General features: G+C 37.8%; 1 long non-coding RNA gene across 1 annotated transcript; it reads right to left on the bottom strand.

The window, feature by feature from the left end:
- Positions 1-46,371: 46,371 nt before the first annotated feature.
- Positions 46,372-61,985, bottom strand: LOC310893567. The gene is made up of 3 exons (XR_014579099.1): positions 61,869-61,985; positions 54,597-57,057; positions 46,372-47,175 (listed from the first exon to the last, which is right to left on the bottom strand). It is a non-coding gene; the product is annotated as an uncharacterized lncRNA (long non-coding RNA).
- Between the last annotated feature and the right edge of the window lie 10,104 nt (positions 61,986-72,089).

Below are 72,089 nucleotides of genomic sequence, written 5' to 3'. Positions count from 1 at the left end.
AACAGTAGACTTAAGTGATATAGAAAAATGTAATATGATGCCACAGCTGTCACATCTGTAAGTAGCTTTTATGCCTCATAATATATGACTGCTACTGTATTTAAAGTTAAAATAATTATGTGCCTGAGAAAATGGCATGTAGTAAACAAACTTCTGTGGCATAAGGAGAAAAGCAGACATCTAGTTAGAAAATCAAAATTTCTTAATACCTAGTGCCAGATAGTCATAATTCTGTCTTCACCACTTCACCATAAAATTACAGCATATTTATCCTAAGATCTTTTTTTCAAAGACTTAGTCAATGATTTTTTTCCTGGGAAGATTCAAATAAATTCATGGAAAGGGGAAAATATTTTTTCATCTTTTCCTTAATCATTTGTACTTATGATTCATTTGCCATTGAAATGTCTTCATCTCCTATTTGATATGTCTTCTATATGCTTTTGATATGTTTGTATGAATGTATTTTATACATAGAATGTATTTTATATGTTTATATGAATGTGTAGAACCGAATCAGCAAGACAGTAAAAACTATTGTTAGATTCATGTTCATAGTTTATGTTTCTTGAGAGTATCTCTGTGATAAAATATTAAAAGTAGCATTTTTGTTCTTTTTTCCCCTCAACATACCTTTCCCGGGTAAGAATATTTTCTCAGAACAACTACTTTTTAATAGTAACAACTAAGAAACAAAGTAACTAATTATCAGAGATTAGAAGTGACAGAGACAGGTAAACCAAGACTGGGAGATGTATTTGCGAGTCTAGTTTCTTTGCTAGAGGTCTGATTATAAGTGAAGATAGACACTGTGTTAGTAGTTACAGGGATTTTGTAACATTTCTAAAGTAATTACTTATCAGGAACAAGTGTGCACCCGTGAAATCTGTGCTACTGCAAGGTCTTTCTTCATTAATGTACCTACTTGATTCTACAAGGGTTTCTTATCTGTTCACAAGATTGATTTGACGACCAGCATCTGCTTAAATTCTTTGCTCAAGAGAGAAGACAAGGATTCACTTAAGGCTGTTTGGAGAACTAGCTGAAGTTTAGCAAACTTAATATACAGGAGTTGTTAGAGGAAATAAATTTTGTTTATTTTTGTTGTGTTTTTGTTTTGTTTTTCTTTCTTATTCTATTTCTCTGACAAAATGTAGTGACAAACAATTCTTCTAAAAGAAAGTCATGTCAGAGAAATGCTTTTGTGCTTATAGGTGTATTATTTCCTTGATAGGGACCTGACCCTTGTAGACATATGAGAAGCAGATTTAATTATTTGGTAGAAGGCAGCCCCCGTTCATTGATGCTTTTCTCTTCCTCATACATGTGTTGTGTGCAAAACTTATTTTCACTAGATCCGACAAGGCTATGGAGCTGCCTCTGCTCTTCTTTCTCTGAGGTCTCACAGGCTGAGGGTGTAGGAAAGAATACTTCTGTTATGAACAGGTGCATTGGCTGATTTTATAAGACCTGAAGAGATGTTTTAGAGCTTTTATAAGAGATATACAGAGTTTTAAATATCTTGTTGGTAAACTGCTTCAAGGATCTGCGACTTACTCAAATCCAGTTAAAAGAAGTAAAAAGCAATAATACTCTGAGAGAAAATTTGACGATACTTGAAATAACTACGTGACAAATGAAACCTCACTGTAATAGAACTTCAAAGTAAGTGAGTTTCATTACAATCATAAGTTAGTCTTTTACTACTTGCAAATTAATTCCTATTTATTTAGTTATTTCTTGAAGGTCGGTGAGATCTGGTACTGAAATACTGAATGATCACTGCAAAAATTAACAGTCAAGAACATTTCCATCATTGCTGATGAAGCCCTAAATTTGAGCCCTAAATTTGAGGCTTTGGTATGAATATCTACCATTTATAGACTGTTCAGTAGTTGTAGTTTTTGTTCGTTCATTTTTCAGAAAGTAACCATCAATTAATGTAAAGAACACAAATAATCTTTGCAAGGGAGTTTTCTAAAAGTGTACATTTTATTCTTATAATGTTCAGGAAGTAGCAGATATGTAGAAATATTACAAGGACCTGGGAGCAGTGTTTCCTTTCAGTGTCCTCGCTGTTTCCCAGAATTTGCACAGGAAATTCAGCTGTATTTCAGATCCAAACCTGAGCATTTTTACTTGTTTTGATTTTTTTCCGCTTTAGTCTCATGATTTTGCCATGGATAGCCAATGTCACTCCAGTCTTCAAGAAGGGCAAGGAGGATCCGGGCAACTACAGGCCAGTCAGTTTCACCTCTGTCCCTGGAAAGGTGTTGGAACAGCTTGTTCTCCATGTCATCTCCAAGCAATTGGAAGAGAAGAATGTTATGAGGAGTAGTCAGCATGGATTCACCAAGGGGAAGTAGTGCTCGACCAACCTCGTTGCCTTCTATGATGGCATCACCAGCTGGGTAGATGGGGGGAGAGCAGTGGATGTCATCTACCTTGACTTTAGCAAGGCTTTCGATACTGTCTCCTACGACATCCTGATAGCAAAGCTGAGACAGTGTGGGATAGAGGAGTGGACAGTTAGGTGGGTTAAGAACTGGCTGACTGGCTGAGCTCAGAGGGTGGTGATCAGCGGTGCAGAGTCCAGCTGGAGACCTGTGACTAGCGGCGTTCCCCAGGGGTTGGTGCTGGGTCCGGTCTTGTTCAACATCTTCATTGACAACCTTGATGAGGGAATAGTGTCTGCCCTCAGCAAGTACACCGATGACACAAAGCTGGGAGGAGTGGCTGACACGCCAGAAGGCTGTGCTGCCATTCAGCGAGACCTGGACCGGCTGGAGAGATGGGCAGGAAGAAACCAAATGAGGTTTAATAAGAGCAAGTGTAGAGTCCTGCACCTGGGAAGGAACAACCGGACGTATCAGTACAGGCTGGGGGAGACCTGCTGGAGAGGAGCTCTGAGGAGAAGGACCTGGGGGTCTTGGTGGACGACAGGTTGGCCATTAGCCAGCAGTGTGCCCTCCTGGCCAAGAGGGCCAATGGGATCCTGGCATGCATTTAAAGGAGCGTGGTCAAGGGGGGTGATCTTTCCCCTCTACTCTGCCCTGGTCAGGCCTCACCTGGAATTCTGTGTCCAGTTCTGGGCTCCCCGGTACAAAAAAGACAGGGATCTCCTGGAAAGAGTCCAGTGGAGGGCCACAAAGATGGTACGGGGCCTGGAGCATCTTCCCTATGGTGGGGAAAGGCTGAGAGACCTGGGTCTGTTCAGCCTGGAGAAAAGAAGACCGAGAGGGGATCTCATCAATGTGTATAAATACCTGAGGTGTGGGAGACAGAGGGATTTGGCCAGATTTTGGAAGTTCCGCACCAGCACGAGAAAGAACTTCTTCATGGTGAGGGTGACAGAGCACTGGAACAGGCTGCCCAGGGAGGCTGTGGAGTCTCCTTCTCTGGAGATATTCAAGGCCCGTCTGGACGCCTACCTGGGCAGCCTGCTCTAAGGAACATGCTTTGGCAGGGGGATTGGACCCGATGATCTTTTGAGGTCCCTTCCAGCCCCTTCGATTCTGTGATTCTGTGATTTGCCAGGTCAATGGGACTCCCAGACTGCTCTGTCAGGTAAGCCATGAGGCTGTTTCAAAGCTGTAGTTATACAGCAAAAGCACAGACTTCCTGTCAGCTTGATTAAAATTAATGGAGTTTTAAACCTTTACTAGTTCTGTTTTTTTTTCTTTTTTTTTTTTCTTTTTTTTTTCCTAGACCCTTAATGCCACCTTTCTCACTTTTTCACTACCTACCGACCCCAAGATTTTCCATACATGGTAAGTGGCAGAACTGAGTATTCTTTCAAAATGGAGACAAAATCAGAAGTGTAAAAGCACTCTAGATTCTCTTTTCCTTGCCAAAGTGTCAAAGTTATCACAAGCTCATACAGTGGCAGAGTCTAAAGGTACTTGTAATACTCTAAATCAATTCTGGATGAAAATTAGATTAGAATCTCCATGTGTTTATGGTAGAGTGTTAGTCTGACACTGAGCAGTTGGGATGAGTGGTGGGACCACAGTTCCCATTTCATTAGATTTCACCATTTTTATTATAAGTCAGTTACCACTCCAATTTTCACAATGCTATTCAAATTTGTTAGAATTCAAAAATTTTACTGCTTCATGGCTTTTGCTTTTACTTCTTAAATCTAAATCAGCAGTGACATTAATGAAGCTTGTCCTTGTAACAAAACAATATGTTGTCCACAAAAATGTGTTATTCACCCACATATCTTCCCCCCCCCCCCCTCAGGAAAAACATCTTTCTTTCTGTCCCTTCTGTCAGGGAATTCCTCCACATCCTTCGTCTAAATGAATTACATTATATGATCAATTTTGGCCTCATTCTTTTGGTAGCCAATAACCTAAACACTTAGCTGAACCTTTGCATAAATACATTCATATAAAATTTTCCTAGAAAATTTTAAATGGATGGGACAATAAAACTAACATCTCTAATGAACAGTCTCAGAAGCTTGTTAAAATACTGTTCAACCTTGTTTTAGTATTTCTGATTCTTTTTTAATAAGCATTTTTAATTATTTTTTTCCTGCTTCTTTTTATCAGTGTTGTCAGAAACATTTATTAATTAGAAGTATATTGAGCATCTAGTGGAAATGAACATGAAAAAAGGAATTGCACAGAGCTTCAAATTCATTTTAAAACTTAATAATGAATTGAGGGAGTTTACTGACTCTCAATCACAACTGAGACATTATAAAAATGTAGTAAGGGTTTGTGGGGAAAATAAACTGCCTTGGAAAACCACAGTAGATGTTTAAAAAAAGTGGGAAAATTTGAACTGGGAATTCAAATTAAGTTAGATTATACAAACAGGCTGAAAATACAGATTTAAGAGCCTCGCAATGTGCAGTCAAGATAGGATCATTCATCTGAACCCGAAATCCCTAAACTACCAAAATCTGCTTTTGGAAACCAATGATTATTTATTATAAGTATTATGAAAAAATGGTAAAGTGACAAGCAGGGTAGATATTTTTAACTTTAATGATGTCTTAATAACATTTAAACCTGGTTCTCATGACTCCAGTTAAGATTTCATAAGATATTTTAGGGCAGAGTTTGACATGTAGTAGAAATTTTCTTAAAGCAGATGGTTAATGCATGTATTTATGAACATTAATATTGTCTGAGCAGCATCAAAGATTTATTTCTTTTAAAGTCTTTTTGATAATAGGTCTGTAATGAATATTTCCTTCTTTGTTTAACCTTCCATTCCCCATTGCAGACAGAACCTCCCAATCTTTCTTTTTGTCATGTTTGCCTCCATCACAGACAAATATAAGTTCTGTTAGTTTTTGTCATAAAATGAAATGGTCATATTTGCTGAAGCTGAGCTCAAACAGTGATATTTACTTTAAAATACACAAACCCATTCAAAACTTCCCCTACGGCTAGTTTGGGCAGATTTTTGTATAGACATAGAAATTCTCATACACAGTAGAAGAATTGTATTATGGAGCTCTTCAACAGCAGACATTCACAATAGGCAATATTCATGTTTTTACTCTCTGCCCTGTAAATAATGTCTAAGAGTAATCTTTAAGTATGATGATGCCAGATGTATTTAACATAAATAAACAACCCATAGGAAAATAAATAAATAAATAAGTATACATACATATATATATATATATAAAAGGAGGGTGGTTATGGTTGCCTAGTGATTTTGGGTAAAGCAAGATATTTGTTGTTTTTCAGCTTGTTGTAGCAGAAATAAACATGACCCTGTACAAACCAAATAATTAAGGGAGCAAAGGGCTAACACTGTCTTCTTTAAAGGCTCTTGTCTACCTTGGGACCTTCTGTAGTAGTACCCATAAGATGAGTTGTTGTGGAAGATGACACCAGGCTATGTGGTACAATCTGGAGGGAAGGGATGCTATCCAAAGGGATCTTGACAGGCTTGAGAAGTAGGCTGAGGTGAACTTCATGAAGTTCAACAAGGCCACATGCAAGGCCCTGCAGCTGGGCCAGGGCAAGCCCAAACACACACACACAGGCTGGGCAGAGAATGGATTGAGAGCAACCCTGAGCAGAAGGACTTGGGGGTGTTGGTTTATGAAAAACTCAACATGAGCCAGAGTGTGGGCTTGCAGCCCAGAAAGCCAACCACATCCTGGGCGGTACCAAAAGAAACATGGCCAGCATGTTGAGGGAAGTGATTCTCCCCCTCTGCTCTTGTGAGAACCCACCAGGAGTACTGCATTCAGCTCTTGGACCCCCAGCATTAGAAGAACATGGACTTGTTGGAGTGAGTCCAGAATAAGGGCCACAAAGATGATCAGAGGGCTGGAGCACCTCTCCTATGAAGAGAGGCTTAGGAGCTGGGGTTGTTCAGTCTAGAGAAGACTAGGGAGATGTTACAGTGGCCTTCCGGTACTGAAAGGGGGGCTACAAGAAAGCAAGAGAGGAATTCTTTATCAGGGAGTGTATTGATAGGGCAATGAGTAACAATTTTAAACTAAAGGATGGTAGATTTAGGTTAGATATTAGGAAAAAAATATTTATTTAGAGGGTGGTGAGGCACTGGAAAAAGATTGCCTAGAAATGTTATGGCTGCCCCATCCCTGGAAGTATTCAAGGCCAGGTTGAATGGGTCTTTGAGCTACCTGATTTAGTGGGAGGTGTCCCTGCCACTTGGGGCAGAGGGGTTGAAACTAGATGATCTTTGACGTTCAAAACATTCTATGACTGTATAATATAATGAACCATATAGTAGTGATATAAAGTTAGAGAATAGTCTTTTGTGTTTTTACAGGATAGTTAATATTGTTTGTGTATGTATCTTATGTACCTTTTTTTTTTCTTTTAATGCCATGTCCTTACAGCATTAGAAATGTAAATTGCACAGTCATAAAAGAAACAGAATTAAACATTCGTTATGCAATATTACATTGTTATATCCTAAGTTACATAATGACAAGTTAAAGTGACCAGCTGTCTAACAAATAGCCTTGTGTCAGCACTATCTAGTACTGGAAGAAAGGAATCTGGTACTGGAAGAAAGGACACCATGTCATATTTATCAACATCGGAAGTTTACATAAAGCCGAATATGTTTTATCCTGTTGCTCAGATTTTTGAGACCATCCTGATGTCAAACTGCTGTTAGATATTGCAGTTCCTCTCTCTCATGTACTTGGTGTTTTGTGTATAGATTGCTTTACAAGTTCTGCTTATAATGAAAGGGATATATCATTGTTCTATATGTGTACCTGTTGCTAGTTGACAGTCTCCAGCTGAGCAAAATGAGGTGGTTGTTATTACTTTGTATTTGAAAAAAACTAATCAATTTGGAGCTCTGTATGAGAAATACCTGTTTATAAATGAATACAAAAAATATTTCTGCATGCTTGTAAATGAAGCCTTTAGATGGTATACCAGCTATGGCACTTGCTTCTGAGATGAACTCTGGCTAGATATCACAGCAGAAATTTTGCTATTTTATTTTCTGCTGTGATATATATATATATGTATATACATGTGTGTGTGTGGTTTAACTGAAATACAGTTTCTTTATCTAGAAACCACATTTTTCACCTCACACATTTGAGTGTGGTCAGCTGGTCACTAACTTTGGTACACGCAGTGGTGTGCAACTAATGCTCCTCACATGGTCAGAATTTGTGGAGTCTGAAACCTACTGAGAGTAACATGTAAAATTCTGCACATTTACTAAAATACATAAAATGAAAGGTCCCCAATGATAATCTACTTCTTGAAAATTGCCATTATATTCTTCTTTTCTTTTCTATAATGTATGTTCGCTTGTATGAAGTTACTGTATGTTTCCATATAAAGCAAGTTCTGTGCTTGAACATTACTTCATCAGTTATTCATGTAGAACCCTGTGGATGGGTCACTGAACTTGTGCTCTTTATTAAACTACAAATAATTGAACAATTCAAAGAAGTCTATAATGAACCTCTGTGTACAATAAAATGAAAGACAACAGTACAGAATCTTCATGTTGCTTTTTTCAATTTTTAATTTTATTTATTTATTAATTTATGCCCAGAGTATTTCTTTTACTGAAGATGAGAAAAAGAAATGGTTGACAAAGAAAATCTGAGTAATGTTCAAAAGTGAAACAGTGACTCTCCTATGAATTGCTAGTCTACAGAAGGCAGGCATCTTGAATTTGATTTTTGGAGACTGGCATAGTTTACTGTGATAACAGTTTCTCTTCTACACTTTGCTCTTGAGTTGGAGTTGCTCACTGTGAAAACCAGTCCCTGGCTGTAAGAGAGCTATACTATTTCCTGGTCTTTCAAACAATCATCTCCCATTCAGGGGAATCGGTGCTATTAAGTACTGTTCTGATGTTTTGAGATGCAAATCTAAATTTCCCTTCCCTTCCCTTCCCTTCCCTTCCCTTCCCTTCCCTTCCCTTCCCTTCCCTTCCCTTCCCTTCCCTTCCCTTCCCTTCCCTTCCCTTCCCTTCCCTTCCCTTCCCTTCCCTTCCCTTCCCTTCCCTTCCCTTCCCTTCCCTTCCCTTCCCTTCCCTTCCCTTCCCTTCCCTTCCCTTCCCCTTCCCCTTCCCCTTCCCCTTCCCCTTCCCCTTCCCCTTCCCCTTCCCCTTCCCCTTCCCCTTCCCCTTCCCCTTCCCCTTCCCCTTCCCCTTCCCCTTCCCCTTCCCCTTCCCCTTCCCCTTCCCTTCCCTTCCCTTCCCTCGTTGATCTTGCAGTTCTTGCTCTGACTGTACACTGGGCCTTGAAATTTAGTGTTAGAAACTATTAAGGTATACTAGACATGGTAGTCTTTCAGTGAATGAACCTAACTATAAGTTTATTCCAGGCTTGGACCATTAATGTTGGCTTTCTAAAGCTTCATTTTTTCCCCTTCATTCCTTAGGCTGGGTTAATCTGGTATCTGTGGCTGCTTTTTTTCAGGGATCCATTATTGTTTTAATTCTAGTGATCCATGCTTTGGGATATAGAACAACTAGTAAGTACATTAATTTGTAACAGCACTGGACACAAATAGAGTATTTCTACTTAGTCTCTCTCTTTGGACTTATTACAAATATTCAAGAGGAAATCTTTTTAAAATTTTCTGTCTGCACTGTAATAATCTCAAAACTGCAGAAGTAAAACGTTATGTTTTTTTCTTCACTGAAAATCTGTTCTCCTTGAAATTTCCTTTTTCAAAACTAGAAGATTTAAAAGAGAAAAAAAATCTTCCTTATGCAAGTGTTTGTGTGCTATTTGTACTTCTGCAGCTGACTGTATTTTCTGTATTTTGTTGTTGGTTTCATTTAAGTCTCTTCAGAGGGTAGAGCAGATTAAGGTTCAGTGAAGTTTTGATTAAGGTGAAACTTTGTGTATATGCACTATTCTTAATATCTGGTTGTGATTTTTTTTTTTTTTTGCATATCAGCTTCTTCAAAACATTGGCTTTATTTGGTGAGTTTTCATAGCAATGACTGTAAATAGAGAACTTCTCATAGAATTCAGTCAATGTAAACACTTGTTCCCTACAGAAACAGTGTTAAAACTCTTCACACATACTAGAATGACCATACTAGTTACTATGACTGTTTTACTGAGTTAATCAAGTTCATCTGGTTATAAAGATGATATGATTCTAGTGAACTTTTATTCCTCAAACATTTCTCCCAGTACAGGTCAAAACCAGCAAGCTGTAAGACTCTGTAATAATCTGTTTTGTTTGTAGGATTATGCAGATTGAAACCTACAGAATACAGGTACAGAGGAAAGCAAAGTATTTGTTGTTCCATCTGGTCTTGTTTCTTCCACTTACAATCAAAGTATTTAATGAAACTGTATACTACATTTAAATTTTAGACACTATTTGCAACATCCTAATGCCTGAGGAAAAGACAATTTTATTCTACTTTTTGATCTTTGTGTCTCTCATGAATGAATGAACAACCTGTTTTTTTCTTTCTTTTCCTAAAACAATATTTATTGCTTAAGGCTGGCTTTGTGCCCAAGTCACTAGAGTAACACTACAATCAGTTCTTACTCTGCAATGGAAAACAAAACAAAACAAAACAAAAAAATAACGACGACAACAAAAACAACTGCTGAACTGCCAAAAGAGACTACTGAATGTTTCTTAAAAACAAAGCAAACAAACCAATATAACACACACACACACACACACACAGTTTATTACATCTTCGTTGAATGCTGCTGGTCTCTGTTTAAATTCCAGCCCATTAGAAATATTTCCTGGCAATTTTCTTGTCTCACTAAGACAGCTACAAAAAGCAATAGCCACAGATGCTGAGTAAGGAGAGCAAGAGCAAACTTTGCAACTTAAGCACCTTTCCCACCCCCAGTCCTCCAACCTCTTGCTAATGTACCCTCAAACTATGCTTGGTCTTTGGCAAGGAAGTTGAACATGAAAAAAAAAAAAGTGTTCTTAAACCATTTGCTTTTGGTGCCATTCATCCTTTTTGTTTTCCAGTAGTCTAGTGGATAAATGCAAAATGTTTTCTGAATTGAATTCAGAGCCCAGGCATATGGTTTGTAGAACCTCTCATTTTCACTGCCAATATAAATAAATTGTTGCTTAGTGAGTAATAGGCATTTTTAGGTTTCACATGAGAAGACAAAGGCTTTTAGTTCTTATTTTTAAACTTTACAATTCTTTTCTACGATCTCATGAACTTTGTGATCATTTTCGGCATGCTTACTTGATTCATGATGATTCATTTACCCAGGCAATAGTTTGTAATGAGCCTGTGTTTATGTATTTCCTGTAAACATGGAAATAATTCTCTCCTCATATTTATTCAAAATATTCTCAGCATCCACACATCAAGATATTTCAGTGAACTGCCTTTCTCCAGTGGCAGGACTTTCTGCTCTATTTATTGGAAATGTTGTGCTGTTTATCACCTCTTATGAAGGATCATCATCATATAAGAAACCACTTCTTTTCCCACTGTGAGTCCCTTTTATATATATATATGTATATGTATATATATATGTGTAATTTCACAATATAGAAGAATATTTATTTTTTTCTCTCCTCCCTCCCCGCCCCCCCCCCCTTTTTTTTTTTAATCTCTAGTTCTCAAATCAGTGTAAAAAGTGGATGTTCTGGTTTAAATTGGATAAACATTACAGCTAAATTTGTATATTCACAGCAGGAAATCAGAGGATATTTTTTAATGAATTCTATCCAGACCATTATTAAAAGTCAACAGACTGAACCTGTATGGACCAAAGCTTGTTGGTCTTTTGTACAAAATTATTTTGCTATTCTCTTGCATGAGATAAATGAATACGATTTTATCTATGGCTTGTATGTGTGTGTGGGGGGGTTGTTTTGTTTTGTTTTATTGGTTGTTGTTGTTGTCCTAGCTCATGATGTCCATCATCAGTTAATACTTCATTGTCTCATTTACTTCACTGACTTCATTTTATTAGAATGAGTTCAGAGAAGGGCCATGAGATGATCATTCTGGAACACCTCTCCTACGAGGTGAGGAAGGCTGAGCAAGTTGGGATTGTTCAGCCTGGAGAATAGAAAGCTCCTGAGAGATCTTATAGCGGCCTTCCAGTACCTAAAGGGGGCCTACAAGAAAGTAGGAGAGGGATTCTTTGTCAATGAATGAAGAGATAGGACAAGGAATAATGGCTTTAAGCTTAAAAAGGGTAGATTCTGATTAGATATAAGGAACAAATTTTTTACGGTGAGGGTGGTGAGACACTGGAACAGGTTATCCAGAGAAGTTGTAGCTGCCCCATCCCTGGACATGTTTAAGGCCAGGTTGAGTGAGGTTTTCAGCAACATGTCGTAGTGGGAAGAGTCCCTGCCTACGGTAAGGGGATTGGAATTAGATGATTTTTAAGGTCCCTTCCAATCCAAACAATTCTATGATTCTATGTTTTATGATTTTATGATTCTATTGTTTAGCAGACCTAGGAAGTTGCTAAACCTTACATCACCAGAAACGGTAGCAAGGAAAAAAAATAATAAAAAAAATTTAAACAGTTCCAGAAAGTACCTGTTGGAGGGAGAAGACAGTCAGGCCTCCTGCTTAGTGTAGTGAACATTTTAATGGAAAATAGATGCTGGATCAGACAAGACAGTACTGCAGTGTGAGCTTCCTTTACAAGATGGTAAAGATATACTAGAGATGACATTTTGAAAATTGTTTATTTGCTCAAGAATACCTGAGACCATTTTTATATTTTGGAGAAGAGAAATTTTACTTCAACCACAACTTTTATGCTTAGGAAAAATGAACTTGAATATATTTTCTTAGCGGTCAGACAGAATAATTTTTTGGCTGAGTTATAGGTTTCAAAGTCTAAATAAGTTTTAGATTTTATAAGACTAAGAGAAGGAATTTGGTTATACTTGGTTTAATTATTTACCTGAAGAACTGCTTTGGATTTTTATCTCTTTCATTTCCTTGATGGTAGAGGAAAACCTGTTTTCTTGCACAGAGAAAAAAAAATGCTTTTACTTTTATAACTTAATTTATTGTTACTTCATGTCAAGAAAATTGTTTAACTTGCACTATCCAACTGCCTATGAAAGTGAAAAATGAAACAAAAGAGATGGAAAATGTTCTGCTGAAACAAAATCACTTGCAGAACCATGAGAAAATCTTCTCATGCAGATTATTTGTCTTGAGTCCCTTCTCCTCCCATTCTGCTCTTACTGAAAGAAAATTGGTTCCTCTTACGATGTTGAGGCTGGAATTTGCTGGCACCCTCATTCTTTCCTCTTGAATTTGTAGGAACTTAAAACTTATTAAACCAACGAGGACTATTGGAACAGGGCTCCCCAAGAGCTTTTGGACCTCAGCCCACATTACCTTTTTTTCAACACATACTGGATTTTCATGACTTCACTTAACCCAAGATTCCTGACATATTTGTACTTGTGCTTTTTGCCTGCTGGCTTGGCATTAGCTACATCCCCATTGCTTTGTTACAAACAGTCTGTTTGTCTGAAGAACAGACTGTTTTTCACTTATGCCTGTTTTAGGGTCTTTTGCTTTTATTAAAAATAGAAGTACAACTGAGGCATCATACAAGGATCTGTAGTCTTCCTAATGCTCAGAAAGTTTTCCCTCTCTTTCAAGGGAGGATCCTTAGTTCAGTCTTTCCTTGGGGTATTTTGTTCTGTTGTTGTGTACTTGGATGCATTCTTTTATTTCTGATATGAAGTGTTTACTTCAGTACCATTCTGTTTCTTTCTCCACTTAAGCTTTGATCATGTAAGGTGTAAATACTTCCTATGACAATACAGTTTTGTAGCTGTAACTGCAATACACCAGATGGACTCCTTGTGCTGAACTGTTTGTTAGCCCTGCCCTCTTGGTTGTTGAAAAAAAACTGTCCATATTTATCTTATTTGTTGTGGAATCTCACAAAAATGTAATTCATTTCTATGGTGTATTTTTCTCCTGCAAATTGTTCAAATATAAATCCAAGCTTCTCCAAACATGATGCTCTAAGAAAATAGGATCCAAATTTTCTAATATTTTGTTTGTTTGTTTGTTTGTTTGTTTATTATTAGTTAGTTTGTTTGTTTTTTAAGGTAAAATATCAATTTATCAATTTAGAGACACTTTTTGTTTTTTCTTTTTCTGGAAAAAGTTGTCATGAATTCATTTCAGACAACAGCTCTTACATGTAATTTTTGAATTTTTACAATTTCCACATATTGCATTTTCTACTGAATATAAATCTTAGTCTTCATTAAAAAAAAAAAAAAAGTCTTACCTTCAAATCTTCAAGTTAGTGAGTTAGTGTATTTTGGGTGGGGAATAATTACAACCTTCTACAGTCAATGTTTATATCTTTTGTTCTTTGTTTTCCTTTTCTCTTACTACATTTCTTCTGTTCAATCCATGTGCATGTTTATATGATTTAACTGGAAATTCTAGTGAGTGAAGAACTGTTTTGCTTGCTCAAATCTACACAGGACTAGATGAGATCCTGAGCACATGTTATGTTAAAGTTGGACAAAGACTGCATATCCCTGAACTGGAAGAGACCCACAAGGATCATCAATTCCAACTCCTGGCTCCACACAGGACAACCCCCAAATCAAGCCATATTACTGAGAGCATTGTCCAAATGCTTTTTAACTCTATCAGGTTTTGTGCTGTGACCACTTCCCTGAGGAGCCTCTTCCAGTGCTCAATCATCCTCTCAGTGAAAATCCTTTTCCTCCTACCCAATCCCTGACACAACTTCATGATATCCATTGAACAGGAAACCCATACTATTCAGACTGTAATTGATTTGAAAACTTTAACCTAGACTGAAGAACAGACAACTATTCTCTTTATTGTGATATCTAGCACAAAGTATCTGATCTGGAAAGCTTACAAGTACTGTTAATTCTGGAAGCAGTGACAGCTGGAAAATGCTGTTGTGTTCATGGCATTGCATTATCTTCGAAGCATAGAAAGGACATTTCAATGCAATTAAATCACTGTTATTAGAACAGAAACGTAAAATGGTCAAGCAAGTCATCTGCTTAATGATGTGATGTTTGTTTCATATCTGACAGTTTCACATCTTCCTTCAAGACAGAGGCAAAATACATTAAAATTAGAGCTAGGCATAAGCAAGCTAGGGATTTATCCATACATTTCAGAGATGAAAAACTCATCAGAGAGAAGAAGGCTCAAATTCTCAAAAGGTCAGTATTTGATTTTCACATTTTGTCAATACTTTCAGTAAGAGAAAACAATCATAACTATGTTACAGTTAAAGATATTTTTAGTTGCTTTGTTGATATTGACTCAGAAGGATGGAAAAGTTCACAAATGGTACTTTCTGAACAGAAGGTTCATCTGAAATTCATTCATCTGAAATTTCATGAGTTGTCAAAATATTTAAGCAAATGTGTATTTACAAAGTTTATTCTATTTTTAAGTTTATTCAGTTTATTGTAGATGGGTTAAATCATATATTGTTTCTACTTCCAGTACTTTTTAAACTTTGTTATATCTGGAAAGATTTCCTCTTCTTTAATAAAGTAAATGAAGAATGAAAATAGAATTGCTCATCTAGAGCGATGTAAACTCATTATCTGAATGTCACAATAGAGAGAATCTCAAGTAGGGGATATTTTTAATTAACTTGGAAAACTTCAATAATAATTAAAAGAAGATTCTTCCATTTTGATGTCTTATCATGATGGGTCATTAAGTCAGAGCTGTCAATAAAGTAATTTCCAGATGACTATTTAAGGTTGTAGATATGACAGCTCAGATTGTAGATTAAACTGTGTGTGGAACACGTTTTGTGCTTATCAAGCCATGACACTGGTGTTACATGATCTTCTTCCTCACAGAAAATATGATTAATTCATAAGTAATCATTAAAATAACCACTTTACTAATAGTCTGTGATTTGACCTCTGTTTCAGTCTTTCAGGGTATTTTTTTTTAATATTAATTGCCATTAGTCCCAGTGTTAAGACAACATCAGAGAAATGGATGTGCTCAATTAGATGTTCTGAAATCATTTGGATTAAGTCTAAACCTATACAGGTAAAGTCTGAAGAATCGTTTATCTTGATCTTATTGATCTTACTGATTATCTTAATATTCATCTTTGTTTTTGTAATAGAGGTATTTATATTGCTAGTGCATTGCTTTCTAGTTCAAGTACTTTAAATGAAGATGAACTAACCCTTTTTTGTTCTCTTTTCCCCTTCTCTGTATTCTTCATTGTTAAAATACTGCATGTATTCTGACAAAAAATTAAAAAAAAAAATGCAGAGTTGCAGTTTAGAATTCATGATGTGTTGCAAGTCATTTTAATGAAGGACAAATATGCCAGTATAAGGCCAAATGCTGCCTACATATCCTTAGCATGTTGCCCTGTTGAACATTTCTCACTCTTGCTCACTCACAAGGCACAACACACATAATGCAGTTTCTTAGCTTGTCAGAGTTAAAGGTGGTAGTGTATGGTTGATCATAAGCTGGAAAGCAATTGCTGCAGATCATTTAGTCTTTGAGTTAACTTTGCAAATTGATGTTGGGTAACCTCTGTTATGCTGAATGCACTTTTGTATATCTGATTGAATGGAATAGAATATGCAGTTTTGCAATGCTGCTGTTGGTCCACATGACAATTACATAAAAAAGATGTAGCCTATCAGGAAAAAAATATAGGCTTAAATTAACATATTTGGGTAATACAGTACTAAAATTAAAAAAGGGCTTCAACTAAATATTTCTTTTACCATTGCTATTTAACCTCTTTAAAATGTCTATTGATTTTAAGACTTTAAGATCTTCAGTTGCCTCACAGAGCCCTGTGACACTATAGAAGAGTATTTTGGTATGGATTGTAATATTAACTCACTGTATACATGTATTTTGCATTAAAAAAGAAAATCCTTAGAGAGTGTTTAAAGCAGACTAAGGGAAAAAGGAAACGGTAGCTGAATGTTAGTGTCCGGGAAAAAAATAAAATTAAAAATCATTAACTAGAGTAGAAGCATAAAAGAGCCTCTGTGTTTAGGGGCATAGGAAGCAAATGCATTGTCTAATTGTTATTCACCCTGTTGTTGTGGTTTAACCCGGCCAGCAGCCATGCACCACACAGCGGTTTGCTCACCTTCCCCCCTCCCTTTCTGGGATGGGGGAGAGAATAAGGAAAAAAAAAAATGAAGCCTGTGGGTTGTTATAAAGGCAGTTCATTAGGACAGAAAAGAAAGGATGATAATAATAATAATAATAATGCTAATATTAAGGTGTACAAAATAAGTGATGCACAATGCAATTGCTCACCACCCGCTGACGAATGACCAGCCTATTCCCGAGCAGCCGGTCCCCCGACGCTGGCCAGCTGCCCCATATTAATTGTTCAGCATGATGCCATATGGTATGGAATACCCCTTTGGCCAGTTTGGGTCAGCTGTCCTGGGTCTGTCCCCTCCCAGCTCCTGCTGCACCCCCAGCCTGCACACTGGGCAGGACAGAGTGAGAAGCTGAAAAGTCCTTGGTTTAGTGTAAGCACTGCTCTGCAACAATTAAAACATCAGCACGTTATCAACACTATTCTCATCCTAAATCTAAAGCACAGCACCATACCGGCTACTAGGAGGAAAATTAACTCTATCCTAGCCGAAACCAGGACACCTGTGTATATTGATAATATGACAGATACTTTTAAAAATGTTGTCATTATTATTACTTGCACACCAACAGAAAATAACTAGAAAAATAAATTAAGCATTTTAGACCACTGAAGATACATTGAATTTCTTGAAAGCACAAGTCTATGTCACAAATATGAATAAAGGTAATTTTGTCACACACTGCTCTCTTCAGGCCCATCTGCTTTCTATCTTTTTGCAGGCCACTGTGAAGATAGCAACATTTTTTTTTTTTTTTAAACGAGTATTTCTTACTCCATCAGCTTCTGTTCAAAGTATCTCTAAAGTTACAGCTCTCTTTCTCACAAACAGTTTCACAGAGAAATCTGTAGAGAACCTATTGTCAACAAGTATGAAACAAGTGCAACAAGTGCATTTTTTATTTTATTTTATTTTATTTTGTTATTTTATTTATTATTTTATTTTATTTATTTTATTTTATTCATTTTTTGCCTTCAGGAATATCAATTTAATTGTTAAAGTCAATAAAAGAATCCTAAGAAATGAACTGAGCATTGGCTGTGACATATAGGAAGATTTCTGAGGTGATGGAACATGCAGCATATGTATATGAGGAAAGATTAACGAATTAACACACACTTTAACATTGTTTATGTGGAATTTTGCAAAAGTGCTAGAAGCTCTATTCTGACAATATCATGCAATACCTTGGTTTATTAACATGATTTAATGTGACAATGCACAATATAATTAATCGTCTAGAAATTTAAGCCAGACAGTTGTCAAAGGAGGCAAACTCCTTTGAGAAAGATGTTTAAATACAAAAAGATGTCCACCACCTATCACAAACAGATTTGAATATCTTCATATTTTCTTCATGTCTCCAGCTAATTTGGATGTTCACAAATGAGCAATTTCTCCTGCTACTTTAAAAAATAAACAAATAATAAATAATTAGTGTTGGGACCAGGTCACATCTTTAGAGCTAGTAAAGTTTCAAAGGTATTGAAAGAAGAACAAAGGAAAAATAAAAATCTTTTCCATGATTACTATGTTTATGTGCTATAAAAATAATGCAGACACAGTGTTGTTAATCTCCACCACAAATGTTAGCAAAACCAGGCAACCTCAGTAAAGTGAAAGGAATTACAGGAGTCCAATATCTCTCAAGATATTTTCTGTATGTGAAAATTAATCGAGCAGTATCCTTCAAAAGCGTATTGATTTCCATGAAAGAGAAAAGGATATATTTGGTTTTATTTGTGTCATTTAGAGAGCTAATGAGACAGCATTACCTAGGAAGGTGATGGGACACATCCGTCACATTTTGTATGTCTCATTAAGTATATGTAACAATTTAGAGATCGAGCCAGCTTTGCCACTTAGCGTTACACAGAATTTTGTCACACCATCACAGAATTCTATGATTCTGTTACCCATGCAGGCAGTGATATCAAACTGAAGTGTGCTTCTTCAGACAGTCAGTACATCTGTCTTCTCTTGGATTTTTTTTTCCTTTCAAAAATAAGGAAAGATATACAAATTCTCTGTTTTCATGTTACAGCAGCTGCATTTGACTGTTACTGTATAAGAGCAATTAAAGCCTGGTGAAGTTACATTTTTCTCAGAAGTTGATGCATTTGCCTTACTACTCCTTGTATTTAATATTACATTTAACATTGGAGTTTCATAGTTCCTGTTTTGCCTGTAGTGAGTCCTCTTCAAGTTAGGTAACATAATTAATAGGAAAGACCAAGCCAAACTTGAAGTAGGTATCTGATTTTATGTACTATGGAAGTACAGTTATCAAATGACCATAATTCCATATAACAAATAAGATGATCTGTTGCAAGTTGCTTTATAAGCTTCTTTTACTTAATCTTGTTCTTTCACTCACCTTGCATTCCATGGATATCCTTATGCATGCCTCAACGTACCCACTACAGGGGCACAGTGGAAAAAAGAGAAAGCCTTGACGTTTTGCCCATACTGCTCAGAAATAGCCAAGACTCTGGTGTGTTATCAACACTGTCTTTGTTACAAAAACAAACAAACAAACAAACAAAAACATAGCACCATACAGGCTTCTATGAAGAAAATTAATGCCTTGCCAGCCAGATCAAGTATGGAGGAAAAGACCAAATTTTATTTACAGATACAGTGCACATAATAGAATATTCTGCTGTGCTTAGTAGAATGTTAATTATGTCAGTAAATTTGCAAGCAAATAATAATTTAAAAAAAAAAGTCATCTTTATGGAGAAAATAAATATATAGGTGATTATTAATTACTGTATAAATTATTTTTGACTGTTGCTCATTTTGACAGTACAGTTTTTTTCTTTGGTCTGCTTTTCCATCTTTTCCTCATCCCCTTTCCATATTCTACTTTCTGATCTATGCACAGTTTTCCTGTATTTTTTTTTCTCTAATGCAATTCTTATTCCTAATCTCTTCAATGATCTCAAGACATTGAAGTGACTCTAAGGAGTCATATATGTATATTATTATTACTTTTATTTTTCCTACTGCTGGCCTTCTAAGATTCAATTAACTTAGTCTGTGTGTATATGTTAGGTATTTCTTTCAGCCAGTATTTCAGACTACTTACCTGAGAAACTGCATTAGAAGTTTTATTTTGTATTAGAAGGAATTATAAGAGAACAGGTTTACCTTTGAAAATATCACATATATTTTAATATTGCTATTAGTAAATGAAAATAAATAGTTTTGTTGCAAAGGACATGATCATCAACTCCAACTGTGTTACCATTTCAGGGCTAATGAAAAGTTAAAGCATATTAATGAGGGCATTGTCCAAATACCTCTTGAACATTGATAGGCATGGGGCATCAACCACATCTCTAGGAAGCCTTGTGCCATTCCCGTATGTCCTATCTTTGGTTAACAGGGAGAAGAGACAGGGAGAGGAGTGTGATATTCCCAGTTTTATTCCCAGTTAATGTCTGGAAATTTGAAATATCACATAAGGGCAACTGATCCAGAAATTTCTCCTGATTGCCTATAGAATAGTTCATCCACACTATCGTCCTGGGTGGGTGGTTAGCAGTTGACACCCATGGTGATGTCTGCTTTGCTGCCCATCTCCCATCTCCTTAATCCTCACCTAGAGACTCTCTACTCTACTGCAACGTCTCTACAACAGAAAGGGTTGTACAGTTTTATCCACACACTGCCTCCTCCCCGCCCCCCCCCCCCCCCCCCCCCCCCCCCCCCCGGCCCTTGCATACAGTGTAACAGGGCCTGCCTGTTTTTTTTCGTTCTCGACCCATTACTGGAAAGACTGAGGAAAACATTATTTGTGCTCCTGAATCCTTTAGTCATCTTTCCAGAGCCCTGATATCTCTTTTGATAGACGTCAAGCGTCTTGTTATGACACTGTTGGTACCCACATGAAAGTGAAGGAGTAGGTAATATGAAGGCTGTACTAAGCTCATAGGTTTGCTAGTGACATTCCTCATCTGAGCCCTGGAGAGGCAATAAACTTCTCTGTGAAGAAGATATGGTCTGCCTCCATTCTTTTCAGAAGAAATTTACCTATTGCCGCAACTCACTGCAGTTTTTTCATGGCATTGATCTTGATGCAGCATTTGCTATGAGGAGCTGGTTGATCTGACCTCCGTGGGAGAACTTGCTTCCATCTTTTCACATCCCTTGTCTGCCATACCAGGAGCCTCACACCTATACAGTAATGGAAATTGAGTGAGCAGAGAGGGGCTACTCTTCCAGCTCCATACAATAACTTGCTGACACTCTTGCGTGTCCCTTACGTTGCTACCTTTATCGTGATGCAGATCAAATACTGGACATGCCTAAGTAGTGGCCATGCTGTGTTGGCTTGTGCATACCAGAGAGGCCGAAGCATAATTGCATTGACTTATCACCTTCTCAGTCTCCTTTATTCTTCTCAGTCTCCCCACCTCTTCCTGAAGCTTGGTCAGCAGACAGAGCAGATAATTACCTGGGCACACCTACCACTGGTGTTTGCTATCACTTTCCATCTCACAGAGTAGTCCCAAGCACACTCCACAGCTTGTAAAGTGTGAACTGCCTGAAGCTCTGTCATTTTCTTTAAAAGATGTGAGTGACTACATTTTTAAAAGAAAGAATAATGTTGTATGTACAGAAAGCAGAGTCCTCTCCTACTGTTGCACACATCTGTCTGGACATAACATTTTATTTCTAATGTGTTTCTGACATTTGATACAAAACAAATTATTATGCACGGAAATAAGAAAAAATTGTGTAATTGTTTAATTGCAGATATGTTCTAAATTATGCAATTACATCTGCATCAGGACACCTGTTTGCTAATTTTGCATGCAAAGTATTTAATGTAATTCTGTGTAAACTTAGCATGTTACCACTCTCTCAATGGATTACAAATTGGATGTATTAATTAACAAAGTCTAAAGTGAAAATTTTTCTAAAATATATATCTGAAAAATGTTTGTTTGCTCGCTCAGACAAATTAGGTTTGAATGGCTGAGTCAGCTTATGCAAATTTTAGGACAGGAACAAATCCTTCAAAAAATGGTATATGGCATATTTTCTAGAGATTGTTCTTCTCATACCAGAATATCTTTGCTGGTATAAAGCTCCTTTATTGATGATATATTTGCAACTTTATCAGAGGACAGTGCCCAGCAAAAACAATTTCATTTTACTATGATTTACAAAAAATATATAAATGTTAGCACCAAAATAATGAATCAGCCTGCAAATGATAATAATAATGAAAAAGTCCTTTATAAATTAAATTGATTAGTCGTAGATGTAGATCACCTAAAAATGGCTTCATGGAAAGCTTTGTAGTTTGATGTTTGGACAGAGTATTTGTAAGATTTTTTTTTAATTTTTATTTTTATTTAATCTTAATATAACATTTCTTATCTTCTGGTCACCTTCTATGACCAGGTGAACTGCTTTGGTGAATTTACTCGAGTGGGCGGCCAAGCTCCACCACAACTGCTCTCTCACTCCCCCTGCTCAAAGAGGAATGGGGAGAAAATACGATGAAAAGGGCTCAGGGGTTGAGATAAGGACGAGGAGATCATGCAGTAATTATCATGACGGGCAAAACGGACTCAGCATAGGGAAACAGTAAGATTTATTACCTATTAGTAACAAGCTAGAGAAGTGAGAAACAAAGGAAAGAAACCAAAAGTGCCTTCCCCCCCATTCACCCTCTTCCACCTCCGCCCCCCGAGTGGCGCAGGGGAATGGGGGAACAGGGGTTATGGTCAGTCTATAGCACTTCTTCGCCACTCCTTCTCGATCACTCTCGTCCCCTGTGCTATGCTTCCCACAGGTAACAGCTCTTCAAGATCTGCTCCAGATATGGGTCCATACCATGGGGTCCATCCCTCAGGAGCAAACTGCTCCAACCTGGATCCCCCATGGGCAGCAGCCCCTGCCTGGTCACCCGCTCCTGCGTGGTCTCCTCTCCACGGGCTGCAGGTCCGGCCTGGAATCTGCTCTGGCGGGGGTCTTCCACAGGCCGCAGTCTCCGTCGGTGCAGGTCCACCTGCTCCACCGTGGTCTCCTCCATGGGCTGCAGCGTGGAACCCTGCTCCACCGTGGTACTCCGTGGGCTGCAGGGGGACATCCTGCTCCACCATGGCCATCGCCACAGGCCTCAGGGAACTTCTACTCCGGCACCTGGGGCACCTCTCCCCTCCTTCTTCACTGACCTTGGTGCCTGCAAGGCTGTTCCTCACTTCCTCACTTCTCTCACTCTCCCAGATGCTGTGTGGCACAGCGTTTTTTGTTGTTGTTGTTGTTGTTGTTTGTTTTGTTTTCTTTGGTTGGTTTGTTTTGTTTTTTTCCTGTCTTAAATATGCTCTCACAGAGGCTCAAACAACATCGCTTATTGGCTCAGCTCTGGTCAGCAGTGGGGCCCTTACCTAATATGGGGCAGCTTCTAGATTCTTCTCACAGAAGCCACCCCTATGGCCCCCAGCTACCAAAACCTTGCCATGTAAACCCACTACACCTGCCTGATGGATGAGGGAAAGCCTGTTGTTGTAGCCTACCTACACTTCAGCAAGGCGTTTGACACGGTCTCCCACAGTATTCTGCTGGAGAAGATGGCAGCCAATGACGTGGACAGGTACACTCTTTGCTGGGTTAAATACTGGCTGGATGGCTGGGCCCAGAGAGTGGTGGTGAATGGAGTGAAATCCAGCTGGTGACTGGTCACCAGTGGTGTTCCACAAGGGTCAGTGTTGGGGCCTATCCTCCTTAAAATCTTTGTTGATGATTTGGATGAGGGAGTTGAGTGCATCCTCAGTTAGTTTGCAGATGACACTAAGTTGGGGGGAAGTGTCGATCTGCTGGAGGGTAGGAAGGCCCTGCAGAGGGACCTGGACAGCATGGGTCGATGGGCAGAGGCCGATGGGCTGAGGTTCAACATGGCTAAGTGCCGGGTCCTGCACTTTGGCCACAACAACCCCATGCAGCACTACAGGCTTGAGGCAGGGTGGCTTGAAATCTGTGTAGAGGAAAAGGACCTGGAGGCTGATTGATGCTCACCTGAACATGAGTCAGCAGTGTTCCCAGGTGTCCAAGAAAGCCAACAGCATCCTGGCTTGTATCAGGAATAGTGTAGGCTGCAGGAGCAGGGAGGTGACTGTCCTCTTGTACTCTGCTCTGGTGTGGCTGCACCTCGAGTACTGTGTTCAGCTTTGGGCTCCTCAGTACAAGAAGGACATGGAGGCCCTGGAAGGTGTCCAGAGAAGGGCTACAATAGTTGGGAATGTCCTGGAACACAAGTCCTGTGAGGAGCAAGTGAGGGAACTGGGGTTGTTTAGTCTGGAGAAGAGGAGGCTCAGGGGAGACCTTATTGCTCTCTACAGCTACCTGAAAGGAAATTGTGGGGAGTTGTGGGTCAGCCTCTTCTCACAGATAACTAGTGATAGGACTAGAGGGAATGGCCTCAAGTTGCACCAGGGGAGGTTTAGATTGGAAATTAGGAGATATTTCTTCTCAGAAAGTGTAGTCAGGCATTGGAACAGGTTGCCCAGGGAGGTGGTGGCATCAGCATCCCTGGGGGTGTTTAAAGGAAGTGTTGTATGTGGTGCTTAGGGACATGGTTTAGTGGGTGATATTGGTCATAGAGGGATGGTTGGACCAGATGATCTTGGAAGTCTTTTCTAACCTCAATAATTCTATGATTCTTATATGATCAGTTTATATTAGGGTGATATCATAATTAATATAGTGAGTGAATTCTTGTTAATAGATTTTTGCTGTTAATTTTGAAACAATTGTTCTTTTCACTATATGAAAATGCGTATAACCAATACTGTGAAATTTCCCTTTCTTTAAACTGAGCTTGGCTTGATAGTCTTTGGAAGAAATCAGTAGTAATGAAATAAAGTGCTAGATCTCTTCAGACTGATTTATAGTATGATAGATTTTTTTTTTATTATTCAACTGGATAGATCCATGCTGAGAATGGAAATTGTGATAACCATTTTAATGTATAATTAAAACAATAAACAAAATAGATGTGTGTTTTTTGACAGCAGTGGGCAGTAGAATTAAAGTACATCTTGAGGTTTAAGAACCGTGTAGGGAAAACAATAGCTAACTGCTGATTAGGTAGATCTGTATGGGGAATTCAATTGTATGGTGCAGGGAGGCAAGTAATGAATCATTCTTCCTAAAAAATAATAATAATAAAAAATGTTTAATGGGTATCAGTTCTTTTCCTTTCCTTAACACTTCTATACTCAGAGGATATTATTCAGGGCTCAGAATGCCTTTCACCCTACTCTAATCTCCAAGTGATAGAACTGATCTTTAACTCCTGGGAACAAACAGGACCAATGAGGAGAAAAACAAGTATCCAGATAGTGAAATCATAGAATTATGGAATCATAGAATTTTATAGAATCATTTAGTTGGAAAAGACCTCTAAGATCATCTAGTCCAACCTTTAACCTCGCACTGTCAAGTCCACCATTAAATCATGTCACTAAGATGTGACTTTTTATATAAATTTGGTTGTCAAGGTAAATTATTTCTTGATAACACAATGCAATGTATACTTATCTTTACCAGAACTGTCTTATGAGAGTCTTGATGCTCCTTTAAACAAATTTAAAGAAAGAGGGAGCACTAGTTTTATGATACTCTTGAATAGTTTGGGAACTTATCTCCACGCAAGCATACTTTTCCTCTTTAACTTTGTTAAAATAAATAAGCTGACAATTAAAATCAGCTTCTTCGTGTTTTCTCAAAAACAGCAAAATCAATGTTATCATGAGTAAGAGTCAGTATGCACCTTTCTTAATTTGAACTTTGCAGTTACCATATTATAGTGAGAACAATGGTATCAGGTATCAGAAGGAGTTAGTGTTATATAGCCATTGACTCCACCATGGAGAATCTGTCTATTACCTGACATCATACTGACATCATTGCTTCTGTGTTCATAAGTTGTGTATGTTCATCTAATTTATGTTATCACAAGGCATGGTACATCTGGGGTTAAGGTAATACTGTTCAGAACAAAATTACCCACTGCATGACTGGCAACTGCCCAGCAAAAGCATATATTTTATTTATACTACTGTGAGACTAAGGTATTTGTGGCTGTCTGGATTTGATATTATATAATTAGAAACAGAAGTTATCCTGCAATATTTATCAGCCACATGTTATTCTTCTAGTTTGATTTTTAGATGGAAAACTATTGGGTCCTCAGTGGTGAGTATTCCTGTGTTTGCCAGTATTAACATCAAAACTGTTCATGTTGCAGAATTTAAATTGACCCTGCATACTAGATGTGCATTAAAAGTCTGCAGATTGTTCAGGCAATATGTGCAGGTATAAGATGCATGTTGAGAAGTTTATTTTGATGGATCATGTTTACTTGTCAATTACCATTTCTTTTATGAAAAGTCTCCTTTGTCTTCAGCAGATTGGTAAAGAGATTCCTGTACTCCTAAAACACAGGACTAAATCTCATAGAGTTTTTTAAGACATTTCTTGATTTGTGTAGCTAGGGTCTATGGAAACATATATTGTCATTACAACTACTATGCATGGTATCTCATCACATGCCATTGTTTTTTGACAAATATTAAAATTCTAAGTACAGGATATTTTACAACAGCAGCATTCACTAACAATCTGAAAATTTTACTGTTAAATTTCATGTAAAAATGGTTGAAGCAAATATATGCCCTGAGAGATAAAATTATACAGGCAGTATAAACAAAAATATCACATTTGTCTCACGATAAACACACAGATTTTGTTAGAAGTATAGATTTGAATGACCATTTCACACTTTATTTATTTTATTTTAATTCCCGTAGTTCATACTTGGATTTACTACATATACTACTTCATTAAAAAAAAAATAAATAAATAAAGGGAAAACAAACCCTCACGCATATAGATTCATAATAAAAAATGTAAACAAATCAAGCAAAGAAACAAACATGACAGTGTGCTTGCTTATTCTGATAATAATAAATAATTCTTAAAGAAATGTCATGTACCAGAACTATTGAATGAAAATCTAATTGTTTAAATATATTTCACCTCCAGTATACTTGCTATTTAACATCATAGAAAGCTACCAGGCGTCAAGAAACAAAAAGAAAAACAAATTTACCTTTTCTCATACTTTTTTTTTTTTTGTCAACAACAGAAGTAAGGAGAAATTTATATTGAAAAAAAGGGAAAAAAGAAAATAGATCATTCTAGAAGAAAGACTTTATAAGTTTTCTCACTGAAATATTTGTGAATTTTACTATTTTAAATGATTTTCTCTTTCTCACAACTGCATTGACCTATAGTTGCACATCCTTGATTACATTTGCTGTGGTTTAACCCCAGTAGGCAGCTAAGTACCACATAGCCACTCACTCACTCTCCCAAGGTCAGGTAGGAAGGAGAATTGGAAAGGTAAGCGTGAGACCTCATGGGTTGAGATAGAGAGAGTTTACCATGGAAAAGAAAAAGCCACATGCACAGGCAAAGCAAAACAAGGAAATAATTTGCTTCTTTCCCATCAGCAGGCAGATGTCCAGCCACTTCCAGGAAAGCAAGGATCATCGTAGGTAATAGGAAGACAAATGCTGTCACTCCGAATGTCCCCCCGTTCCTCCTTCTTTACCCTAGTTTTATTTCTGAGCACGATGTCATACGGTATGGAATATCCCTTTGGCAATTTTGGGTCAGCTGTCCTGTCTGTGTCCTCTCCTATCTTGTACACCCCCAGCCTCTTCACTGGCAGGGCAACACAAGTAGAAAAGTCCTTGACGCTGTGTAAGCACCACTCTGTAACAACTAAAAGCATTGGTGTGTTTTCACCACTATTTTCATTAAAAATCTAAAACACACCATCATGCGAGCCTCTACAAAGAAAATTAATTCTATCCCAGCCAAAATCATGTCACTTTAACCCTTTCATTTTAGCTTAAAATGTGTTCATTTAAGATCTTTAGAATTCTTTTGCTATATTCTGTTTCATCATTTTCCATGTGGTTTCATAGTTAAGTTTTTACCAAACTGCCTGTCTAAAAATACCTGAGATTATCTAGTTCTCAGACTTTCTTTTCACTTATGAAAGGAAAATGGAAAAGTTACAGACTTATTTTCCTTTGTTTCTCCTTCTACTGCAAATAAGTGTGTGTCTGAATCACTGCAATGATTAAACTCTCTCAAGTTTTTCTGGAGGACCAGTATTATGCACTTCTCCATGGCAATGTGTGTTAAATTTTCATTTTCCTTTTTTATAACTCTTTGGCCACCAACCCTGCGCAATATGACTCTTCCGTCTGATCATGTATTCTTATAATATTTATAGCTATTAGTATAGAATCCCAGAGAAATGTTTGTTTCCTTGTAGGAGTGGGTGATCATGGGATTATGGCTTAGTTATCCTATTCTCAAAGAGCTCCTGAGGTTGTGAATTTCAAGTACAGGATTTAGAATTTTTAGTTGCATTTCTAACGAAATGCAAAACAACACAAACAAAGCTAACACAACATACAATGTCATATGTCAGTCAAAGGTCTTTGCAATAGTCATGAAGGTGAATGTATTTGCCTGCATGAGATATGATGGCAGGAATTAGCTATAAAACTTGAAGAAAAAACAAAAAAAAAGCCCTTAACATACACTTATGTATAAAATCTCAATATTAATCTCAATATTAATAGTACTTATGCAGAGAAAAAGATTCTAAATTTCAGGGCAGAGAGAAGAAAATTCACTGCTGGATAATATATCATTACAGTTCTTCATAATGAAAACAGCAAACATTACTGTGCAGTGAAACTTTTAATTGCAACATAGCAGAATATATTTTATATCATTAGCATTCCTTCTCTTCAGTGTTTAATTCAGACAGGTTTATGTAATTTTGCGGTGCATTGAATTGTCTGGATTCTGTCTGATCCAACCATAGATGAGTATTATGACAGTCCAGCAAAGTTGGGCTCTTTCCTGTCATTTTAGGTAATAAAGTGAAAAGATCTGCTGCCTTTCTAGTGAATTCACTTCTCTACTAATTGCCCCCTGAGGAGCAGAGTGTCAGCAACAATTCCTACCAAATCTTGCATAATGATTAAAAATGGAGAAACCGAGGCAGCTGAAGTAAAGGTCACTGTATAATCTCCATTTATTGAAACAAATAGAGTTAATCACGGTACTCCATCTCTTGGAGATATCTTGGTGTGGTTTTTTTTTCCTTTTTTTCTTATTTTTTTTCCTTTTTTTTTCAAGTACTGAAACTCTTCAGTTTTATTACATTGAGCTTAATGTTCTGTTTATGAGCTTTCTGCATTGATAATAATGAGATGTTCATGCCCTTTTCCTTACATGAAAATTGACTTTTAAGGAAAGCTTAATTATACTTTTATTTATCAATGACTAGGGAAACAGTTATTTAGAGAAAAGAGAAAAACATGTTGAGCATTGTTATTGTGGAGATATGTAGTGATTAAAATATGCAGTCTTCTGTACCATTATAAATTTGATTAGATTAATAAAGTAATGTTATTCACATTAGAATAAATGGGGAATAAATGCAATCCTATATATAGAGAGAAAATATTATCTGAAGAAGTATTAGTTACAGTGTTATTCAGATATACAGAAACTGATGCAGTATAGTGCTGTTTTCCAGTTTCTATGGTTCTGTACTTTTGTTTCACAGAATCCAGTGTATTTCAGACTTTCACTGAGCTGAAATTTTCAGGAAACTTTTTTCTGATGGAAAAATATTGTCTTAAAAATAAGAAATGCAACTGTAAGATTTCTTTTTTTGAAATGAGAAGGCTTTGCTGGAAAATATTTATTTACATTTCCTTAGTGACCCTTTCCAGTCTGGCAGGATACATTCCCTGCTACTGGATTCCTCTAAGCCTGTCTCAGAAGTCAGGGTGTACTGAGCTGCCTATGAGCCTTGCTTTACTTTAAAATGAAGTCTTGGTGTATCCAATAGGCCTTTTGTTTACTAGTTTCATGCTGATTCCATCATCCTGAATAGGCTTAACAACTGACTAAAGTGAATATTTAACTTCTGAAAATTGAAGGTATAGAATAACAGAATAACAGAATACAGGTACAAGTTGGATGACTTAGAATACAAAGTTTGCAGGAGAAATTAAAATGTAAATTATGCCAGCACTGCCCTTAAAATGATTTTTATTTATTTATTTATTTATTTTGGCTTCTGTAGTATGCCTCAATTTGAATGCAGTTTCTGAGAACTTAGGTAACCTTGCAGAATGATGACTCAGTTTTTGTTTAATCAAATCACTGAACCCCAGATCACTAGAGCTCAGTACTGGCTGGTGTCTGCCTGTTTTAACCTGTAATTGTGAAATTACGCTATGCATGCTATGCTGCATGCTTCTTTTAAATGGCAATGTTTCCTGTCTATGACTCACATCTCCCATAACAGGTTTTGTCCCCTTCTTTCATCCTTTTTAAATGCTTTGTGTTAGAACTTCTGTAAGGGAAGAATATTACTCCCACCTGGATTCAAGTTAGGTACTCTGTATGTGAACCTACTCTAGTGTCCAGTGTGTTTCTTTAGAACAAATTTAGAGCAGTTTTCAGAACAATAGAACAAGCAGAATAAATTTTTGGAACTGTAAATTCCTTTTATGAGAAGTACCTGGGAGTACTTTTCTCACAGGTACAGATCCACTCAGGACCAGCCTCTATCTCTCCTTCTTAGTCAATGTCATCTTGGGGCTAACATGTTTTCATAGAATCATAGAATAGCTTGGGTTGGAAGGGACCTTAAAGATCAGCCATCTCCAACAGAACTGCCGTAGGCAAGGATGCTGCCCACTAGATCAGATTGACCAGGGCCTCATCTAAACTCGCCTTGAATACTTCCAAGGATGGGACAGCCACAACTTTTCTGGGCAACCTGTACTGCAACTGGGAACTCACAAGGGCAGAGTAGAGGGAGACAATCACCTCCCTCCACATGCTGGACTCTCCTTTTTTGATTCAGCCCAGGATGCAGTTGGCCTTCTGGGCCGCAAGCACACACTGGTGGCTCATGTCAAACTTTTTGTCCACCAGAGCCCCCAGTTCTTTTTCTGCAGGGCTGCTCTCAATGATTCTTCTCCCAGCCTGTACTTGTGTCAGGGATTGCCCCAGCCCAGGTGCAGCACCTTGCACTTGGCCTTGTTGAACCTCATTAGGTTCATGTGTGACCAAAAGAAAAATTGGGGCTATTTTCTGAAGAAAATAGCTCCTGTACCAAATATTTGCTGATAACATTGGATTCTCTTCCTGTTTCACAACAAACAAGAAATACGTCATCAGTGAAATGTATATGGATTATGAATTTTACCAATTGCAGTAGAACACAAGTATCCCTAGTGTAATAAATTTTCCTGAGCCGCAGAACTGTCTTTGAGGCTGCACCTGTACTTCTGAATAAAACAGGAGTAAGGTTTGTTCTTTGAATTTGAGGCCACTTGACATGATCTTAACCCTTCAAAAAAATACATAGGGCTTGGTCTTGGGTCTTTATTAGGCTGTTTGGAACTATTAATCCTATAGTCATACATAAAATCTCCCTTTCTCTTTATGCATATGCACACAGATATAAATATAAATATAAATATAAATATAAATATAAATATAAATATAAATATACATATATATGCATATGTATCTGTATATACCCACACAACCTCTACTGAATATAGAAACACACACGTTTATTCACTTAAACATATGAACGATGACCTTACAATTACAATATTGTTTATACACATAACACATTTCCATAACTCAAATGTTATAACTCTACAGCTCACATGACGACCCTCTATCTCTGAGATATAACTTTTCTTTCTTTCTAGTATGCTGTATTTAAAATAATATAAAATTATAGAATGGATTGAGTTGGAAGGGACCTGAAAGATCATCCAGTTCCATTCCCCTGCCATAGGCAGGGATGCCACCCATTAGATAAGGTTGCTCAGGGCCTTACCCAACCTGCTCTTGAACACCTTCAGGAATGGGACATCCAAACCTTCTCTGGACAACCTGTTCCAGTGCCTCACCACACTCTGAGTGAAGAATTTTCTCTTAACGTCTAATCTAAATCTCCCCTCTTTTATTTTTAAACCATTTCCATTTGTCCTGTCATAAAATAGTAATATACTCCCATTGTATGCTCCTGGAGAAGCTGGCAGCCCATGGCTTGAACAGGTACACTCTTTGCTGGGTCAAAAACTGGCTGGATGGCTGGGCCCGGAGAGTGGTGGTGAATGGAGTGAAATCCAGCTGGTGACTGGTCACCAGTGGTGTTCCACAAGGGTCAGTGTTAGGGCCTATCCTCCTTAAAATCTTTGTTGATGATTTGGATGAGGGAGTTGAGTATACCCACAGTAAGATTGCAGATGACACTAAGTTGGGGGGAAGTGTCGATCTGCTGGAGGGTAGGAAGGCCCTGCAGAGGGACCTGGACAGCATGGGTCAATGGGCAGAGGCCGATGGGCTGAGGTTCAACATGGCTAAGTGCCGGGTCCTGCACTTTGGCCACAACAACCTCATGCAGCACTACAGGCTTGAGGCAGGGTGGCTCGAAAGCTGTGCAGAGGAAAAGGATCTGGCCGTGTTGGTCGATGTTCACCTAAACATGAGCTGGCAGTGTTCCCAGGTGTCCAAGAAAGCCAACAGCATCCTGGCTTGTATCAGGAATAGTGTAGGCTGCAGGAGCAGGGAGGTGACTGTCCTCTTGTACTCTGCTCTGGTGTGGCTGCACCTCGAGTACTGTGTTCAGCTTTGGGCCCCTCAGTACAAGAAGGACATGGAGGCCCTGGAAGGTGTCCAGAGAAGGGCTACAATAGTTGGGAATGTCCTGGAACACAAGTCCTGTGAGGAGCAAGTGAGGGAACTGGGGTTGTTTAGTCTGGAGAAGAGGAGGCTCAGGGGAGACCTTATTGCTCTCTACAGCTACCTGAAAGGAAATTGTGGGGAGTTGTGGGTCAGCCTCTTCTCACAGATAACTAGTGATAGGACTAGAGGGAATGGCCTCAAGTTGCACCAGGGGAGGTTTAGATTGGAAATTAGGAGATATTTCTTCTCAGAAAGTGTAGTCAGGCATTGGAACAGGTTGCCCAGGGAGGTGGTGGCATCAGCATCCCTGGGGGTGTTTAAAGGAAGTGTTGTATGTGGTGCTTAGGGACATGGTTTAGTGGGTGATATTGGTCGTAGAGGGATGGTTGGACCAGATGATCTTGGAGGTCTTTTCCAACCCTAATGATTCAATGATTCTATGATTATCTGCCTGAGAAAAATGTTATTCTCCATCTTTTTTATGACCACCCTTTAAGTACTGAAAATCTGCAGCAGGATCACCCTGGAGCCTTCTCTTCTTAAGGCTGAACAGCCTTAGCTCACTCAGCCTTTCTTTGTGCAGCACCTTGCGCTTTGACTTGTTGAACCTCATTAGGTTCACATGGGGCCACTTTTGTAGCTTGTTCGTATCCCTTTTGGGTGGCATCCCTTCCTTCTGTTGTATCAACTGCACCACTCAGCTTGGTGTCATCTGAAAACTGGCTGAGGGTGCACTCAATTGCACTGTCGAGGTCATTGATACAGATATTAAGCAGTACCAGTCCCAGGACAGACCCCTGAGGGACACCACTCATCACCAGCCTCCACCTGGACATAGAGCCGTTGACTATTGAACCACTCTCTGGGTGCGATCTTCAAGCCAACTCCTTATGGTCCACCCACCAAATCCATATCTCTCCAATTTGGAGACCAGGATGTCATGTGGGACCATGTCAAAGATCTTACAGAATTCCAGGTAGATGACATAGGTTGGTCTTCCCTTGTCAACTGATGCAGTCACTCCATTGCAGAAGGCCATCAGATTGGTCAGGCATGATTTACGCTTGTTGAAGCCATTCTGGCTGTCTCGGATCACCTCCTCATCCTGCATGTGCCTTTCCAGGAGGATCTGTTCCATGTTATTTCCGGCACAGAGGTGAGGCTCACCAGTCTGTAGTTCACAGGGTCTTCCTTTCTACCCTTTTTAATTTTAATTTTTATTTTTGTACATTATTTCTAATGGAGCTACAGAATCTCTTCTTGTTATTCTTTGCAACTCTTGCCAAGCTCAGTTCCATCTGTGCCTTGGCTTTCCTGATCCCATTCCTACTCATCTGGATGGCATCCCTGTACTCTTCCCAGGCCACCTGTCCCTGTTTCCACTGTACATAGAATGTAGATAGAGATGTATGGTGTCCATCACAGAGATATTTTAATAGTGTGAAAATGAAGCTAAATTTTAAAGACATGAGAGATGAAGTAGGACCCATTGTCTGATGATGCGAAGTCTGCTGCTAAAGGACTGTGGAGAGAGCTGAACAATCATGGGATTTCATCCCTCTGTGTGCTAGGAATGGTCTGTGGTATGTATTGTTTCAGCAGTCACAACCACACCAGGGAGCAATCTAGCAATGAAATGGGACAGATAGATAACAGCGGTGTGAATGAATTTGTCTGCTTTATTAAGTGGACTAGACACAGTCTCAGTGTTAACTGTGAAATCAGAAGCTATTGCAGTTCACACTGCATTCAGAATTTTTGGCATTCAGATTTTGGTGCACCCTTCTGCAGAGATAAACAACACTTTTTGCCCCACTTTCTGTTTTCAAGGAGGAAAGTTGGGACAATCTGGATGAGCTCTGGCTCCAAAATCAGGCTTGTCAGTCAAAGGTGTTCTGAGCACTTAGAGGTGAATGGGTGGCTGTTACTGGGGAGGACACCTATGAAGGTGACTAGTTGAGGTATTTCTGAGAGGCAGGAACTCTGTGCTATCAAGGTCTGCTTCATCTACACCATGTCCTGGTCAGGACTATCAGCAGTTCATTGATCTTTAAATGAAACATTTCAGGCTCTCTCAATCTGCAATTTCAGCTGCAATGTATTTTGTTTAATTAAATCTTATTAAGTAAATTAATCTTTCTTACAGTATATTACCAATTTAGGTGCATTTTACTTATTCATAACTGTAACTACAGTACTAGAGTTCTGCAGTTTGCAATAGCTTGCTGTTTTATTGTGTTTTGTTTGTTTGTTTGTTTTCCTTTCCATTTGTTTGTTTTCTTTTTCATTTAAGTCCTTTTTGTACATTTCCATGTCATCTTGGATAGACGAGCTAGGGTGGATGAGCTAGCCTATCACAAGACTGGCTATGACAGCTTTTTCAGACCTGTCGATATATAATTTTATGTTAATTAGTAGTCATGTTGAAATTAATTATTTCAGCAGGACCACACATATATGTCACCATCTGTATGATGATGAATACTAAAGGACTTTTTGCCACATTTTGGAAGATGGCAGAGCATTTTCTCTCTCACACAACCTTGGGAAATTTGGGGGCATGGTTTTTTTTTGTTGGTTTTTTTTTTTTTCCTTTCATTTTCCCAAAGCATTCTGAGATCTTTAGATGAAAGACAGTAGAGACAGGTAAAGCATCCGAGCCCACTACCTCCAAAAGCAGCCTTCTGTGGCAGCCTTTCTTGTCTTGTTAATGGCTGACAGGAGACCAGCAGCTGTGTAATGAAATGTGTGAAGAACAAGTAGCCCCTGAAATTACAGAAGAGAATTGTGACAAAATAAAGGGAAAGATCAAACTCTTATGACCTCTGTTCAGGAATAAAAAGACTGCAACATTTGCTTATTATAGTCTGGATTAAATAGATTGGGTCTTGACCTTAATATTGTATTTCTTCAGTTGGAAAAAAAAAATGTATTTTGGCTAAGTTTCAGTAAGAGAACAATATTTCCAAGCATTTAGTACGTGGGACTATTCTTTATCAGCAGAGGAGAAAATAAAATAAAATAAAATAAAATAAAATAAATTATTATATTAAGGATAACTCTGCATTAATTTCATTGTTATTTGAAGTCAAATTTATTCTCTTTCAAAAAAAATGTAAAACTTTTATATTCAGAGTTTCAACACAGTGAAATGACTGATAAAGTACATAATACTAGATAAAGATGTTCCATTGCATCAGTTTGTATCACCTGACAAAATAGAAAATGGAAAACAGAAACCTAAACCTTTCCAAAGTTTACTTTTAAAAAGGCTTTTTGTTGTTGTTGTTTATTTTCAGGCTGGATTCTGATGAATGTTCCAGACAGGACTCTATTTAAGCATAACTTCAAATGAGAAGTAAATTCCTTTATGGAAACGGCATTATATCATCTTAGAAATAAGATTAGAATGCATTTATTAGAATTTAATCAATTTGTGGTAGCTGTTCCATTAAGAAAAGAAGCTTTCACTGAAATACATAGGAGAAAAGGGGAGGGATTTCATTCACTCAAGAATTTTGAAGGATTCCAGTGTGAATTTACTCTCCATATTACTCACCTCCAGACCCACATTAATTTCCAAGTATACTCTGCAAACCTGACTCTGGGCCAGGCAAGGGTTGACAGATTCTTCTTTCCTTCCACTTGGAGGTGAGTTCCTTCATGAAAAAGAGATTCTTTGAATTAAACTGAAAAAGAGCAGCCATCTGTGCTCAGAGGAAGAGAGGCAGATTTTTATTCTAAGAAGAATGTTCATACTCCATTTTGCACGCACACGCAAGCATTTTGCTTTAGGCTTCAGCAAGTATTTAGGTGCATAAAAATACCATCTGCTATAACTCTTCCACTATGGAAACTATATTTAAACAGTAAGTACTCAATTCATTTAATCCATTTTGTGAGAGAACTTGTGCACCTAATTTGTATTTGTAAACTCTAATCTGAATTTCTGTCTGTGTATCATTAAAAACACAGCACTTCACAAGTTACTCTGAAATGCGTGGAGCTGTGGCAATACCCGTACAGTGTCTGATAGACTCTCTTAAAGGAATAGACCTATTGATGCAAACTGACACCTCTACAATCAAAGTAACCTTTTCACCATTCCTGAGTACACCCTATGCAACATTGTTGGATAAGGAAACCCTGTCCTCAACAAAACAAAACAAAACAAAAAAACAAAACAAAACAGGAGAGATGTAACCAGTATCACAGGGACAGGAAGAGGAATCTTAAATAGTATTGATGTTGAAGTACTTGTAAATAAATTGAGCACAGCCAGAAATGATTTACACAAATTAGAATACCCATTGTGGTCTTCTCTATTAGCGTTAGGAACTTACAAATGCCCCTTATCTGATACACTGCCTTGATAGGAAAATTAATGAAAGGGACTACCAATCGACTGTGAATGAACTTGGTATAGCTCAAAATAACATTTCTCTAGTTCTTAGTTGTATCCAAGCTCAGCTTGCGTACTATGGTAGCAGCAATTATAAGAAAAGGCAAGGACAGCACCTTATCCACTGGAAATAGAAAGGTAATTTGGGATAATACAACTAAATTTGAAAAGGAATTCCAAACCTGGTGGTATTTAGTTAATTTTACTTACAAAACTTGGAAACTGTACTCATATATTGGAAAAGGATATGTATGTATGAAATTTTTTTGTGATTTTATATTTGTAAGCAATATTACTGTAGATACAAGTAGTCACTTAAATATTTGTGTTTGTAACTACTGAAATTATGGGATGGGACATTAATTATCCAGCTCCTGTTACATCTCATCAATTGCCACAATCTAATTATGCATTGAATCGAGATTTACTGCCTAGACCCATGAGAATGAATCTTACACAGGTGACAAAATTACTGAAACACAATGAGTTGTGGTAACTGCTAGAACATGCCTGAAACAGTAGACAAAACCCTCTAATAACACATCATGATACAAAAGAAATGCACCATGTACTGGTATGAGTGAGAAGAAATGGAGAACATCATTGATGAGAAACCCTTCTTGGGTGGTCGTTGAATTTTTAATTACATACTTCATCCAGTTGTGATTTTATTAACTCTAATATTAGCATGTCTATAATTACATATAATGTTATTTAAATATATATATAATTATTACTTATGTTGTATATAAAGTTTTAGTACATGATAAAACAAATAGCCCAACTTCAACCACCAAAAACATATGTACATAACAAATAGCAATAATTCACTGTCTATTTACCGTGGATATATAAGCACATAAATTATCAATATACTCTTTGTGGCGTGGAGGCAAGAGGTGGCTGGACCAACACTCTGTGAGGGTAAGATGAGTTAACTATAATCATGAGGTGGACTGTGATAGTGTATAGTTGCATGTCATGATCTTCGCTTGAACAGGGACACCTCTTAAGATTATTCCTCAAGGTTGACAGATTCCTCACCTGTACAGATAGTCAGTAAGTAAGTAATATCTACCTTTCTGAAACTTTGCAAATAATTTGCTAAACCTGCTGAAACTTTGTAATCTTAGCTAAGTGATATAAAGGATTGACTGTGCGTATAATCCTTTAGGCATAACCCATTACGTCTAGGATTGCAATACAATCCAGTTGTATCTAAACTCCTTGGAATTTGGACAGCTAAAGGGACTCCATTCTGAACCTTGTGATTCAACATGAGGGTCTCCCTGATGCTTTTAGTTCGCTTCTGTCCTCTATGCAGTAAATAATCAAGTGATCTTGCCATCACAAATCTTATTGTTACATTTATCATTACAGCTTTGTTAAATTGCTGTTTTGTTCCTGATTAAGCTTTGCTGAAACATTATTTTCATTAATAAATATGTTGCTGCTTGTCTTTTATGAGTGAAGTGCATAATTCCGTTTGCAACAGTGTCTAAAACATTGTTTATGAAAGTCTGTCCTGTATGCTTTGACATTGAAGTAACGTTCTCATTATGTCTGTGAACTATGCTGAACCCTGTAAAAGCCAACCAAATAATCAAGGTAAGAAGGCTTTGAAAGGTAAGCATGGCTTTGAAAGCAGTATACTTGTGATGATGTCCCAGTGACAAAAACACATGCAAAGTATTTGGAGCAAGTCTGGGTCTTAGCTCATGGTTCGTTGTAGAGTTGTGCTGTAAAAGCTCAAGTACCAGCTTGTGTCAGCTCTCAATCCATGCATTGTGCAAAGCACAACTGAATATTCTCATAGAGTGTTGCTCCTGCTCTAAGTTTTGGATGATTTATTTAGAATTAGAAAATACCACTCATTGTAAGCTCAATCACAGAATATTAACCACAATTCCCAAACATTTGTTCTACATCATCTTTCTGTTTACACATATTCGGAATCACTTATTGTTTCCTTTAAAAGTTCCCTTACTGGGAAGAGCAAACTAAGGATTATTTTGTGTTAATGAATTTGTGCTACACACTGACCTGCTTAACAACACATGAAGAGCAATTGTCTTCTAGGGATGGAGCCCTAAAAGTTCCAAAGCTTACTGTGCTTCACTTTAACTGCCTAGAACCAGTCATCCAGAAACATTTATTTCAGAATTAGCTCATCTGCTAAGTGTCTTCTTACTGGAACTCTCAAGACTTGACAGTTTTCTTCATTGGGACAGCAGCCTAAATAGGTGTACATTAAAGCTCAAATGGAAGAATGACAGTAAGTATTGTTCACATTTTTGTATCTGGAAAATACAACCAACAGTCCTTCTGGAAAGTTTGTTTTCAGTCTATTTTACATTAATCCTGTAGATTCCCAGTTAACATTCAGTATTTCATTCATCTAAGTAGTTGATATGCGTATGTTTGTACTTTGAAAAGAACTGCAGCATTTCAAGGTTTGAGGGAATCTTAGCAAGAAAAAGCTGGTGTTATATTTGTCCAGATTAAAATAGTAAAATAAATGCCTTACATCAATACATTCAACAAATCAGTACTAAAAACTCATTTAGCTAATGCTCTATTAAAAATGCAGAGTATTTCAGTCATATAATTGATTATAATAGTAATTAGTTTATTGCCAGATACTGCATGTACAAGTGTTAACTTTTTTTTCCATTCATGCTTATATTTCACCTAAGATGCTAAATATTTATAAATACAAGCTGTCTCTGTTAGAGAAATATTGATAAACAATTTTCAAGTTATCCCTTTGTTCATTCTGTCACTTAATCATCCTCAAGAACCAAAACATTTTTAGATACAAGCTGTCTCTGTCAGAGAAATGACTTTCATCTGATGCTTTCACAGTTGCATTCATCAGGGAATCAGAGAAGTGGAGAATGCTCAGAAGAGGCTTAAATAATAAAGAGCTGTGTATCACTGCAGAGGCCTATTTTTTTTTTTTTCTCCCCCAAGTCTTTGCTCTGAGGGTTTATCTGATCAGGACATTCCTTTTAATTCCTTGTTTTACATTTCTACAGTGGAGATTTGAACCTGGTTCTCTGTTGTCCTGCATAAACACCTGAAACTTTCACTTAGCAAATAAAGCCACATTCTGTCCTTAAGCTTTTTATTATTCCTGCAGAGGGAACCTAGCAGAGAGATGTTAGTGCACAGCTGTACACTCTGCTTTGTTTCTAGGGTCTGCCACTTCTCCTGTAATTTATCCAAGATATGGGTTCGATGGATTAATACTGACCCACTCATGATCTAGAGTTTGGTGCATATTGTAACTGTGGTGGGTCTTTAAAGACATGTTGTCTCTTCTTTCTCTCTGTATAGCTTTTACACTGGCCTATGGTCTAACTGAATAAAAAAATTATTATGATAATCAGTCTCTTTTTAATGATGAAAATGAGTAATCACAAAACATGGCACATTACAATTTCTAATCTGATCACCCATGTAATTGTGACTGGAATCTCTGTGGCTTTTTATACATAAATGAACCACGGTAAAAAGATTCTCAAAGACAATTACTATTATTATATAGGATACCTATGATGTGCCATATGTGTGTTGTTCATACAAAGTCCAGTGTGTTTAATTTCTATCAGTAGCAGGACAGGGGAGGAAAAAAATGGAAGATTCTGACACTGTATTACAAGCTTACTAGCATGGCAAAATGCTTTGTAATGCAATGTATTTGTAAGTAGTAGTAAATTAGGAGCATAAAAACATCTTACAAAACAGCATCACAGGTGGAATCAACAGACTAAGACAAGTAAATATACATAGCATTAAGTTAATAAATACTGAAATGCCTTTATTTCCTTCATTGCTACTATCATTTACAGCAGCACTAAACAACAACAAAAAGCCACTAAAATTTATACACCCTCTGCTTTTCTTAAAAAAGGCATAGAACAGTTTAGAATCAGCACAGAAGACTTCTAACAAGGCTATGTCTGAATGTCTGAAGTGGGAAAGGACCTCTGGAGGCCATCTCATCCAACTTCCGTGCTCAAGCAGGGACACCTAGGATGAGTTGCTTAGGACCATGTCCAGGTGGCTTCTAGATATCTCCAAGGAAGTAGACTTTACAGCCTTTGTGTCACTCCCAGATACATAAGCCTGGCTCTCATCCCAGATGCAAAATCTTTCAGAGTATTTTGAAAGAAATGTGGCCAAGGCTTATTCTCAGAATTGTACTCAAGGAGCATTAACACTCTTTGTTTGCATATTTAAGGATGTCTTTCAGTGTAATGTCTTACAGCAACCAGGTAGCCCCCAGAGAATGTTTTGCCTGGGTATTCAGGCAAATATACTATATACTACTATACCAGGCTCAGTCCTGTTTAACATCTCCATTAACACAAGGAGAGGAAAACAAAAAACAAACAAACAAAAAAAAACAGGCAGAAATACATGCTGGGGGCCACCTAGCCAGAAGGTATGTTGGCGAGAAAGAGAGAAGGGAGGGAGGGAGGAAAAGAGAAAGAGAAAGAGAAAAAGAGGATAGAAGGATTCTGGTAAGAAAATCTTTGTGTGTTCTTCAGTGAACAAAGTCACAGTGTCTATTTCACTTTCTGCTGTGAAGTTTTTTTCCTGAACGCTCCTTTTTTACCCTGATAATCTACTGGAATTTGCAGACCCTGTTAGACTTCTTAATCCTGATGTTTGTGAAGGAAGGCTTATTAATCTTTGTGTATTTTGCTAGTTCTACCTGTAGCTCTTCTATTGGCCAGCTTCATGGAGATTTTTAATTCTCTAGATATTACATTTCTTCTATTTTCTTCATCGGGACATGATCCCATATTTTTGAAGACTGTTTTCAAATAACTGCCCTTGCCCCTACCTTTTAACAAAGCTGTTTTCTTTTCTCAAGACTTTCATGAATATAGTAAATTAGTTCTTGTCTTGCAATACCGTTCCTTAAAAGTCTCCACACTGTATGTAATATTTTAATTCACTTAACTGACCCTTTAATTTTTAATTTTTATTTTTAACAGCCTTCCAGATTCCTAAGCTCACATGGCATTAACTTGTGGACATACAGAAGTGAAGAAGTTTAACTTTTATCTAATGAATTCATGTGTTTTATGTGAGAATCTCTTTTCTTTTGCTTATACCTTTTGACTTGATCTTGTTACAGGGTCAATATCATGCTGCTATTATTAATTTATAGTGATGTTAGAGAAGGACGATGCTTTCAGATCCTGGAGCTTTCACAACTGCACAGATTTTTCCCCATGTTGTAGAGTAGTACAATTTATGGTGCATTTCTTATCCAGCTGTGATTGACAGTGTATTTGTAGCTAGGTGTTCAGAAGATGATGACTGTTAGTGTCCCAATGGGCTGTCTATCTGTTTGACTTTTAAAACATAACATATGCTTTATAATGTTTTGTTTCAAAATCAGATTGTATGTGGGAGATGGTATTTTTCAAAAGATTTAAAGACCTCTAGGGAAATGTTAAGGAATCCTAACTACTAAGAACTTCCAAATGAAGTTTTGTTTCCAGAGTTCAGTTTCCATAAAGTAGCAGTAAAACTCATTATATCACTTGCTTTCAAATTTGTCCTTGGGTCAAATAACAGTTTTCAGACTTTTTTTTTTTCCTAAATAATTTTATGTGGTAAAATAGTAGGAATTTTATTTTATTTCATTTTATAATAGAATAACTGATGGTGTTCTGTTTGGTAACAAGTGCTGAATGAAGTGGAAATGTCTGCTTACCTTCTATTTTAAGAAAAATAAGGATTATTTGGTGGTTTGGATTTAATAATTCTAAAAATACATACTTTTATTATTTTTATGCTAAAATCCTTTTCCCCTTTCTGTTTTCTCCATGGTCAGAAATAACATTGGGACATATATGAGACAGTTTATATAAAAAAAAAAAAAAGACAAGTTAAGATGGCAAAAATAAATGTGAATACATTCACATTTAAATTATTTCCTCTTTATATATTTATTTTTAGTTAATATTCTGTTTAATATTTATTTGAATACAAAATAACTCAAATCTGTTTGATTCTGAGAGATGGAAAAATCCCTAAAAATTCATTTTTTTGGTACTAAATTAGATGTATGCAGGTTTTTTTATTATATTTTTAGGGTAGTATTTGAAATAGTATTAAGTTTCCTTTAGAAAAGGGGGGGGGGGGGGGGTACTTTTTGACTCCATGCTCACCTGTAAAGTTAAATGCTATTAGTGAAATTTTCTATGTAGATTTTTCTAAGTCGATCTCATTGTTGACAACAGAGGACAAATTATTTTTATTACTAACATTAATTATTAATTTTAGATGTATAGAAGAAAAGTAAGGACAAAATCTGGATGCTCTTCCAAAAATCATCCTCCAGACTCAAATCCTCAAAACCTAACAGCTTTGCTGCACTTTCTTGTCTGGAACAACACAATTCAATATTTAAGTTCTCAATATTTCAGTTGTATGTGAGAGAAAATATTAAAGCTCGTTAGGAAAGTTTGCTATACATTTCCTATAAAATGGATATCATGTTCCTTACTAGATTTAGTCTCAATTGCTATCTGGAATTTTAATCATGGTAGACTTTCCATTATTTCTTCTCTTCAAGAGAAGACATCAATTCTATTCTTCCTTTCTGAATTAAATTCATCATCTTAATTCATCTAAATTCATCTGAAATATTGCATTACTGTCTTGTATCAGTAATTTCATAAGATATAACTATCATTTCCTAAGAACTTTTTACACTACAACACTAATGAAGTTTACAAGCAGTAATATTGAATAATATTTATCAAAAAATCTTATTAAAATTACAAAACTGCAAAATTAAATATCAACAGAGATAACTGCTTGAAGCATCAAATGATTTTTTTAACACAGGCTTTAAACAAAAAGTTCTCTGTGAATTTTATATTTTATTTATTTATGTATAAATAAATAAATAAGTTCTAAATTTCTATAAAAATCACCAAACCTCTGTTTTCCTCCCTTGTGAATCTCTTATATTCTCTGATAGTAAGCTTTTGGAATAATGTAATGTGGCCCTGGGATGTGCTTTTATTGTGGATTCTATGGATTCTAGAGACAGACTATCAGTTTTGAAAGAGACTAAGCGGGCAAACTAGATCATGACTCTTAAAGTGATTGCTGTGTCCTCTTCTATATGTATTTTTTATTATAAGAAAATATTAGAGAAAAACAAGAAAGTACACAGCTAGTCTATGGAACTTTGAGAACTTTTCCCTAACACACTATATTCTTTGAGAGCTTTTCCCTAACACAGAATATTCTTCTGCATGGTTGTTTTTAATTATGCATATATCTAGAGTTTCTGCATTTTCTTTATATTATTAGCTATAATTAATATTCTTAGTATCAAATTATGCCTTTGGCATGTTATAGCAGTTACTAATTATAATCACCTTCAATGTTGATTGCAAATTAGTTTGTTAAGAAAATTCATAACTATAGATATTACAGAGTGACTTAAAAGGTAGAACTAATACTGTTGTTTTTACAAGAGGCTTGGCACTTTAAGGACTAATGCATTTTTACCATCCAAGTACAATTTTACGTATTTATTACCTATTTTCTTTCTTTTTTCTTTTGTTTTACTAAATTAATAGTTGCACTTTTTGTTTGAATTTTGATCACTTATTTGCATATCATTTGTCTCAATTTGAAATCCAATTTTCTAGTGCGATATATTACCATGAATTTTTCATCTCTGTGTCTTATTACACATAAAAGCAAATGGCAGTGAAAATTAAATAAGTTTCAATATATTAATGATCTTCTTAATGCTGGTTCTTTATGACAACTTTTTGAGAAATTAAATTCAGTACTTTAAAACTGGGGAAAGGGACCTGTAAATTCTAAATCTACCTAAAATCCATTTCAATCTCTACTTGCCTCTGACAATACTATTTCACATGAGTGCTGTACAAAACAATGTCTTGACAAAGTATACAGTGATTCATTTGTAACTTTTTGATTAAACATTTGTCTCTGCATGTGTGTGGGTTATATAACTCTATACTCAAATCCTATATTATTAATTCACAGTCTTGTGCATCATGGTATATTTTGTTTCTACAAAATCACACAAGTAAAGAAATATTTTTTTCTTTTAATGGTGTATGTAGTAATAGGGAAGTATTTAATAAAAGAGAACAAGAAATATAGCTTAGCTACTCGAACCTTTTGCTAAAGGTTGAGGTAAAAGGTTAAGGTAAATGTAATTTGGCTATCTATAGTCCTTGAAATCTAGCAATAAACATGTCCTCAGACATGCTGCTGCAATATTTCCAGTTCTTGTAATTAGTTGCTTTTCTCAGTCTCAAGTAAAACTTTTGCTTTAATGGGTACTGCTGATTTCACATTAGGAAAAAATTCTTTACTGTGAGGGTGGTCAAACACTGGAACAGGCTTTCTAGCCAGGTGGTTGATGTCCCAAACCTGTCAGTGTTCAAAAGGCATTTGGATAATACCTTCACTAATATGCTTTAAATTTTGTTTAGTCCTGAAGTGGTCAGGGCTACATGCTTTTGTAACTCTTCTAACTCTGCTCTTCTAACTATTTTATATTATATCTTCAAAAGTCTTATCATAATGCTACCCCTCTATCCCACTCTTGTTTTAGCTAGCCCCCCCTTTACCTGAAAAATAATGCTTAATATTTAAATTTAAAACAAATTAATGTCCTCATTTTCCTGAATCCCAAGATTATTAAAATTTTCTTGAACTATATTCAAAGAGTCAATAGAACAATTACATCTTGTATTTTCCATCTGATAGTCTTACTAGCACAGCCCGCATGACGATTTGCATCATTTTTAACAGCATCAATTTGCTGACTCTTATCAAGCCTAAAGTTTGCTTTAGGCCTTCACATCCATTTCCTTCAGTGTCTATCCTAATAAGTGATAATCCTAATTTTGTATTTGTTCACTTAAAAATGTAGTGCTTCACATTTTTTTATTATCTTGTTGATGTCACTTTCTCCAGTCTATCAAAATTATTTTCATCCTGTCTTGCAGAGTGTTTATGACTCTACTTATCTGTTTAGTATTTGTGAATAGTCTAAATGTTATCTTTATCTCATCATCCAGGTGGCTAACAAAAATGCTTCAAAGGACCACTAAGATGGTCTTCTGAGAATATAAATTGTAACAACTGCTTCACTTAAATGGTTTAACCTGCTATGCATTCAGTTTTAGAGACTGAATGAGCACATGAGGTTGCTTTTAATATTTTTGTGGAAGGAAGAAGCGTTAAAAGTTTTAAATGGCATTTTCAGTTCTGCTTCCTGATGTCTTGTAACACTATCCTAGCTATCCTACCAAAGGAATAAATTGAATTTTGCTAGTTTTGGAGTGTTTTTTTTTTTTTTTTGGTCTTCCTTACTGTATTATTAATATTCTCTCTATACTTAGAAATGAATAGTTGATGTTCAGTTCCTGTTATATCTCTAGTTATAGCAGTGAGAATAACCAGCTGATAATTCTTTGTGTCACTCTCCTCTCTGCCTATGTTTGAAAGATAGACACATTTACTGGTTCTTAGTGGTGGACACTATAAACAGTATCATGATAAAGAGATTATCTCCTTTTTTTATTTTTATTTATTTATTTATTTATTTATCAACACAGATACAATCATTTTCCTTAACAGATGCTGGCAGGGTAGAGTTGACATTTGTTCACTGAATGTTGTTATCTTCCTCAGATATACTCACTGGTGTATTTGACCTAAAACATTTACAGATAAGTTGAAAATATTTTTCTCGCACTATGCCAGGAAAAAAAGGAAATATCCACACTGATTTATACTTTATATCTTCTAAAAACATTTAAAAAATCCTTTATTAAAGCCTTTTTATTTAAATAAATGAGTTACAATAATTACAAAATAGGTAATTCAGTAATTCAGCTAGAACATGATAATGAATTCCTGTTGGAACATACTAAAATTTACACCATCTAGGTAGCTTATTGTTTTTTTTGTTGTTTTTTTTTTTTTTTTAACATGGACAAAACACTCTGATAAACACTTGTGATGTAAGCAACGTCATTTCCCCTCTTCAAATGGGAAAGTTAAGGCATAGAATCTGAAGTGGCTTCTCAAAGATCACATGAGCAAACCAGCAATAGTGCTAGGTTAGAGCCTTAGTCTTCTGAATTATTTTCTTCTTTTATAAACAGAGACATCAGAGACATACACAAATCAATCAACTGAAGGTGTTGTTGTATTTGGAAATCCAATGTTGCAGGTCTGTTGGAGTCTCAGACACATTTTGAAATACTCCATCAATGTGAACACCTGTGGTAAAAAATCAAAACCAAACCAAACAAAAAAAAGGGGGGGGGGGGCTTTAATGAAAACAAAGAAAAACATACAAACAAACAACAACAACAAACATACTAATGTCTGTAACTTATGGTCCTAGGGTGAAATAATACATTTATATTACATTGACAGAATTTGTTCATCCTGAACTTGTTTTGGCATTTTTTGGAATCAATGAGTTGATTTTCTTTAGACTTTGTTTTTCAATGTGTTAGCATAAGTGTTAGCATGGATGAGTTAATATGCAAGGTTAATGCTCTGCTTTAACAGTGGTTTATGGTGTATTGCCACGTTAAGAAAAGAACCAGGGTCATTGGTTCCCCTACATTATATCAATCATACTGTCTTATAAAAAGAAAGAGCTGTAAGCTATCAGACAGAGATCTTTGAAAAAGTTGAGGTGGCAAAAGCTTAATTTTATTTTCAAGGAATTATCCCACAGTAGTTTCCATTCTTATTGTATTTGAGATTTCTTCCCATCTCTTTTTCTTTCAGCAGAGGACTATGGGCTGTCTTGCAACTGAATATTCATTGATATAAATCCTTCGCCGTCAGCAATACAGATTTTGAAATCAGTGTTAACTGTCAATTTTGTTGATGATGCATAAGGCATAATAGAGCACAGGTTGTGCTTTTACAGCTTTTATGTCAGCGGTATTGACAGCAGTAAAACCCTGAAGCAGAATTTACACAGGAAGCAGATATGTGCACTACAAGATGTTACTTTTAGTATTTCTTTTCTAGTTCATAGCTTTTTACTGTCCATATTTTAATTGGTTCATTGCCAACATAAAAAGATAACATTTTATATCTATAATTAAACAACATTTGGGCATTATCTGACCCTGTAATATAATTCCCCTTCTGTCTCAGTACAAGTACACCTAATTAAATATACTCCAGTCTTCTCCTCATGTCAAACATTTCAGATTTTATCACTTCATAGGCTTTACATTACACACAGACTTGTGATGTACAGCAAAAGAGTAATGAGAGAAAGAGGTGGTGGAGAATGTAATATTTTAATGAATGTGGTGTATCTTTTTTTTTTAATTGTATTTTAAGAGGAAGTATAGATATAGAAGAAAATGCACAGATTTTTTTTTTCCTCTCTCTTCTAAAACAGTAGACACGATTTTCTAGTCTTTTAACAAAAATACTGAGTGGAATAATGTCATGACTTTTTTTATTACTGGAAATAAATTTTAAGAATAAACAGTCATGGTATTAGTTTTCAAATGCTTAATATTTATGCTAAAGCATTAATGAGAAGCGCTTTTGTGAATCATTAGTAAATTTAATATTCTATACATTTCACTTTTTTACTCATATTTGTTAATCTTTTGATCATGTTTTGTTTAAGCAACGTAAGAGTCCATATTTTGTGATCATGATCTTCTTTCTGTTTTCCTCAGAGAGAAAGAACCCAGCAATAAGAACAGTGTTCCACATATATTATTGTTATAGGGTTGTTTATGTGAATGTGATGCATTCTAGGATTCTTTATGCAGCACTGGTGAGACCACATCTGGAGTACTGTGTCCAGTTTTGGGCTCCTCAGTACAAGAGAGACATGTAGCTACTGGAGAGAGTCCAATGATGACCACAAAGTTGATTAAGGACATCTCTCATATGAGGAAAAGCTGAAAGAGCTGAGACTGCAACCTGGAGAAGAGAAGGCTCAGGAAGGATCTTATCAATGCCTGTAAACACCTAAAGTGAGTGTGAGAAGAAGACAGAACCATTCTCTTTTTGGTGGTGCCCAGTGACAGGACAAGAGGCAACAAGCACAAACTGGAACACCAGAGATTCCCTCTGAACATCAAGAAGCACTTCTTTACTGTGCAGCTGACTGAGCACTGATGCAGATTTCCCTGTTGGGGTATCCATTTTTGATTAAAGACATTATGATTAAACTAAAAGATAAGTAATAATTTTAAAAAGCGAACAGAGCTCAGTGGCTTGGGGAACAAGCTTAAAGGAATTGTTTTGCTGGGAGCGAAAGTAGGGATGGGGGAGAAGGACGCAATAACAAGAAATCAGAAGAGAAAAAACCTTTCATCCAGATTTGTTTGACCACAACACCGTAGACAATGAGGTCAGTAGACTGACTGAAGCTCCAAGGATTACATGAACACCACAGAGCAGAATGTTGGCCCTGGCTGATTTCTTAGGCATACAGATGGTGGCTGTCGAAAGTACACTCTGGAACAACTTGTACAGTACAGTAGCAAGGCAAGCCACTAATCATATATTGCTCAGTTAATCAATCATTCACCTAAAAAAGAACAGATGGCACAATTCAGAAAGAGTCAATTACCAGTGAACAAAAGGGCTCATCGGTATTTCTGGCCTATCTTTGCAATCTACAAAATAGACTTGTCTGTTTTATGGATTGGGTAGCTGTTCAGTGTCAAACTGAATTCACTGATATGCTTCTCTCTTTATAAAGATAATTTAAAATGAATGTATCACTGATAGATTCATTATCCATAAACTAAGATAAGAGTCAATAATAAACAAACCCAAGCTAAACTAAAGGAACTTTGGGAGTCCCTGTAAGACATTAATAGAGTAATCAGTTCCAACAGTTCTTACTGTGATAGCATAAAGATGGCTGATGTCCTTAACTTGCTGTTCTTTCCAGAAAGACTGCAAGGACTGGCTGGAAATAGTCCAATCACTGAAGCCCTAACAGGAGTATTAGTGACTCCAGCACTGTGTTGATGAAGCCTTAGTGTTTTGAAAGATATGCCCCAAAACTCACTCCCATTTTTAAAAAGGGTAGAAAGGAAGACCTGGGGAACTACAGACTGGTGAGCCTCACCTCTGTGCCCGGAAAGAACACAGAACAGATTCCACTGGAAGCAATGTCAAGGCACATGCAGGACAAATGAGGTGATCCGAGACAGCCAGAATGGCTTCAACAAGCATAAATCATGTCTGACCAATCTGGTGGCCTTCTGCAATGGAGTGACTGCATCAGTTGACAAGGGAAGACCAACCTATGTCATCTACCTGGAATTCTGTAAGGCCTTTGATATGGTCCCACATGACATCCTGGTCTCCAAATTGGAGAGATATGGATTTGGTGGGTGGACCATTCAATGGATAAGGAGTTGGCTTGAAGATCGCACCCAGAGAGTGGTTCAATAGTCAACGGCTCTATGTCCAGGTGGAGGCTGGTGATGAGTGGTGTCCCTCAGGGGTCTGTCCTGGGACTGGTACTGCTTAATATCTGTATCAATGACCTCGACAGTGGAATTGAGTGCACCCTCAGCAAGTTTTCAGATGACACCAAGCTGAGTGGCGGAGTTGATACAACAGAAGGAAGGGATGCTATCCAAAGGGACCTGGAAAAGCTTGAGAATTGGGCCCATGTGAACCTAATGAGGTTCAACAAGCTCAAGTGCAAGGTGCTGCACCTGGGTCAGGGCAATCCCAGACATGAGTACAGACTGGGAGAAGAACTCATTGAGAGCAGCCCTGCAGAGAAGGACTTGGGTATTCTGGTGGATAAAAAGCTGACATGAGCCAGCAGTGTGTGTTCGCAGCCCAGAAGGCCAACTGCATTCTGAGCTGCAGAAGAGGAGTGGGCAGCAGGTTGATGGAGGTGATTGTCTCCCTCTAATCTGCCCTTGTGAGTTCCCACTTGCAGTACTGTGTCCAGATCTGGGATTCCCAGCACAAGAAGGATGTGACCTATTAGAACAGGTTCAGAGGAGGGCCACAAAGATAATAAAGGGGCTGGAGCACCTCTCCTACAAAGGAATGCTGAGAGAGCTGGGGTTGCTCAGCCTAAAGAAGAAAAGGCTCCGGGGTGACCTCATTGTGACTTTTCAGTACTTAAAGGGGACTTATAAAAAAGATGGAGAGTGACTCTTTGCTCAGTCAGATAATGAGAGGATGAGGGAGAATGGTTTTAAACAGAAAGAGGGGAGATTTAGATTAAAGGTTAGGAGGAAATTCTTCACTCAGAGGGTGGTGAGTCACTGGAACAGGTTGCCCAGAGAGGTTGTGGATGCCCCATCGCTGGAGGTGTTCAAGACCAGGTTAGATGAGGCTCTGAGAAACCTGATCTCGTAGGTGACATCCCTGCCTACGGCAGTGGTGTTGGAGCTGTCTGATCTTTAAGGTCCCTTCCAACCCATGCCATTCTATGATTCTGTGGAAAATATCAGGAGAGGGTATGTGTCTGTGAATCCTGTTGGGATGTCATGTTATCACTAAACAGAGCAGTTTTGGAGGTGAAAAGTTGGGCCCTCAATACTTCATATCAGTTAATTCTGGCATGTTCCTACTGATTACACTTGCTCTTGTGAAAGTTCTTCCAAAGTATTCAGCTTTTCTTTGCATTGTTTAAGGAACCTGAAAACCTTGCTCAGAATGTATGATTTTCAACAGTGTTCATTTGATAAAATGATGCTATAAGCTCAGCATTATGATTCTTCAATCTTCTCATGGACTGTGTTGTCTAATATGGGGATTGGATGAATCCCTTTTTAAATTTCTTTGTGAGTCTTCTGCAAAATCTCAAAGAATGTTTCCAAATTCCCTACTGGTATGCTACTTTTTACAGTAATGCAATACTGGAACTATAACTACTCCCAATGTAAGTTAAGCCCTTCCTTTACCAAAGAAATATAGGCATGCCACAATATAGGCATGTGTATATATAATAAATATATATGGATCAGTGAAAAGTATCAACATTTTTACACCTTATTTTAAAAAATCTGTGTCCCAAGTGCATAAACAAATACTTAGACTAAAGTTAATTTGCACTATTGTACAATCTCGAACAGTGGCACAACAGCAGAAGTTCTTATAAAAAAAGGCAGAGACAAGTATGATTAGACTCAGTGACACATACTTCCAGTTCTTTGTTCCTATTTTCTTTCCCCAGAATTTCATGTATAATAGCCTCAAATCTGTATGAGCAAGGTGGAGGATGAAACTGAAACTTGAGTGTTATATAGGATAATTTTTCTCTTCAACCTATGCTGTAAGAATTACTTACAACCATACTTTACTTATTTCAGCTAAATGACTTGCAAAGGAAAGCATCTAAAACCTATGTCAAGAAGAAAACAGGCGTCATGTGGTGTGTAAGGGGTATCTGCTATGTTAAGAATTGTTGATTTGGTACTGCTGGAATCTGAATGTATCAATATTTGGGAACCCAACTATTCCAAATGCTATATGGAGACTATTAAACTATGGGCTCTAGCTGCATATAATAAAGTCTAAAGAGAGACAGAATATGTTAGTATATATTTAAAATCCATACACTGAAAAATATTTTCTTAATTAACTCATGCCTTCTTCCAAACAATGATTTCATTTTGCAGATGAAAACAGAAAGCCTAGAGTACAAAAGATATTAGCATTAACCCTGTAATGAAATAACCAGCTGTCAGTTTACAGTTTGCTCAGGTTTCATTTGGTAAGTCATAACTGTTTGAATGACAATAGATTATTTTTTTTTTCCATAATTTAATATAGCTGGTAATAAGATACTTAGTTTTCCACCAACAATCTTCCTGACACACAAAAGATAAGATATATCAAAAGACAGTGGAAATAATAAGTATCTTGGGAGAAAAAAAAAAAATCCAGTTCTTGACATTGTAGTAATCACCACAGTCATCAGAGTAAGTAGCAACTTTTCTGGTGAATAGTTATTTCATAAAAACTTGTTTGAAATTACAACATTAATATTTGTGATTAATTATTCAGCCAGGTAAAACTGGACTCACAAAAATAATTAATTTTACAGTATGTTATTTCAGCTCATTCACCTTAATGATCATTGCTTTTAGTGCTAATGAAACTTGTGTAGCTATAAAACCCCTGATACTGTTTGCATAACTCTGTGTGTACTTTAGCTACTAATAAATAAAGGTGGAGAATGTATTTTGGAATCTTCGCCTTTCTCCTGTTTTTATTTCACTCTTCTTCTACACGTAAATACCTCAAATTATAAATTTATTTTAATTGCCTAATCGCAGTTCGGAAGTCAATCTCAATGAAAGCATTGGGTTTTCATGGGTTTTATTCCCAACCAAACTGCCAGTAGTTACTGGAGTGATTAATTCATTCTTGCCTGGTGAGATGACAATAGTCAATTGGCCCAAGCTGGAACACAAGAGGTTCCATCTAAATACCAGAAAGCAGTTCTTTGCTCTGTGGGTGAATGAGTACTTCTGTACTCTGCTCTGGTGAGGCCGCACCTCGACTACTGTGTTCAGCTTTGGACCCCTCACTACAAGAAGGACATGGAGGCCCTGGAGTGTGTCCAGAGAAGGGCTACGAAGCTGGTAAAGGACCTGGAGCACAAGTCCTATGAGGAGCAGCTGAGGGAACTGGGGTTGTTTAGTCTGGAGAAGAGGAGGCTCAGGGGAGACCTTATTGCTCTCTAAAACTACCAGAAATGAAGTTGTGTGGAGTTGGGGGTCAGCCTCTTCTCACAGGTAACTAGTGATAGGACTAGAGGGAATGTCCTCAAGTTGCGCCAGGGGAGGTTTAGGTTAGAAATTAGGAGACATTTCTTCTCAGAAAGAGTAGTCAGGCATTGGAATGGGTTGACCAGGGAAGTGGTTAGCATCACCGTCCCTGGGGGTGTTTAAAGAAAGGTTGGACCTGGTGCTTAGGGACATGGTTTAGTGGGTGACATTGGTAGTAGGGTGATGGTTGGACCAGACTGGAAAAGACTTGGAGGTCTTTTCCAACTTTAATGATTCTGGGATTCTGTGAGCACTGGCACAGGTTGCCCAGAGAGGCTGTAGGGTCTCCCTCCTTGGAGATATTCATATGCCATCTGGATACAGTCCTGGTCGATCTGTTCTAGGTGTCCCTGCTTGAGCAGTGGGTTGGACCAGATGACGTTCAGAGGATTCCTTCAAACCTTAGCCAATCTGTGGTTTTGTGGTTCCGTGATTCTGTGACAATAACATTTCCTTCTTCCACATCAGGTCTGCTCATTAGGGCCTCTGTGTGTGAAAACTTATACATATTGTTCTAGTCACAGATCTACTCTGACAAAAGTAGAATTAATTGGCAAACATATTTCAATGTGGTTAACCCATATTTCTCACTGATTTTCAAAGACTTGAACCATGGCCTGACTACAGTGTTGGAGTCTGGCTTGTGGATTTAGGGAGGCCAGTTTCTGATACAATGATGTCTCAGCAGGTGAGTTCCAGGTATTTCTCTGATCAGTTGGACTAAAAAGCTATGGTCATTCTAAATTTTTGGAATACTTGGTACTATGTAAATATTACTGTCTCTATTCATGCTGCAGTAAAAGCAATGAAATACTTTGCTAAGGAAACGACCAAACAAATGAACAAACAACAGATTAAAAGAAATGAGCTTATCATAAGATTACATACCTATGTCCCCTGAGTATAGACTGGGAGAAGAACTCATTGAGAGCAGCCTTGTGGAGAAGGACTTGGGGGTTCTGGTGGATGAAAAGCTTGAAATGAGCCAGCAGTGAGAACTTGCAGCTCAGAAGACCAACTGCGTCCTGGGTGGCATCAAAAGAGGCGTGGCCAGCATATCTCTTACAAGACTGCAGAAAGTATTCTATATCTCTCTTGTACCACATTATGTATCAAACCTGGGTTCAGTGTACATTTTAAAAGCATATTCACATTTTTTTCAAATGTATTCTAATTAACATATGATACTGTGATATCTTAATTGAACTTTGTACAGATACAAAAACAAACAAACAAACAACAACACTATAGCCAATAAACTACTTGTTTTACAGTTTCTCTGGTCTTTCATATCTGTTAAAAACGAATAAATGAGAGGAATTTCTGTTGTACTAATCCAGATTTCTGTTCATCTGTTGCCAAATTGACCTTAAGTAAAGGATTTGTGTTTCCTAGACTCTTTCCAGTTCTCTAGCACCTGTATTGGCTCTACAGAACTCTTTATGCTTTTTTTTTTTTCCCCACAGAAAATTTACATAATTGTGAAAAAAAAAAAAAAGTCTGCATAAAGGGTCCTGTAGACCCAAATTGGGTCTTGACCTTAGGATACTCGATTTTTAAGACAAAGTAGTGTCTTGAATATACGTTTAACAAAATAAAAAATTGAGATTATCTCTGTTTAATTCAATGCTTCCTTTGTAGATATAGGTATATTTGCCCAGAATAATATTTATTTTCCCTTAGATCTATTTTTTTAGATCTATTTACTCCAACTTTATTTCCTTAGACTCTGTAGGTCAAGCATCAGAATTTACCTTACCCTTGGATCTAGCATCAGCATTTGACAGAATTGTTAATTATCAGAAATTCTTTCTGTTTGAAGATTTTTGTCTCTATACTGCATTTAAAACATTAACATTTTGCTGTTGTTAAACCTATTACCTGGTCCTACTAATACTTATCCAGAAGGACATGACCAGTATTCTTGCAGTAGACCATAACAGTAGACTCCTTTGCATATTTAGTGCTGATGGACACTATATCTTGCTTTTATAGAGGCTGTTAAGATGAGGGGTAAAATATCAATAATACTAGGAAAATTTGTACTTTCTTTTCAGTAAATGCTAAGTACTGTTTTTTTTTTTTTTTTTTTTTCCCCTCCATTTGTGTTGCATAGTCCTCGTATTCAGTATTATATCCATATAGATCATGTGAGGTTTTAATTAATATATTTATGTATTTATTTTTGAAGGGATGGTATAAATCTCTGACTTTTGAGTCATGTTTCAGGAAGCATATTTATAAGGAATGAGACCTTTGATTACTTTAATGTCATGCATAAAGCAAAGTTTAAAATGAGCATGATTTCACTCAGAAACGCACTTTAATAAAGAGTACTAGTGAAATTCTAATCCATTTGAGATTTCATCCAATAATACACATTATATAGTTATTCATCATGAAGAAACCACATTCCTGCCATTATCTTTAATTGTTTTCTTCAGGCTTTAAGAACAGGCTTAAAAAATCATTCTCTGAACTGCAGGGGTTGTAATGTTAATTTCTACACAAACTTCTCTCCTAAAGAGAGTTAAAGTAGTTTAAAAAATATTTATATATATATATATTTTTTTTTTCATTGAGGTATTTTTTTGTTAGCATTGATCATGAAATCATAGATTTTGAAGACAATAAAAGTCTAATCATCAATCTATGCTTAAAAACATAGTTGTTCCTCAAGATATCCAGCTTTCACTTGTGTTTTTGGTTCAAGTAAAATATACACCAAAGGTCACCTTTCTAACCACTGAATTAATCTGTAACCATAGAAACAGCTGAACTGACCACTAACTGGGATATTCATCCTGACAGAAAGCTCACCTATTCTGCAGACACTCGGCTGTTTGATGTTCAGCATTTCATGTCCACGGGAAATACAACTGACTCTCAATGTTTTTCAGTACAAGGGGAAAGTGGATGTATGTATCACCATGTGTTCACACTGTGATACATTTCTCTAATCACTGAGCTGATTAAGGTTTATTGCCTTTTCATCTTTTCTCAATTGTTCATGAAGCACAACAATGCCAGTTTTGATTATGACAATTAATAACATGAGTTATATTCAGAACTATTTAAGGTTGGGGTCAAAATTGAAAATGAGTACCTATTAAATAGTTTTTATGAATATGAACATTTTTCTCTTCAAATTCTACCAAATTTGACATCACAGACATCTACTGAGGAATTCTTAAAGTGATATGTTTAACATTTAAAAGCAAAAAAAAAAAAAAAAAAATTTGGTGGTCTCCCATTTCAGTGAGAACTGGGCCTTGATGGTTATGAAATGCAAAAGATAATGGCATTGAAGATTGACTTTGCTGGGGAAAACATTCAGGTTATTTCTCTTCTGGAAAAGAAACAAGAAACAAGAAACAAGAAACAAGAAACAAGAAACAAGAAACAAGAAACAAGAAACAAGAAACAAGAAACAAGAAACAAGAAACAAGAAACAAGAAACAAGAAAAAAAAAAAGATCTGATCAACTTTTTAGCAGATGAACTTCTAAAGAGCTTCTAAAGAGATATGTTTTTCTGCCTTTTTTTTTTTTTGCCTAATGCAAAAATGTTGTTATTCCAGTGTATCAGCCTTATATAGCACATCAGCATATCATAATATACTCTTATCTGCATATATACTCATACTTATCAGCATAATATACTCATATCAGCATATCAGAATATACTCTTTTAGACTGATCTTTAGAACAATACACCTCTAAATATTTTCCCACTTTGTCAGAGTCAGGCAGCCAGGATTACTCCCCAGTTTATAAAATTATAAATATAAAACTATAAATATATATATATAAAAAACTATACAATTATTATAAATATAAAATTATAAAATTGCTCCCCAAATTATAAAATTATTGTTGAACTTTTATACAATTCAGAAACTCAAAGAGTGTAAAAACTGGAAAAGCAAACCAAACCAACCAACAAACCAAACAAAACAATTTAATAAGCAGCTGTGTTTCTGGCTTCATATTGAGTGACCAAAAAAGCACTACAGCATGTCATGTAGTTTTACTCTGCGTATTTTATTTTCACAACAAGGTCAAAGTCATGCACCTGATTAAGAGGGGGAAAATGAAGTGTTCATTCGTGCTTGAAGCAAAGCTAAGGAAAAACATATATTCATTTCCTGGGGTTGCCAAAAAAAAAAAAAAAAAGATCATATGGAACTATTTCTCTGAAGTACAGATTTATATATGTGTATAGGTGTGTGTCTGTGTCTATAAATGTACACAAAAGGTTCATTTCTTGCAATTAGATTAAAAAAAATCAAAAACAACAACAAACCTTCTATTGCCAAACAGGCAGGTACAGTCAGGTTGAATTTAAGTATAATAAGCTGGTTGTAGTAAGTGGGAAACTAACATCTAGTTATTCCTTGTGTGTTTTTGAAAGTGGATCTTTTTACAAAATCTGTTGATTTGGGGTCAGAGTGGCACTGAAAAACAGGTATTTAGAAATAAACTCCCCATAAGTAAATGAACACAGAATAAATACTAGAGATATTAGTCAAGAAGTGTTTTTTCAACCTAGAACTATTGAGAATCCTGGAATTATCAGAGCTACTAATATGAGATACAGTAGTTACGAAAGACTTCATTCCTGACATGAAGATATAAAAGTTGACTAGAAGGCATTTATTTTATCCACGTGAGAGGTATAAACTCTTACTGAAAGATAGGCCATAATTTAAAATTAGTTTAACAAGATTAAAGAATAGTCTCTTATATCAGAATGTATTCCTGTATTCTCTCCCCAGAGTACATTTCAGACACACTTAATGAAAAACAAAGCATGATACTGGTTTTCTAACTATGATCTGTGATTTCATGTTTTCTGTTTTATTATTATCGTTGTTGTTGTGTTTTATTTATGCCAATTGAAGCCCTGTTCAGGGCTTTTCTGTACCTCCATGACGGACTTTGAAGCATAATCACCCTCATAGGCAGTTATGGAATGCCATAACTCAGGATCTCTTCGCTTTGTTGTTTGTCTGTTATTTTTGTTTGTTTCTTGAGTAGGACCAAGGAAAAAGAGATCTAGAAATTATTTACTCAATGTTTTTATTACTGAATTTATTAAGCAAAGAAACAAACAACCCGTTTGGTTTTCATCAAGTTAACAGTTCTAAAATGTACTGAAAGATAGAGCACAAGGTCAAAGACTAAATTCAGCTCACCAATTTTATACTGTATGACTGCAGGTCATAAAATCAATCAGGAGACCACTAAAGCTAAAGAGAGTGAAAAAGTAAAAGCAATAAAACACATACAAGTGGGGTTGCTGTATAAGTACCTAAAAACATTTCACTCAAAATAAACTTCGGTGGCTCATAGTCATTATTTGAACTTTCAGAATGGGAAGACTGTGAAAGGTTCATTCTGGTAAAGGAACAGAAATCTCACAGAATGGATTCATGGAATTAATAAACAGGAGAGCAGCCTGTTCAACCTCTTCTGTTAAATAAAAAATCCTGATTGTCCTAACAACTTTGCCATGAAGGTGAAACACTTTGAAGCTATAGGTCATGTGAGAAGCATATTAAATTGGTAGAATAAAATATCAGAATGAAGACTGCAGGTTACTTCCAGGGTTACTTCCAATAAGAAGTTCATGAGAATTAAGAATAAACCCTAAGAGGCAGCTAAATTTCCTATTAAACATCACACATAGAATGAAACTCTTCATGTTCTTTTGCTGTTTATGTAAGAGAACTGGAATGCATGGAGCTCTGCCTAGGGGTGGATGAAGAATTAAAGGGCAGGCTACCATGGCTGATATTGTTGTGGGTGTTTGCTACAGGCCACATGATCAGGTAGAGGAGGTAGATGATGCCTTCTTCAGACAGCTGGAAGTAACCTCTCAGTCACAAGCCCTGTTTATCATGGGGGACTTCAGCCACCCTGAAAGCTACTGGGAAGACCACACAGCTAAGCACAAACAGTCCAGGAGGTTCCTGCAGTGCATTGATAATTTTTTGACAAAGGTGATGGAGGAGCCAACAAGGAGAGGTGTGCTGCTGGACACCGAATGAGGACTAGTTGGAGATGTGAGGGTTGGGGGCAGCCTTGGATGCAGTGACCATGGTATGGTAGAGTTCAGGATCTTGAGAGGAGGAAGCAGAGCAGAAAGTAGGATTGCGACCCTGGACTTCAGGAGAGCAAACTTTGTTCTCTTCAGGAATCTACTTGGAAGAATCCCACAGGTTTGGGCCATAGGAGGAAGGGGGGTCCAAGACAGATGGTCAATATTCAAGCATCACTTCCTCCAAGCTCAAGATCGGTGCATCCCTATGAGTAAGAAGGCAAGCAAAGGGGGCAGGAGACCTGCATGGATGAGCAGAGACCTCCTAGCGAAGCTCAGACAGAAGAAGGAAGTTTACAGCAAGTGGAAAGAGGGACAGGCCACTTAGGAGAAATATAAAGACACTGTCAGAATATGCAGGGATGAGACAAGGAAGAACAAGGCTCATTTGGAATTAATTCATTAGAAAAAGGAACACCAGGGAAAATGAAGGCCTGCTTCTGAATGGGGTGGATGCTCTGGTGACGAAGGATGTGGAGAAGGCAGAGTTGCTGAATGCCTTTTTTGCTTCTGTCTTTGCTGATAAGATAACCCCTCGGGAGTCTCAGACCTTGGAGACAAGAGAGGAAGTCCAGAGAAAGGAAGACTTTCCCTTGGTCAACGAGGATCAGGTCAGAGATCATCTAAGCAAACTTGACATCCACAAATCCATGGGCCCTGATGGAATGCATCCATGGGTACTGGCCAATGTTATTGCTAGGCCACTCTCCATCATCTCTGAAAGTTCGTGGAGAACAGGAGAGGTGCCTGAGGACTAGAAGAAAGCTTATCTCACACCAGTCTTCAAAAAGGGCAAGAAGGAGGACCCAGGCAACTACAGGCCAGTCAGCCTCACCTCCATCCCCAGAAAGGTGATGGAGCAGCTCATCCAAGAGGTCATCTCCAAGCATTTGGAGGATGAGAAGGTGATCAGGAGTAGTCATCATGGATTCACCAAGGGGAAACCATGCTTAACCAATCTGATAGCCCTCTATGATGAGATGACTAGTTGGGTAGATGAGGGAAGAGCGGTGGATGTAGTCTACCTTGACTTCATCAAGGTAGACACTTTTGACGCTGTCTCCCATAACATCCTGATAGACAAGCTCAGGCAGTGCAGCATAAATGAGTGGACGATGAGGTGGATTGACAATTGGCTGGATGGCAGAGCTCAAAGGGTTGTGTTTAGTGGTGCAGTCTAGTTGGAGGCCTGTAGCTAGCAGTGTGCCCCAGGGGTCAGTACTGAGTCCAGTCTTGTTCAACTTATTCATCAACGACCTGGACGATGGAATAGTGCACCCTCAGCAAGTTTGCTGGTGACAGAAAGTTCAGAGGATTGGCTGATATCCCAGAGAGCTGTGCTGCCATTCAAAGGGACCTCGACAGGTTGGAGAGATGAGCAAGGAGGAACCTCATAAAGTTCAGCAAAGGCAAGTGCATGGTCCTGCACCTAGGGAGGAATAATCCCAAGCACCACCACAGGCTGGAGGTACACCTGCTGGAGAGCAGCTCTGCAGAGAGAGACCTTGGAGTCCTGGTGGACAGCAGGCTAACCACGAGTCAGCAATGTGCCCTTGTGGCCAAGAAGACCAACAGTGTCCTGGGCTGCATTCAGAAGAGTGTTGCCAGCAGGTCAAGGGAGGTGATCCTCCCTCTCTACTCAGCCCTGGTGAGGCCACACCTGGAGTATTGTGTCCAGTTCTGGGCTCCCCAGTACAAAAGGGACATAGAACTGCTGAAGCAAGTTCAGAGGAGGGCTACGAAGTGGATTAGAAAAATGGAGCACCTATCATATGAGGACAGGCTGAGAGAACTGGGCCTGTTTAGCCTGGAAAAGAGAAGACTGAGGGGAGACCTCATTAATGTATATAAATATCTGAGGGGAGGGGGTCAAGAGGATGGAACCAGGCTCTTTTCAGCTGTGCCCAGTGAGAAGATGAGATGCTACGGGTACAAACTGAAGCACAGAAAGTTCCATCTGAATATGAGAGGGCACTTCTTTGCTGTGAGGGTGACAGAGCACTGGAACAGCTTGCTCAGAGAGGTTGTGGAGTCTCCTCTGGAGATACGCAAAACCCACCTGGATGCCTTCCTGTGCAATGTACTCTAGGTGATCCTGCTTGGCAGGGGGCTTGAACTAGATGATCTTCAGAGGTCCCTTCCAACCTCGGCCATTCTGTGAAACCCTTCAAGCTTCACAAAATAAGGCATAGTCAAGAATTAACCAACAGCATCTAAATTTGGCTAAGCAATTTACATTTCCAAAAAGGTAAAGATAATCCCTTGCATTTAAGGTCAAGTTTAAGGGCTCACTGCTCCAGCAAAAGTAACCTGTTACTTGATCATTCTTTGATATGCAGACAACTTTACCAACATTCCTCAGGAGGTCTGAAATATTCCATGCTGAATTTCTGCTGGTTAGCAGGATTTAAGACCTTTGTGAATGTCTGAAATGTCTCCCCTATTATATGCTCACAGAACTATCTTCATACTACATCACAGAATTATCTTCATACTGTATGGTTAAAGACTATGTAGGTTATGGAGTGCTTTTCCACTCTAGCACTTGATTTTACAGTTTGTCAGAAATCATTCTTCCGTGTGTGATTTTACAGATTTTGAAAAAAAAAATGAATACAGGATCATGTTATTTTTCAGTAATGTTAATACATCACAGGACTCATCCACTTGATCTGTGTAAATAATTGCATTTTCATGGATAAAACTCTAGAAATCAAAGAAGCTAATGTGGTTAGTTCCTTTCTATCTGTCAGGGGTTTCTGCCTCTGCAGCTGAGTTGTATGTATAATTGTATGACACGATTTGAATTCATGTCAGTGTGAAGTCAATCATAACAGCTTTTATCTACTTTAATTGTAGTTGAGATACTTGTGCAGAAAACCAGATATACATAGGATCCAGTTTTGGAACAGTAATGAATGGTCATGGGGTAGTAATAATTTCTGCAGCCCTTTCAAAACAATCACAAACACGTCCTAATTTTGTGAATGGTAAGGTACCTTTGTCATTTAGCTTTGTGGACTGTGCTTGCAAAGCTTTTTCCAGTAAGTCAGGTTAATTCTGCCTGTGCTTCAGGCCATGCAGACGTGTAGAAGTGTGGAAGTATACACTGATGGACTTGAGGTTATGCTTCCTGCCCGTCAGCATTGCTGCTAAGTCACAAACATTGCCATACAAATAAATGACTTCCAGACACTTCAATGTATAGGCAGATTGAATTCAGATCTTCTTGGAGCATGACCAGGACTCAGTTGCACCTGTCTGTAAAAATGTGTGTCTACCCATAGATACTGCTTTTTCCCTGTCATTTACTGACAGCTTATGTCCATTCACTGCAGCTCTGCTTTCCTGACCACAATCCAGTATAAACCCTACTCTCATCCCCTAACTTCTTTTCCAGTCTCCCCATTCCCCTGGTCACTGTGCCAACTCCTTACCACAATCAATTCATCTTTTTTAATATCCATATTTTAACTAGAGAATGGCCAATGCAGGCTATCCTCTGAGTTGTCTTCTCCAGTGCTGTGTTGTTTCATTCTGACAAAGGTCTTCAACTATACCTGACTTTTCTCAGTCCCTATTTAAGAATTTTGGACAGTAAAATATGCTCTGATTTCAGAGAACCTGGAAAATATTATTTCCAAAATCTAGTGGATCTCTGTTATACTTGTGGTAACTGATATTTTTCAAAGGAATGTTTTTTTTTTTTTTTCTGTTTTCTGTTTTAAACAAAAAAGGCTTTTCTCTTTCAGTCTCTGTTTCAAGGCATGAACATACTAAAACTATTTAAAAGTATGAATATTAATAATCTATAAATATGGAAGACATAACATTTTCTTCATTTAATGCTGCTTTGTTCTTAATATGACCGAATTATTTCAATGGAAATACAAGAACTTTTCTCGAAATATAGAACGTTCATGGAGAGTTTCAAATCATTAATGCTTAGTGAAATTGAATATTATGGAAAAATGAATGCAAAATCCTCAATATACAAGTGTGCAACAAAAAGTTATTTATTTTGCCTATACAATGGACCAATCTTCTTCTTCTTATTATAGTTTGTATAACCAATCTGTTGCTTTAAGAAAAATACTATTAAAGTTATGGTAGAATGCAAAATCCACATTTGGTAAATATGCATGTGCACAAACATCGCTGTTCAGAGAGAAAAAAGAAATAAAAGATCATATCCCAACTTCTCTTATAAAACTGCGGAGAACATGGAAATCTCATATTAATAATATTTTATACCTTTTCTGAGGTGTATTATCCTCAACTATGAACTAACCTCAAACTTAAAGCTAAAATTTCAAGCATGAAGTAAATGAAAAGAGTACATTGTAGATGTATTGGCTTCCACTCTCCCCTCCCACTAAAATGTGCGTGATCTCATTTGCAAAACTCTATCATTCTTCTTCATTTCTAATGAGTTTCCCAAAGTCTCCTTTAATAAGAACAGCAGAGAATGCCAAAATAAGAAAGCTTTAAATACAACTCATGTTGAATGTCAAACATAACTTGCTTAAGTAGAGATTCCTTAACTTCTCTTATTTACATCAAGCTGAATTGAATTTCCTTGTGTATATTTCTGCTATATATTTCAAGGAAGAGGTCAATGGCAAAAACATGCAAATGTCAGAAAACTTTGATATTATTTCAACAAGAATGAAAGCCCGAACTTAATGACTTACAGCCCAACTTTCCCAATTATGTTATATTGCCTCATTAAAAATAAAGTTCATAATAATAAAATGAAATTCATTTAACCTAATGGAAACATCCATGCTTTGTAGCCTTTCATTTTAAAATTACTGATAAAACATGAAAAGGAATTTTGATTTCTCACCTTCTGCTTCTTCAAGCCATTATAAATGCAATTTATTGTTTGTTCACAACAGAAATATTGGTTTCAAGCTTAGAAAGTAAAGACCTCTGTTATGCAAATCATAAAATCATGCTTTACAAGTCACGTAGCTATTTTTGCCTTCCCCCCTCACCACCCCCCCCCCCCCCGCCCACACATACACACACACCAAGTCACCAAAGAAGACAAAAAGTGATTTATGGGACACCATACATTGGTATCTGTAGGTGTTGTAGTTTAACCCCAACAGGCAGCTGAGTACCACAGACAGTCATTCACTCACCTTCGGTGGGAGAGAGAATAGGATGGGGAAAAGTGAGAAAACGTGGGTTGTGATACAAACAGTTTAGTAGGTAGAGCAAAAAAAAAAAAAAAAAAAAAAGAATTCATTCTCTACTTCCCATTAGCAGGCAGGTGTTCATCCATTTCCAGGAAAGCAGGGCTCATCACACATAACTGTTATAAACCATTATTTGGGGACACAGATACTCTAGCCACAAACACACACCCCCAACACACACACTCCCAGCCCCTTTCTTTTTGCCAGCTTTTACTGCTGAGGACAGCATTTTATGGTGTGGAATATCCCTTTGGTCAGGGTAGGTCAGCTGTCCTGGCTGTGTACCCTCTCAACCTCTTGACCACCCCCAGGCTTCTATCTGGAAGGGCAGTGTGAGAAACAGAGAAAGACTTGTTGCTGTGCATACAATGCTCAGGAACAACTAAAATATTGGTGTTTTATCAACACCGTTTTGGTCACCAGTCTAAAACACAGCACCTTACAGGATGCTACGAAGAAATTTAACTCCACTCCAGCCAGACCCAGTATAGTTGGAAATCATTGTAAAGTACGTGCACTGCTAGCTATAAAAGTTTGGACTCCGATTATAGGTTTGGAATATGAAATCTGTTGACTTTGCTTTGTAGCCTAAATTATTTTTATTACTTATTGTATTGGGTTTACATGGCAAGGTTTTGCTAGCAGGGGAATGCAGGGGTGGCATGTGTGAGAAGAATCCAGAACGTTCCCCACCTTAGATAAGGGCCAGTTTCGTCCATCTCCAAAGCCTAGAGCCGAGCCAATAGCGATCTTGTTTGCACCTTTATGAGAACAGGTTTAAGAAAGGGTCAAAAAAACTGCTGCACGACAGCATCTGGGAGAGCGAGGAGTGAGAAACAGCCCTGCAGACCCCAAGGTCAGTGCAGAAGGAGGACAGGAAGTGCTCCAGGTGCCGGAGCAGAAGTTCCCCTGTGGAGAAGCCCCTGGTGGAGCAGGCTGTCCCCCTGCAGCCCATGGGTCCCACATGGAGCAGAACTCCACGCTGCAGCCCATGGGGGAGCCCCTGGTGGAGCAGGTGGATGTGGCCTGGAGGAGGCTGTGGCCCATGGAGAGCCCCCGCAGGAGCAGGCCCCGGGCCGGAGCTGCAGCCCGTGGAGAGGAGCCCATGCAGGAGCAGGGGGTCTGGGGGGAGCTGCCGCCTGTGGGGGACCCGTGCTGGAGCAGTTTGCACCTGGGGGATAGACCCTGTGGTACGGAGCCGTGTGGGAGCAGTTCTTGAAGAGCTGCTGCCTGTGGGAAGCCCCCGCAGGATCAGTTCAGGAAGGATGGCATCCTGTGGGAGGGACCCCCCATGGAGCAGGGTAAGAGGGTGACCATGAAGGAGCGGCAGAGGTGAACTACTAACCACAACTCCCATTCCCCTGCTCCCCTGTGCTGCTTGGGGGGAGGAGGTGGAAGAGGGTGGATGGGGGGAGGTGTTTTTATTTTGTTTTCTTTGTTTCTCCCTTCTCTAGCTTGTTGGTCATATATTTCTCTAATTTCCCTATGCTGAGTCTGTTTTGCCCATGACAATAATTGCTGAGTAATCTCCTTGTCCTTATCTCAACCCTTGAGCCCTTTTCCTCACATTTTCTCCCCCTTTCTATTTGAGGAAGGGTAGTGAAAGAACAACTGTGGTTGAGCTCAGCTACCCAGTTGGATAAAACCACCACAGTTATACAGAGGTTTTCGGGATATATACCAAATAAGATCTTATATATTCCACTGAGTTAAGGCAGGAAAAGGCCGAGAAATTAGATCCAAAACTACCAGTGCAGACTGCAGTGCATTAAGTGTGCACAACCTTTATAGTTTTGATACCTTTGACTATGGAGTGCCATTTTTGTTAATATATACACCAGTCTGTGAAATGTTCCCTGCTATAACTGTTATCTACCTCTATACTTTTAAAAAAGTACCCAAACCCAAGAGAAATGTAACTGTTTAATTTCTAGAGTATTCTGATCCAAGAATCATTGCTTAGTCTCCCTTGTTTGGTATAAAATAGACATTATCCAAGCACAGAGCAGTGTCTTGCCTTATTCAGACTGTTTGCAGATGAGGCTGGTGTCCACTGAAGTTTTCTGAACCATTTATTAGTTGTTACTAATATTGGTGCCACAAACTTTCACAGCCACATAACAACAGAATAATCTTTCCTTGCCTACAGTATACACAGCTAGTATGAAGGCAAGGAGAAGCATAGGAATAGTGTGCCAAGTAGTACGTCTATAGAGGAGCAGATTGCAGCCCTTTGATGCTCAGGGAAAGGCTTGTTATGCATTGTGTGGGGCTTGATACAACCTCAGAGACATCACTGCCTGTTTTCATAGCCCCACATTGTACTGTATATGTGTAACCTCTCTGCAAAAGTCATGCTGACATGTATTAAGACTTATACACATAAGCAGATTCCTACTGATACCACTGATCCACCACAGATGTGAGGGAGTTTGGTATTATTTAGGTCTCATCTGCTGCAAGTGAAGCTGAATGACTCCTGCAGTAATCGGGAATGCTGTTGTTTGGTTGACACAGCATGATTGGTTAAATTGTGGTAGCTTCAGTGCATATCTCAGCTCTAAGATCCTGGGCCCTCTACAAAGGCAAGACAAAATCAGGGAGAAATTTAAGACACAAGTATATACACAATAAAAAACAATAAATCTGCTGATTTTGAGACTGCCTTAGACCAACACCTTAAAAAATCTTTTCATAATTGCTTTTAACATGCTCAAAGACTATCTCCTGTGAATGTTCTATAATATTATCTGGTTTCCCGGTCTCTCAGGTGGTGTACTTGGTGTCAGCTGTAGGTTTAAATCTAAACAATAATGATAAATATTGCACATTTCCAGTCTGCAAAATAATAAATGTCAGCTACACTCAGACTGTAACTCAAGACAATTAACTGGAAGACAAAAAATTGCTTTTTCTTTCCCGTGCTGCCAGAGCTGTAAACTCTTTGCCAAATTGCCTTTATAAGAATTTAACTTCCCTACTGATTAGTTTGACTCACATTAATTTTAAAAAATATCTCCACTACAACTTAATAGGCTATAAAAATATCCCTTTTCCTAGCATTAAGCCATTGTGTTTGTTAACTATATTTCCATCTTGATGATTAAAAAAAAAAAAAAAGAATTTGAAATTCCAATATAAATATTTTTTTCTTCTTAATAGTCTTCTCATCAAAATCTCCCTCAGTTTTAGATTTTAAAAAGTTATGCTAACAAAGGAAGAAAATGTTTCACTTTGCTGGTTCGAAATCTGAGCTAAGTTTTTTATTTCTTCATAAGATTTTATCAGTCTTTTCTGATTGTATGAAGGAATACAAAATTTGTTTCCTGTTTGGTCAGTTTTGTGTCTGGTGTTTGAAATTAGTCATTAACAAATACAAACAGGTAATGGAATAAAGTTTTTTGTTTGTTTGTTTGTTTGTTTTTTTGTGCATCTTTTTATAAAACTAATAATCAGTACTTTGGGAAAAAAAAAAAAAAAACAAAGAAAGAAAGTGAAGAAAATTCAAACCATAAGCCTTGATAAGGGAATAGGACAGAGAAACAAATTATTCAGCTTTGCCATTCAAAAGATTCTGTAAAGGCACAGATGTACAGAAACAAGAGTTTCTAAACGGCTTTCTATAGTGGAACAGGAAGAAATCAGATGGAACTTTGGAACTGGAGAATCATTTGGAACTCCTTGGAACTGGAGAAATCAGCTAAAAACAGTGGGCCTATTGGCTTGGATCCCAGTCTAAAATACAGGCTGGTGGCTTCGAGTGTAATACACAGCCAAGCTGAAGGCAGGGAAAGGGAAAAAAATGTTGAATAAATTGGGGAAAGAGTGGAGATGACCATTGGGTCACTGGTTAGTATGGTGATGCACCATTTAATATCTTCCTGTACTGATATGTTAAACTGGGCAGTCTCTTCTTTATAATAATTATAATGTGGTGTTTACACAGCTGTTCACTTTTTTATTATTATTATTATTTATTTTTTAAGCTATTTTGCTTAGTCTAAAAACAATACGGTAATGGAGTCAAGCTCTTATTTTTCCATGTTTTTCTTCATCTTAAGAAACAATGCATTTTTTTTTAATATCAAGATAAGCAGTATCTAGGAATAAAATGCAACTCATTTCTCTGTCCTTTAAAGATGATTTGAGTGGTTTCATTATCCTTTATCTACAACTTATCAAACCTGACTTGTAAATAGCAGTGTACTTCATCAACAACAGCAAAGATTGCATAAATAACAGAGTTATGAGTCTAAAGTGATAATTACCACAATGTAATGAATCACATAAATCATTTATAATGAACAGAAATAAACAACGAGTCGGAAAAGAACACATTAATAACTGAGGGTGTTTTGTTTTGTTTTGTTTTGTTTTTCACAAGCAATGAGTAGTTTAATTTATATGGTGTGTCCATAGTACAACTGGAATTCTATCAGTGAAGTAATTGGTAGTTAATCTAAAGGGATAAACTTTAGCTGAGACCAAATTGAAAAATGACAATTAAAAACATCGTTAAACCTAGAACATTGCTATAAAATTTTAGTAAATGACCAATATAGTTGTAAAGAAAATAATGTATTGAAGAGATCATTTACCAAACACCTCTGAGTCCCCTACCAAATAAAATAAAATAAAATAAAATAAAATAAAATAAAATAAAATAAAATAAAACAGTGTTCAAAAATGTAAAATGGATACTATTTAAATAAAAATTTGATTGTTAACCCATGGCAATAAAAATAATTAAAATGGCATTCTCATTGCCTACAGCTTCAATTAGGTTTATTGGGTGGATATGACCTGGTTGTGATTCTTGTTGAAAGCAATTTTGGATTGGGGCCATTATGTGGCATAATAATCATGATTCAGAGAAGCCTCTGTCTTCTTCAGTGAGGTAAAAAGAAGGTGGACAAGGACCTATAGCTCCAACAGAGCTATAGAATAGCCAATTGACTGCATTTCAAATATATAATTTATAATAAATAAATATTTATAATAAATATGTATTTTAATGTTTTTTAGAGAAACCAGTTTCAATGTATGTGAAAAGATGACTGGACTTCCAAACCATTTACAATATTCAGAAGGAAACACTAAAGCAGAAGAATATTTTTACTTATATATCTTGAAGGATTATAATAATATGAATAATATTGCTGAGGCAATTGGCTCCAGGGCAGACGCGTTCTGCAGTGGAGCAGGGTATCGTGGCATGCAAGGGGTTTTCTGAGTCAGCTGAGGGAGCCGCTGGGATCCAGCAGCCCTTGTGAGGGTTGCTGATGAGGAGAAGCACCTCCTTGTGAGTGTGGCACCACCTTGTGAGGTTGGCTGATGAGCCAGAAACACCCCCACACATCTGTCATACAAAGACAGCCCCAGGTGACCAGGAGCGCAGTGAACAGGGCAGGCAAACAGGGCATGGTGCCTGGCATGGCAGTTTGCGTGGCAGTGTGTGCAGGCAGGGCAAGCAGCCAGGGTGGAGGATCCCTTGCCACTCCAGATACAGGCTCACCTGGCTATCTCCCAGAAGGCAAACCCAGTCATGGTCACCACCAGGCGGCAAGCGCTCGCCAAAGCGCTCACCAAAATGACCATGGCAATCCAGACCATGTGCGTTCCCAAAGATGTGGCTGTTCTCTGGCTGCAGGGAGTGCCTGAGCCTGTTGTTTCCAATGGTGGGTGACAGAGATACTGCCTGTGTGAGGTGCGAGAAGGTGGAAGATCTGATCAGCCTGGTGGCAGAGCGCAAGGAGGAGGTGGAAGGATTAAGTACTATCTGGGAATGTGAGCAGGAGTTAGGCTGCTGGAGCAACACCCTGCCATGCCTGAGAGAAAGGCACCGGGACAACACACCCCAAATAGTGGTGGACCCTCTGCCCTGTCGCTGTCAGGCAGAGGGAGGGGATCTGAGAGATGGAGAGGAATGGAAACAGCTCGGCATTGAAGGCAAGCCCCTTCCCTACCTGCCTAGCCTCCCCAGGTGCCTTTACACAACAGGTTTGAGGCTCTGGAGCTTGAGGGACAAGTTGATGAGGATATGGGGGAAGGTCCACACAAGAGGTTGTCTAGGGCAAGGATGTCAACTCCACACCTCAAGACTTCCTCCACTAAGAAGGAAAGAAGCATAATTGTCATAGGCAACTCCCTTCTGAAAGGAGTGGAGGGCCCCATATGTCGGCCAGACCCTACCCGTAGGGAAGTCTGCTGCCTCTCTGGGGCCCGGGTCAGGGACATTGCCAGGACACTTCCTGGCCTGATTTGCCCCTCCAATTATTATCCCTTACTGATAATTCAGGCTGGCAGCGATAACATCACGGAGAGAAGCCTGAAAGCTATCAAAAGGGGCTTCAGGGGATCGGGGCAGTTAGTGGATGGAGTGGGTGCACAGGTGGTGTTTTCCTCTATCCCTTCAGTGGTAGGGAGGGATACTGAGCAGACCTAGAAATCCCAGCTGATCAATACATGGCTGAGAGGCTGGTGCCATCACAGGATTTTTTTTTTTTTTTTTTTTGATCACAGGGAGGTTTACTCAGCACCTGGCCTGATGGCTGCTGATGGGTCCCACCTGTCTCAAAGCAGGAAATGGATCCTAGCCCAGAAGCTGGCAGGGCTTATCAAGAGGGCTTTAAACTAGGCATGAAGGGGGACGGGGATGAAATGAGGCTTGACAGAGATGAGCCTAGGGGAGCAATGCCAGGGTTGGGGGTGAGGGCAATGGCACAACTGAAGTGAATCTACACCAGTGCACGCAGCATGCACAACAAACAGGAGGAGTTGGAAGCCATTGTGTGGCAGGCAAACTATGACCTAGTTGCAATCAATGAAACATGGTGGGACTACTCCCATGACTGGAGTGCTGCAGTGGATGCCTACAAGCTCTTCAGAAGGGACAGGCAATAAAGGAGGGGCGTTGGCATGACTCTCTATATTAGAGAGTGTTTCGATATTGTTGAATTCGGGGTTGGGAATGATAAGGTAAAGTCCCTGTGGTTAAGGATCAGGGGGATGGCCAGCAATGCGGACATCCTTGTGGGGGTCTGTTATAGTCTGCCAAACTAGGATGAGGAGAT

The sequence above is a fragment of the Anser anser genome, assembly GCF_964211835.1.
Source record: "Anser anser genome assembly, chromosome: 2".
Lineage (NCBI taxonomy): Eukaryota > Metazoa > Chordata > Aves > Anseriformes > Anatidae > Anser > Anser anser.
Note: the sequence above shows the minus strand (reverse complement) of the source record. Positions and strands in the feature narration are given on the sequence as shown.